Source organism: Nyctibius grandis, chromosome 16, assembly GCF_013368605.1.
Source record: "Nyctibius grandis isolate bNycGra1 chromosome 16, bNycGra1.pri, whole genome shotgun sequence".
In the NCBI taxonomy this organism is placed as follows: Eukaryota; Metazoa; Chordata; class Aves; order Nyctibiiformes; family Nyctibiidae; genus Nyctibius; species Nyctibius grandis.
In genome coordinates, this window is record NC_090673.1 from 5,770,849 (window position 1) to 5,836,451 (window position 65,603).

Consider the following 65,603-nt stretch of genomic DNA (forward strand, 5'->3'; position numbering starts at 1 on the left):
ATCTCTCATCTCAATCTCCCCTCTTTCAGTTTAAAACCATCCCCCCTCGTCCTATCACTCCATGCCCTTGTAAAAAGCTCCTCTCCAGCTTTCCTGTAGCCCTTCAGGTACTGGAAGGTCCTAGAAGGTCTCCCCAGAGCCTTCTCTTCTCCAGGCTGAACAGCCCCAGCTCTCTCAGCCTGTCTCCATAGCAGAGGGGCTCCAGCCCTCGGAGCATCTCCGTGGCCTCCTCTGGACTCGCTCCAACAGCTCCATGTCCTTCTGATGTTGGGGGCCCCAGAGCTGGAGACAGCACTGCAGGGGGGGTCTCACGAGAGCGGAGTCCTTGGTACAGGCTGGGCCCCTCGAGCCCCTCTGCACCCAGATACCACAGCGATGGGCAGGAAGCTCTGCAGAAACCCCAGCGCTGGTGCAATACGCGTTACATGCAGGGCAGCCGTGAGCAGCAGAAAAAGTGGCTTGCTTCAAAAAAAATTCAGAAGTGAGGCAAGCTGTGAGGAGCTGAAGTGTGACCCTCCAGCCTGCAACCCAGCTGGGCTGGAAGCCGCGTCCTCCTTCAGCCTCCTCTCCTTGGAGATATCTCCTTGTTTATTATTTTGTTCACTGTTTCATCCCTCTGTGTAAGCAAGCTCAAAATGTCCTTCTCAGAGCCAGGGGCCCAACCTTCCTTGGCTCCCTGCTCCATGTAGAAACACATTACATTATTCACTTGTGACCGTATTAAAAACAATCTCAATATACATCTGGGCTCCTCAGGGCTGTCACGAAACTCCTTGTAATGATTAAAAGCAGTAGCAGATTCATAGCTGTTAATCATGGTAGGTGAGACACCTTCTCAGAGCTTTTCTGTTGCTCAGGATGTTCTCAGAGCTTCCATCAAACCCATCTCTGGGCTGAGCCCCGGGGCAGGGGCGATGCCTTGGTGAGGGGCAGGATGGGGCTGAGCCCTGGGTCAAGGACAATGCCTGGTGGGGGGAGAAGATGGGACTGATTCCAGGGACAGAGGATATGGCCGGGGAGGAGGGACAGGGTGGGGCTGAGCCCCGAGGAAACGGTGGTGCCCCGGGTGGGGGGGACAGGACAAGGCTGATTCAGGGGCAGGGGCTGATCCTGGGGTGGGGGAGATGGGGCTGATCCCGGGGCAAGGGTGGTGCCCGGGGGACCGGGATGGGGCTGATCCCGGGGCAGGGGCGATGCCCGGGGCGGGGGGGCAGGACGGAGCCGAGCCCGGGGCAGGGGTAGAGGTGGGACCCGCAGCCCGGCGGAGCCCGGTGTCCCGCCCGGGTGGGCCGGGGCGGCGGTGACTCAGCCGGGAGAGGCGGGCGAGGAGGAGGAGGAGGCGGCGGGGGAGGAGGAGCAGCAGGAGCCGCCGCAGCCGCCGCGGAGCCGCTCACCTGCCCCCGCTCCGGCCCCGCCATGGCCCGCCGGGTCGCCGCCGTCCTCCTGCTCCTCGCCCTCGGTTGCCTCCTGGGCATCCTCCTGCTCTGCCTCGGCTCCGGGGACACGCGGGGCCCGCCGGGCTTCAAGGTGAGCGGGGCCGGCACGGAGGGCACCGGGCACGGAGGGGACGGGGACAGCGGGCACCGGGGGGACCTGGGCTACCGGGGGCTGCGGGAGCCTCAGTGGGGACCCCGGTCTGCGGGATCGCCCGGTGCGGGAGAGGCTCCGGCATCCAGGGGATCCCCCGTGTCACGGGGGGCCACCGGGGCTGGGGGGGGTCCCCGAGCTGCGGGGTGGGGGTGGCAGGGAGCAGCCCCCCGGCTGCGGGGACAGCAGCGAGCCCCCCCGGCTGCCCATCCCCGGCGCCTCAAACCTGCGCTTTGACAGAGGAATCTTTTGAACACACTCAAAAATAGCGGTGGCGTGGCTGGATGCGGCCCCCCAGGCCAGAGCAGCCGTGTCAGCATCTGCTCCCGCGGCTCTGGGGATGGGGCACCCCTGCGCACCCCAGCATCGCCCCGCGTCCCTGGGCTCCGGCTGCCGGAGGAGAAATGCCCATCCCGATGAAAACGAGCTGCTTTTTTTCCCTTTTTCATTGTAAGATTAGACGCCGAAAGAAGTTCCCAACCAATTTCTTGTTGGCAAAGTCCCCCAGTTGGCTCTTCTGCAGCTCAAGCCTTTTGTTTTAAAAAAGTCTTATTTTTTTGGTGACAGACCCAGCTATTCTATTAGGAGCAGACTCTTGTCCTGGAAAATGGTTCATCCCAAACCCCCTTTTTCTCATCCCAAGCAATTTGCTTGGAAACTTTCTGAGCCAGCCTGGATACCAGATGTGTTCTTCTCTCCGGGTTTGTCAGATGTAATGAAGAGTAGCTTGAGAAAACGAGCTGGCTTAGCCAAGATGAGACTCGCTGCTGTTAGCATAACTAGCAACAATTAACTCTTTCCCCAGGACACCTTTCTTTGCCACCCATTGCCACATACTGGGGCGTATTGAGCAGTGCCCGTAGCTGGTTTCAAAATGGATTTTTGTCTCTTTGGACATGGGGGAATCAGATGGATCGGTGCTGAGAGCCCTATGTGCAGCACTTGAGTCAGCCTGGGAAGTCTTTTCTCCTCTGGTTCCAAGATGGATCTTTGCTTTTAAGCCAAATGTATACCCAGAAATGTAATTTTTGAGGTTTTTGTGCTTTTTTCTCTCTCTGGGCAGTAGCACCTTCCAGTCTGCAGCCAACGCTGCGATTTGGGGCTGAGCATCCCCAAACACGCACGTGGGTCCTGGCCCTGCTCTGCCCGAGGCTGTGCCGCCCAGCCCGGGGACTTGGGGTCCTGCACTGTTCCTGGATGTGCCAAGCACACGTGAGGTCCAGCACGGTGTGTGCGGTGAGGCGCTGCCCGCCGGAGCTCGGTACCGGTGTCACAGCAGTGCCTGTTCCCGTGGGGCTGGCGCCAGGCAGGCACCGAGGGGTTTGCTTCTGCACAAAGCTCAGGGCTGTTTGGGGGATGCAAAGCTTTGTCTCATGCTAACTCAGCCCGAAATGTGCAGACACGATTTAGAGAAGGTTGGTCCTGCTGTGGGGGACCCCGGGCACGTCCTCTCCACTCGCCTGGGCAAGATGTCATCCTTGCTGGCTCAGCCCACATTAGCAGCAGCTCCTGGGTGATGGCACTGTTCACTGCTGAGCTATGGCTCCATGTCTTCCCTCTCCAGCTCTTTTCCTTGGAATATAGCCCCAAAAATCCCCCAGAGCCGTTATCCTGCTGCCAGAGGGGCTGATCCTGGGAGCGTGGTGTTCCCCTTCCCTCGCGGGTCCGCAGCAGGGCTTACGGCACTGCCGCCTGACGGCGTGGAGCTGTTGCCTTCTTTCGACACCCCTTTTTTCCCTTCTTTTGGCCAATCTCTTCGCTGGCCGTTACAAAGCCTGCCGGGCTCTCCCCCTGCCAGCCATCCCAGGGGAGCTGCGGCTCCTGCGGGAGGAAGGAAACCCCTCACAACCCACCACAGACCTGGGGAGCCCCACGGGTCTCATCACCCTCCAGGGAGGCGGGATGTTGTGGGGCCGGGCTGAGCCCCCACTGCACCGTTGGGCTGCCCAGAGAGCCTGTGGGGTGGGGGGCTGGAGGCACGGCCACGGGGCATGGTGCTGGGCTGCAGCGAGCTGAGCAGTTCTCAGCGTCCGCCTCCTCCCCTGGGGTGTGGGCTGTTTCTGGGCAGAGCCACGCACTCACCAGGAGACCTGAGCCCTACTCGTGTCTTTGTTGCCCCGTGGCCTTTGGGGACATCCCCACCCTCTGCGTCCCCTCTGCAGGGGCTTCAGGACTGAGCAGCCCTGGCTGGGGTGGGACAGAGCCCGCGGGACCATGGGTGAGCCAGGAGGCAGCGGGGCCGAGGGTGGCACGGGGACACTGTCCCGGCGCGGGGCCATGCCGCAGACCCCCGTGTCTCCCAGCCCTGTGGAAACACCAGTGTCTGGTCGGGGGGTCCTCTTAGAAAAATCCATCATCCCTGTGCCACCAGGAGATGCTGGGGCTGGGGCCTGTCCCACGGGCTGGGGCCAGAGCCTTGAACACGTGTGCGAGGCCCCGCCAAGCGCCGGGGTGCTGCCAGCCGAGCGTGCCGGAGCAGATGAGAGGGATGATGAGAGCCAGGCACCGGCATGGGAGCATGTCAGGGCATCCTTGTGTCCCTCCAGCCCTCGCTTCCAGCCCGCTCGTTGGCAGGCGCAGGACACCTCGGTAGGAAGAGCTGAGGGCAGCGCTTACGCTGCAGATCACGAACAAGGTGGGTTTTCATCCAGGTTTCCCATCTGCAGGGCCCCTGCAGACACCCTGCCTGTGCCCCCCGCAGGGCTGTGAGCCCACAGCTCGGCCACGGCTTGAGCCCGCACGACGGCTCGCTCTGCGCCGGGTGACACAGTGGGTCCAATGCCCGGGCACAGGGGCTGGCACAGGGGCTGGGATAGGGACAGGGGCTGGGATAGGGACAGGGACAGGGGCTGGGACAGGGACAGGAGCTGGGACAGGGGCTGGGACAGGAGCTGGGATGGGGCTGGCACCATCGCAGCCTCGCTGTAGGTGACCCCATCCCCAATTCCCACGCGGGTGCTGGAGGTGTGTGTGTACCCCCGGGTCTGGAGGAGGGGACAGGACCTCTCCTTCATCCCTGGGGACCCTCTGGACCGTCCAGGTCTGCCTCGGTCCCTTCACATGTGCACGTGGCTCCCACTCCTGCTCAGTGTCACCAGCGCTGCCGGGGAGGACGGCTCCTCGGTGGGGACAGGCTGGGGTGCCAAACCCTGTGCCCCTCGGGAGTGGGGCAGAGGGGGCTGGTGCGAGGCCGCGGCGGCTCCTCTCGTGCCAGGGCAGCCGGGGAGCGGGCTGTGGCCCCGGCGGCTGGCTGGGTGCCGGGCACTCCCTGCCGCTGGCAGCACCCACCACGCTGCCGGCGTTCGTGTTGCCGCACGTCGTTACCTTGGCCGGGCCCGAGCGCTGCTACCTGCGCTGCTAGGGGGGGTCCCACGGACCGTCCCTCTCCCACGAGTCCTGGGGCTGCTGCCCATGGGCTCTGCCCGCCGGGGCGTGAGAGCAGAGACCGGGATGCGCCCGCGTGGGGCGGCTGGTCCTGCAGCCTGCCCTGGCCGTGTCACTGTCACCCTGCATGTGACACCCCCCCGCAGGGGTTGCTGTGGGTGCGGGGTCGGTGCCAGCTCTCACTGCCAGCAGAGCCGCTTTCCTGGGCCTGAGCAGGCACCACGGCTGCCCCGGGCACACGCACACACCCACACGTGTGCCCACACATGTGTGCGTGCCCACGCACACCCGCACATGTATGCACAGACACACGGGCACCCACATGCACACAAACACATCGGCACACCCATGTGCGTGTACACCCCACCCGTGCACACCCATGTGCGTGCCCCCCCACACGCAGGTACCTCCACACCTAAATTTGCACACACGTATGTCCATGCACCCCCCCCACGTGCACACCAGCAGGCACGTGCACCACACGCACACATACATGCAGGCACATCCACGCATGTGTGCACCTACATGTGTGCACATCCCACACGTGCAAACCCCCTGCCACATATGCAGCCCTTCATGTGCAATGCCACACGTGCGGCTGGCAGGGACAGGGACAGGGATGGGGACAGGTTTAAGCTGTAAGTGGTTTCACCACAGAGATGCTCAGCTGCTTTCCCCCCCACAAGACTCGCAGCATCCCCTCTGGCAGCTAAGCGGCTCTGGTGCGGGCACGGCGGGGGCCAGGGCAGGCAGCCCTGAGCCCGCAGGCAGCTGGGGGGTGAGGCAGAGGGGTCTGACCGGGGGGGCTGAAGGCAGCACAGGGCGGCCCCTCCCCAAGAGCTGGGTAACCTTGTTTGGCAGGAGGGAGCGGGGTTATTTATAGCCGGAGAATGGCCGAGCCATACAAGGGCAGGAGGGACGAGGTGCCTGGCTGCCCTTCTTTGGCGAGCTGCATCCCCAAGGGGCCGCTCCCAGGTGTCCCCCCCACTGCTGGCCCTAGGGACCACGGCTCAGCACAGATGCCCACCGGCCAGGAGCGATGCTGCAGGGAAACGGGAGCAAGTGGGGGCGAGGGGGGGAGAGCATCCCACGCTGGGCTCAAGGAGGCAACGAGGTCCCCATGCCCAACAAGCTGGAGTCCCTGTGCTGTGCCAAGCGGTGTCCTGGGGTGGCTGGTGTCCCCGGCTGGGGCACTGCCAGGGCACTGCCAGGGCAGGACCGGCCAGGCACGGTGGATCGCTGAGCCCCAGTGCCTTCCCTCAGGGTGGCCTGGGGCAGCCGGGGGGTCTCCTGCCTCCAGCCTGACCTGCTGCCTCCCCTCCCCGCAGTATGGCATCGTGCTGGACGCTGGGTCCTCCCACACGGCCATGTTCGTCTACAAGTGGCCTGCGGACAAGGAGAACGACACCGGGGTGGTCGGCGAGCACAGCATGTGCGATGTGGAGGGTAAGGGCTGTCCCAGTCCCCGGGGGCTGGTGGCAGGGACTGGCATGTCCCCTGCAGGCAGGGCACCGTGGCAGTGCAAACACCCCTGCCATGCCCAGCTGCTCCCCGTGCGTTCACCAGCGTGGTGAGGTGTTACAAGGGGTCCAGCTCCATTCCCAAAACCTCCTCCATCTCCCCCCAAGGCTTGCAGCCGTGCTGGCCTGGGGTTTATCTTTTCCTGGCGTATATTGAACCATCAGGGAACAATTCAGCTCCCTGCCTGGCCCAGCGAGGAGCAAGGGACGGTTTTCCACTCTCTGTTTAAGCAACCTTTCCCCGGCTGTCAGCCCGTGGGGGATGTGGCGTGGGCAGGGAGATGTGGCTGGACTCTGGATGGCTCCATGCCCACAGAAACCTGCAGCACCCGCCCTTCGAACGGCCTGGGAGGGGCAAAGCTGCCCACCCAGCATCTTCCTCCTGCCCACCGAGCATCTTCCCACCGAGCATCTTCCCACCGCCCGCACGGAGCAATGCTCTTTCCCCTCCGCAGGTCCCGGCATCTCCAGCTACAGCTCCAACCCTCCAGCCGCCGGGACAAGCTTGGTGCAGTGCCTGAACCAGGCTCTGAGGGACGTGCCCAAGGAGAAGCACGCGGGCACCCCGCTCTACCTGGGTGCCACAGCCGGCATGCGCCTGCTCAAGTGAGTGATTGCTCTGGCTGTGCCGGCTGCCCAGCCTCAAACACTGCCTGGGGGGGGGGTCCTGCTGTGCCACCCTGCCATGCCACCCTGCCGTGTCACCACCCATGGCGAGGTGGAGATGGTGAAGGACAGCCGCGGTGTCTCCCCTTTGCCAGGCGAAGCTCCCGACCCTCCCAGCTGCCCACCTTCACATCCCTTTCGGAGCAGGAGATGCTCTGCAGGGCACAGCACATCCCTGGCTGTGAAAAGGGGCTGGTGTGGGGCTGGCACCGGGATAACCCAGCCAGTTCTTTTTCATTAGCCAGGAGGAAAGTCCCCCTGCACCCACTGCCAGCCTGATGGGACACAGTGAGAATAAATCCCCCCCCCGAAACCACCCAGAGCAGGGAGTTGTGCCTCCCTCACCCAGCCACAGGCTGTGGCTCAGGAGGAGGGAGCACACCTCCGTCCCTGCCGCCTGCCTCCTTCTCCAGCAGGGACAAGGGGAATTAGCTGGGGGTTTTGGGGGGGCATCCCTGCAGGTACCCAGGCGAGGACCCATCCGCCTCCTGCCCCACGTGCCGTGGCGGGGCCGGGCCCCGAGGGCTGTGCGGGCAGCGGGGGCTCCGCTCGCGGCACCCCGGTGCAGCCCTGCCCCTCTGCCCGCAGCATCGCCGACCCGCAGGCTGCCGATGCCGTCCTCAGCGCCGTGGCGGCCACGCTGAAGTCGTACCCCTTCGATTTCCGGGGCGCAAAGATCCTGTCGGGGGAAGATGAAGGGGTTTTTGGCTGGGTCACAGCAAACTACCTCCTGGAGAACTTCATCAAGGTGGGTAGGGGATGGTGGCACCCGCCGGGGACGGCTGTGGTGGCCAGGCTGTCCCACAGCTCATCACATCCTTGTGCCCGCTCTTGTCTTCCTCGCTCAGCGCGGGTGGCTCGGGGAATGGATCCAGCCCCAGAAGAAGACCCTGGGGGCCATGGACTTCGGGGGAGCTTCCACACAGATCACCTTTGAAACCAAGGACACCATCGAAGACCCCAGAAACGAGGTGATGCTGAAGCTGTATGGCCAGGCGTACAAAGTGTACACCCACAGCTTCCTCTGCTACGGACGGGACCAGGTCCTCAAGAGGCTGCTCTCAAAGCTCCTCCAGGTACCAGCATGTGCTCGATGGGGATGCTAGCTGTCACCACCCCTCAGTTACCCTCTCACCCTGGTGTTTATACAGGGGTGTCCCCCAGCCCTGGCTTTAGGATAGCTCCATGGGTCCAGCTGCCCCAGCCAACTCTTGGGTTTTGCCCCTGATGTTCTCTCATGGTCCCAGGGCTTCCTCCCACCCTCTCCATAAGGTGTTGTACCCCTCGGCCAGAGCCAAGATGTCCTGAGTCATTTGCCGTGCAGCACCGGGGGAGCCGGGGCTACAGCACAGCTCACACATCCCATGTGTCGCTTCTCCGTCAGGCTGAGAGCTACCAAGCAACCGTCTCCCATCCCTGCTGGCCCAGGGGCTACCAGAAGAGCCTGTCGCTGAGCAGTGTCTACGACAGCCCCTGCACGGAGAAGGAGAGGCCCAGCCTTGCCCTCAACACCACCATTGCTGTTGTTGGCACCGGGAATGGGAGCCTCTGTGCCCTGCACATCAGCAAGCTCTTCGACTTCACCACCTGCTCCTTCTCCCGCTGCTCCTTCGATGGCATTTTCCAGCCGGAGGTTTCGGGAAACTTCATTGTAAGTCCTGGCATGGAGCAGGGTGGTGGCCTGGCTGCTGGATGGGCAGGTGTCCCTGGCTCCCTGGCATCATGTGGTGGCAAAGCCAGACCCCCAGCTCTGCAAGGGCAGTCACTTGTGCCAACCACGCCGGTCAGAGCGGCTGTTCGTGGTGAGGGTTTGCTCCCAGCCTGTCCCCAGCTGCCTCCTTTCCTCCGTCAGGCCTTCTCTGCTTTCTTCTACACGGTCGACTTCATCCAGACAGTGATGGGGAGACCTGTGCACTTGCCCAGTGACCTGAAGGATGCTGCCAAGACCATCTGTGCCACCAGCTGGAGCGAGGTAGGCTCCTCGGGCATGGTGGAGAAGAGAGGGCTGCTCCATGTGGGGCATCACTCAGGCTCTGAGAGCAGCCCTTGAGGGGGCTGGGTGTCCTGGCACCCAGGGAATAGGGGGAGAGTGGGTGACAGCTCCTACATGGGACCAGGAGAGGCTCAGGTGGGTAGGGTCAGTGCCTTGACTAGCCAGATGCAACCACCCAGAGCTACAGGCCACAGAAACAAAGCCTGGACCCTGTTGGCTTGACCCCTTTCCTCTGTCTCTCCATGCATCCCACCCAGCTGCTCCAGAAAGCCCCTAAGCTGGAGAAGAGACTGGCGGATTACTGTGCTGTCAGCACGTTCGTTTATTTGCTCACCACCAAAGGCTACAACTTCAACAACCATTCCTTCCCCAACATCGCCTTCCAGAAGAAGGTGGGTAACACCAGAGCACATACTCGTGCCATGGTATCTGCTTGGAGTTAGGCCAAAAAGCCCTGCAGGAGCGCTTGGACCTCACATCGCTTGGTCCAAGGGCTGGGTCCTGCAGGCTGGTCGGACCCATGGCCGAGTGAGGGCTCAGGGAGCTGTGGACTCCCCCATGCCCCTCTCCTCCATTGGGCTGACACTGGGGTGGTCCCTGGAAGATCTCTTGAGGCCCGTGGAGCTGGGGTGACTGGGGTGGTGACCATGCCATGGTGTTTCCACAGGCAGGAGAAACCTCCATCGGCTGGGCCCTGGGCTACATGCTGAACCTCACCAACATGATCCCGGCGGAGAAGCCCTCTTCCCACAAAAGCATGCTGTACAACTACTGGGTCATGCTCATCCTGCTCTTCGTGGTCACCACCCTGACGTCTCTGGTGACAGCCGTCTGCCTGCTCCGGCGCAGCAAGTCCAGCTCAATCTAACGGCAGGGACAGGGTGGGCCTTGCCTGTGGGATCCAGCACTGTCCTTCCTGCTGGAGTCTCCGTGGCCTGAACACTTGGGATGCAGCAAGTGCTCGGAGATGTCCTCCTCCAGTACCTGATGCTGCCTGTCCCAGAAGGAAAGCTGTCCCTTTTTGCCCTCCCCTTGCTTTCAAGCTGGAGAAAGGGGGGGACAGAAGAGGACTGCTGGCCCCGCAGGAGAATGGCTTAAGGGTTTCCCACTGCTACTCAGGGACGGACCCCGCAGCAGGCTCGGGATTTAGACATTCAGACCTGGGGCATCTTTCTGCCATCAGACCTGGGCTGGACTGGGCCAGTAAGTCCAGACAACAGCAGGGTTTATTCTCATGTGCATGGGGTGGGTGGGGGATATTACTTACACTAGTCCTTACAGCTGACCTCTCTAGCCTGTCCCTGGGGCATCAGCCCTGCCTCCCGGGCACCACCCAGAGCCCATGCTGTCTTTGTGACTGATGCACAAACCCCACTGACCTTCCTGAGGGCCAGATCTTGGCCTGGACTTCCACCAGCCTCCGCACAGGGGCTTAGCAACAACCAGACGTGGGGAGCAGGCAGATTCCCAGGTCCCGCTTCAGCAACCAGACACGGTGCCTTCCCCACGCCTGTGGTTCCTAAGCCAGACTCGCCTTTGCCACAGCCAGAGCCTCCTCCGTCCCCCCGGCAGCGGCACAAAAAGTCCCCGTGGCTCCTTTGCGCGTGGCCGTGCCAGCGCGGAGGTGAGGGGCTCGCTGCGGGAGTGGGGCTTTGCGCTGCTTTAGGATTTGAGCCCCGCGTCGCCCCATGCCAGGGGGCTGGGAGGATGCACCTTCATTTCCAACCGAGAACAGGGACATGCAAAAGTGCAGAAGATTTGGTTTCGTTTGGTTATTTTTTTTTATAATCAGAAATAAATCTTTGTAACCACTCCTATGGCTCTGTGGCTTTTGATCAGCAACAGGCTGATCCAGCCTGGCTGTCCCGCAGGGGTAGAGCCGCTTACGGGGTCTACTTGGACACAGCTGCAGGTCAGGCTCTGCCTGAAGGTCTCAATCCCTCCCAGTCTGCCCAGTGCTGATACACCATCATGGCTTGGTATGCTCTACCAGCCTGGGGAACCCCTGAAGATGGACCAAGGTGGGCTTGAAACCTCCAGACTCATGCCTGCTTGGAGGTGGAAGAGTTTCAACCAGCCACGGTTGCAAAGTTGAGGTTTCCCCATAACCACATAATCCCTGGAGGTGTTTAAAAGCCGTGTAGATGTGGTGCTGAGGGACATGGGTTAGTGGTGGCCTTGGCAGTGGTGGGTTAGCGGTTGGACTCGATCTTAAAGGTCCTTTCCAACCAAAATGCTTCTGTGATTCCCCGCAGCCACTTCGCTCTTAGCTGCTTTGGTGGCTGCTCCCCACCTCTATGCACAGCCCAAGCGTGACACCAGTTCAAAAGATGTTCTGAGCCCTCAAACCCAGTTTCCTTCCCTGGCCCCTCATCTCCCCAGCATAGCGACTCCCTCCCGTGGCGAGGCTCGGGGACTGTCTCCAGCTCTCACACGGAACGAGGCATTTCTGGTCTCTGAAGCTGGAAGGCTGCTGCTCTGCTCCAAGAAACCAGCTGGCTTCCACAACCCTGGCAAGGCTTCCCCATCTAAGAAATTCAGCTGCAGCTGAATCAGAGCTGGACACCCACCAAGAGCAGCCAGTTTGCCTTAGTCATGACTCGGAGTTTGTTGTTAGGAAAAAATGAAGTAAAAGAGGCTTCTTCATCTTCCCACGGGCCCCTCTGGATGTGTGCGATTCGAGACAGCACCGTTCCCTTGCTGGCTGGTTATGGCAGCTTCGCTCAGACCCGTCCGTGTCTGCAGTCACTTCGCAGCCCTGTGTGGCTGGATTGTGGGTGCCGTGGCCTCAGGGGTACCAGAGCTGTCTGCTCCAATGTCTACCACGGCGGCTGCCTCGGGGTGACATTTACCACCTGCAACCCAGCTCCTCCTGTCCCACCACCATCCACAACACGCACGTCCAGCTCTTGACTTTTATTGTACCCGCCACGTGCGATGTTCAGAGGCCACCCGGGAGGCAGCAATCCCTACGGTGCCTCCACCACGGTCTCACTGTGGAATTGACTCCCGGGCAGTGCCACAGAGCCCACCAGCCTCGCAGGCAGCACAGGCGCCGGCAGCGGTGAAGCAGGACACGGGCACGGCGCGCTGTGCTCCGCTGGCTACTCCACAACGTCCCCGTACTTGTTCCTCCTCACCGGCAGTGCCGTGCTCTCTCTGTCCTCTGGGCTGGGCAGATTTTCTGCAACAGAAAGAACAAGCTCCCTGGACCCCCAACTATCCCCTTTGCCGGGGGCGGGCAGAGAACCACAGAGCCCTGGTGAAGCGTTTAAAGCCTCTTCAGCTACCCCAGCTCTGGGAGCTCAAGGTACCAGTGGGAGAACGCAGCAAGCAGCCGTGGGAACCGCTCAGCAGTGGTAGTCCTAGTGCCCCTCCAGCTCTGCCTCCCACACCATAGAGAGGTGTGGAGGGGTTTACTGCCTCCCTCCATCCCCTACCCTCTTCTTCCTCTTCCAGCAAACACGCCCTTCACGCTGGCTCTCATGAATCCACGAAGCAGGCAGGGCAGCAGGCAGAAGCGAGTGCTCCCACCCCACGCTGCCAGCCCTGCTCAGGTACCTGCAGCGCAGGTGGAGGACCCGGAGCACAGAGGGACGCAGGAGCCGTGAGACCAGGCAGGGAGCTCCGGCCACCCTGGCACTGCTGCCTCCCCAGGTGCCTGCTCCCACCATCCCTCAGCTGCAGGGTGCCAGCACGGGACTTACGTGGGGATTTTAGCAATGACACAAACAGTCACCAGCTTAATTATGAGGCAGGAACAGCAAATTGTTGCAGCAGGAAAGAACCAGAAGCAACAAGCCCAGGGAAAGCAGCAGGGAGAGAGTGAACGTACCTGCGGGCTGAGACACCCTACCAGCCACGGCGAGCTCCTGCGGGGACTTGCCTGTCTCCAGGTAAATCCAGAAGTCAGAGCATTTCTGCGTCTCAGCTCTGGTTACCACGTAGCTGGCGAGGGACCCTACGGCTGAAGAGACAGAGATGCTCCCGACAGCACCAGCAGCAAGGGCGGGGAAAGCACCTGCCAGCCACCCCTGAGCCCCCCAGGGCTGTGGGGAGCAGGGATGTGACAGGAGCCAGGGAGGAAAATCCCCCAGGATCAGGACAAACAGCCCTTCTGCCTGCAGCCTGCCCCGAGCGGGACCCGCAGCCTGGCCCGGGCAGGGCGCTCACCCCCGGCCAGCAGCAGGCTCCACTGCAGGCTGTACGGCACCTTCCTCTGCACCAGCTTCTGCACGGCGAAGGCGGCTCCGCTGCCTGCCCAAACCCGGGGGGGCAAGCGCCGTTACCGGCCACAGCCCCCGCCCCACTGCGGAGCAGCCGCGGGGGAGCCGGGGGACATGGGGGGGGGGCACCAGGGGACACTGGGCCGGGCCGTACCTGCCAGGAAGGTGCCGATGCCCTTCATGAAGGCGTGGGACTGGCAGGCCGCGTACTGCTGCAGCGCCTGCGGAGCCACACTCAGCCCGGGGCACCGGCCGGCCCCCCCGGTGCCCGCACCCCCCTTCCCTCAGCCCTGCCACCCCCGGCCCCCCCAGGGCGCACCGGGTGCTTGGCGGCCACGCTGTCCTCCACCCGCCGCAGCCCCAGGTTAACCATGGCCCGGCTGCCGGCCCCAGTGCCGGGGAGGGCCCGCGGGCTTCGCCCGCCCCTTCCGCCGCTGCCGCTATGGCGGAGCCGGCCGGGCCCTTCCACCTGCTGCGGGCCGGGCCGGGCCGGTACCTCTGCTACTGCCGCCCCGGGCCCGGCCCTGGCGGCACCGTGTAGTGAGTGCGGGGCTGGGGCCGGGCCGGGAGCGGGGCTGGGGCTGGGGCCGGGACCGGGCCGGGGCCGGGCCGGGGCCGGGGCCGGGGCCGGGGCTGGGGCCGGGGCCGAGGGGCCCCGGCACAGCTGAGCCGCTGCCTCCCGCAGTGTGACCGACGCGCTGGAGGTCTGGGCCGGGGAGCTCGGCGCCCGCCCGCCGCTCGGCTGCGTACGTACCGGGGCTGGGGCGGCGGGGAAGGGCCGGGGCCGGGGCTGGGGGCCGGGACAGGCCGTTTCAGGACGTGTCCCCCTCTCCTCCTCAGCGGTGCCAGCCAGAGGAGCACGGCACGAAGCTCAGGTGGGTGCTGCAGCCGCGGGGACCGGGAGCCGGCCCCTCCGCCCAGGGCCCCCCCGACCCCGGCCCCTCCGCCCAGGGCCCCCCCGACCCCGGCCCCTCTGCCCAGGACCCCCCTCAGCCCGGCCTCGCCCGCACAGGGAGGCCTTGGGGCGCGGGGCCGCCTGGCTGAGCCTGGCCGAGGGGAAGGCCAGGCTGGAGCTGCGGGAGGAGGAGACGGCGGCCCGGTGCTCGGCCCTGGATCTCTTCAAGCTGCCCGTGGCCGAGGCGAGGAGCCAGCTGCAGGCGCTGGTGTTCGGCATGGCGGGGTGCATCGAGAGCCTGGAGAGACGCCTGGAAGGTCTGTGGGGGGACTTGGAAGGGGGTAAAGGCAGGAGGAGGGCGGGCAGCTCCCTTGCATCATCCCCCACACCCAAAGGGGCCCCAAGAGACCAGCTCAGGCAGCCGTGGGACAAGGTTGTGCCTCCCTGGCCTTGCCCCAGGTGGGTTCTCCTCACCAGTCCCGGGTGGAGTGGCCAGGAGGGCTGGGCAGCAGAGGTGCTGCCTTTTTCCTCCTTGGGCTGGCCAGTTCCCAAAGCTGGCCAGGGTCTGCACCTGACCGCCTTGGGCAGAAGAGATCCTGCATGAGACCAGGGGGTGCAGTGTTGTGTCTCTGTGCAGAAACACAACCGTGTCCTCATGGCCAGCACCAGCATCCCTGCGTGTGGGAGTCACCTTACAGAGGGCTCTATTTTAGGGGTCTAGGAAGATCTTGGGGCAGCTGGGAGGAGAACATGGCTCAGTTTGGCTGTGGAGGGGAGGGAGCTTGCTGGGGAGGCCTGGGGTGCTGCATGCCATATTGCAGTGTGTTGTCACAAGCTCTGGTTCCCGTCTCAGCAGTGGTGAAGACACAGGCGTCTTCCTGCAGCCCTGAGAAGAACGTTGCCAGGAGCCAGCAGCTCTTCCTGACAGGTAGGCAGTTGCCAGGGGCCACCTTACCCTGCTCCCGCTGCTTGTTTGCCTTCTTGTCCCCAGGAGGCTGCTGGTCCTGTGTCCATGTGCTCTCCAGGACACTCTGAGTCCCCTCGGCTGTGGCTGCTGTCAGCCACCCTGCTGTCCTGGTGCCCTTCCTGGCACAGAAGGGGCCAGGGCTCAGCGTGGCGGCTCTTGGGGTGTCTGGGATGCTCTGTGCTCAGGTCAGAAGCTGGGCATCGCCAGGCAGGTTGCTCACTAGTCTCCAGGAGGGAGGTCAGTCTTCGCTGCTCAGACTGGGGACCATGGCACATCCATGGCTCCCTGCTCCTTTGGGAGAGGAGACCAGGCTTGGCCCTTCCTGACCTACCACGGATACTGGGCCAGCCTGGCTGGGCTGCTGGAGGCTCACCCTGCGCATGAAGGGGCTTGCAGGGCTGACAAAGCAACGAGCTGACCTTTTGCAATCCCTGTCCTGCCTGTCCCCAACCGAGGCAGACCCCAGCCCCAGGAAGAACAGGAGTGCTGGCTTGGTTTTGCCAGCCAGGAGGAAGATCCCGGGAGAGTCTCTCATTAACCCTGGCTTCAAAAGGTAAGTGCTGCTCCCAGCCCAGTGCTGGGGCTGGGCTGTGCGGAGGGCCAGTGGACTCTGCATGGGAGCAGGGTGTGGGGCTTTGGGCTGTGACGCTCCCTCCATCTCCTTCTAGCAAGAAGGTACCGTCTGGAGTGGACTTCGAGGACTCCTGACCCGTGCTGTCCCGTCCCCCGATGACAGCCCTCCTGGAGCCTTGTCAGCTGTGCGTGTGGAGGAGGTTTCGCTGCACCCTGGGCCTGCTGAGCCCCTCGTGCCCAGGGAGGTGGACGGGGCAAGCAGGACCCAGGGGGCTGGAGCCAGCGCCCGGCAGGCCTGAGCAGGCAGCGGATCCTCAGCTGGTGGTGGCAGAGCCTTTGGAGGGGACAGCCGGGGCAGGGGTGACAGAAGTGGTGGCTTTTTTTCCTTGCAGCTCTTCGCTGCTGGCAGGGGCCACCTCTCTACCTCGCTTGCCATGAATTGGTGGGGTTTTTAAAGAACTTTTATATCGCTATGTAACAAAAAGATTGCCTGTGCTTAACTTATTGCCAGTAAAGCTGATTTTAGCCAGCTGGTCTCTGGGGACCGGGACAGTGCGGATTTGTTGGTCCATTCTGCCTTTCCCTTGCTCAGGAGCCCTGTGGCCAGTTTCCACTGAACCTGGAGGGTCAGGGGCTCAAAGGAGTTCACTTTCCTGCTACCTTTGTGCTAGTGGGCTGGTGGGTGAGAGGTTAGAGCCTTCCTGGAGAGCTGGGAGAATGGGCCCAGCCCTTGCTGGGGACTGGGAGGCTGGTACAAATTCCTGTGAGGGAGGAGAGCTTCTGGGGCTGGTCACTCCTGACTCACACTTGTCTCACTTGCGAAGCCTTTATTGGTTTCTGGGAGCTCTGGTACATGGCTTGGACTTGCCCCACTTCACCCCCATCCCTCTCCCAAATCTGCTCCAGAGAGCTTCCTCACGGCAGGTTCTGGGGGGACGGTGCCCTCTGCTCCCCTTGCCCAGGGTGCTGGGGACCGGGCTGTGCCCAGCACCCCTGGCACCCCCCTGGCTCTGTTCCCAGGGCTCTGCAGGGGCTCTGCCGGTTCCCCTCACCGGTGGCAGCTCCTCGGGGGCATCCTGCTGCCCTGGCACAGCCCTGCCTTGGGTCACTCGCGTGGCAGGTGGCCCGGTGGGCCTCTGAGGGACGCTGTGGGGATGCCCGCAGCCCTCTGCTTTGGGCAGCCTTCCCTCCCCAGCTCCTGCCCTTGCCCTCAGCGTTGCCCACCTTCAGTACAGGCAGCGCCCGTGGCTGTGGCCCACTTGCACCCACCCTGGTGCTTGAGGGAGCGCAGGGCAGGTCGAGGGGGTCCTGGCTGGGCAGGGAGGGTGGCACAAGAGGCGAGAATGCGTTTGTGGGCTCCGTGCGGTGCAGATTACTGCCGGCACCGCGGGCAGGGGTGCCAGCTGGGGGAATCGGGGTGCCAGGGGCACAGCTCATTCTCTCTGCCTTCCCGAGCGCGTGCAGGCAGGACTGCGGCGGTCACGGCAGAACCGGGGCAGGTGCTGCCCAACCCTGGCCCTGCGCCCACCTGGGCACGTGCCCGGCTCACTGCGGCAACCGGACCACGGAGCGATAGGCTTGTATGATCTCCTCGCTGTTGGGGCAGGTGTATTTGAACTCCTTGGTTTCGCCGGCGGTGGTGAGGTAACGCCACACGCCCCGCAGGTCCTGGGGGATCCCGAAGCGGCGGTAATGCTGGCACACGACCTGCGGGCAGAAATGGGTGTGACAAGGAGGGCCGGGTGGTGGTATTATGGAATCACAGACCCAGTCCAACCCCTGGCCAAAGCAGGGTCACCCAGAGCATGGTGCACAGGGTCATGTCCAGGCAGGTTTGAATATCTCCAGAGAAGGAGACTCCCCACCCTCCCTGGCCAGCCTGTGCCAGGGCTCTGGCACCCTCACAGGAAAGTTTTTCCTCATTTTCAGATGGAACTTCCCGTGTTTCAGTTTGTGCCCGTTGCCCCTTGTCCTGTCACTGGGCACCACTGAGAAGAGTCTGGCCCCATCCCCTTGACACCCCCCCTAAGGTATCTGTGAGCATTGATAAGATCCCCCCTCAGTCTGCTCTTCTCCAGCTGAACAGCCCCAGCTCCCTCAGCCTCTCCTCACAGCAGAGATGCTCCAGCCCTCTGACCATCTCCATACCCCTCCACTGGACTCTCTCCAGTAGCTCCTTGTCTGTCTTGAACTGGGGGGCCCAGAACTGGGCACAGTTACTCCAGGTGTGGCCTCACCAGGGCAGTGTAGAGGGGGAGGAGAACCTCCCTTGACCTGCTGCCCGCGCTCTTCCTCACGCACCCCAGGACACCATTGGCCTTCCTGGCCCCCCAAGGGCACATCGTTGGCTCATGGGGAACTTGGTGCCGCCCAGAACTCCCAGGTCCTTCTCTGCAGAGCTGCTTTCCAGCTGGTCACCCCCAGCCTGTACTGGTGCATGGGCAGGAGCTGGCCAGGAAGGGTGGCAGGGGCCGGGACGGCTGCGCTCACCTGAACGATGTTGAGCTTGGGCAGGAGGTTGCAGTCGGCTAAGGTGAGCTGGTCCCCGTCGAGGAAGCGGCGGCGGGAGGCCCGGAGGTGGGGGTCATGGGCCAGCTCGTATTCCAGGGGGGCACTCAGGTACTCGTCCAGCTTCAGCAGGGCCCGCAGCAGGCTCCGCTGCAGCGCTGCGGGGAGGGCGGCCACGCCACCGGGTCAGGGCATGGGGCCCCGCGGCTCTGCCGTGGCCTCCTGCCAGCCCAGCCCTGCGCCCAGGCAGCGCCTGCCCATGCCCTGCCCTCCTTGCCCAGGCTGGCACGGGAGGGCTGGGAAGGCCCAGGGGAACCTGACTGGGCTTCAAGGTGGTGGCATCTGAGAGGTTACATGGGGTGTGTCCCCCCAACCCAGCTCCTCACCCTCGTCCTGGGCAGGCACCGGGTTCTTGATGAAGGTGGAGAACTTGTGGAAGACGTCGTTCCCGGCCAGGCTCGACTCCCGGTACTGGGGGACCAGGCTGGGGAACCTGCAGGGACGGGGTGCAGCTGGGGCAGGAGACAGGGGCTGGCAGCCGCGTGTGCTGCCTGCCCACCCTCAGCCTGTCTTGGCCCCTCTCGGGGCAGCGCTGGCCACTGACGTGGGGGGGCCCAGCTGGTCCTCCAGGAAGTCCTCGATGGTGACGGTGTCAGTCTTGGGCTCACCGTTGTAGAGCAGAACGGGCAGCTGGGCGCCCGGCGCGAAGTCCTTCAGCACGTCCAGCGCCCTGCGGGAGAGGAGGGGGACGGGCGCTGGTGCTCGGCAGTGCCTGGGGCTCTGCTGGGCACCACACACGTGTGATGTGTATGTATTTGTATGCACATGTGTGTCCTGGGCAAAGGGACGGGGTGATGCCCCCAGGCTGCTCCTGCGTCAGCGTGTGCCATGGAAGATGCCCTCCACCCTCCCTCAGGCAGTGGTGGGTAGCTGTGGGGGGTTACAGCAGGCTCCGTGTGTCCCACCCTTCATGCCCCTTCCCAAGGTGTTGGGGACCCACTGTCCCCTCCCCCCCCCAGCAGTGTGCCAGGGCAAGGCTGGTCCAGCCTGCCCGTGGCCCTGGCAGCCCCTCGGGACGGGGTGGGCACCACTCACCTCTTCATGTCCACGGTGGTGAGGGTGAAGGGCACCCCTTTGAGCAGCAGCACCATGAAGAGCCGCTGGCAGAAGGGGCAGTGGCCCACGCTCTCCCCGTCCTCGCTTGCCTGCGGGCACAGAGGGAGAGCTCGGCTGCCCCTTCGCCCTGGCATGGCCGCAGCGGGGGCAGCGCTGGCCAGGCAGCCCCGGTGGGTGCAGGGGGAGGGTGGCAGGGCACATGCCACCCCCTCCCCGGGCTGGCTGCAGGCTGGCGAGCAGCGCTGGCAGCCCGTGGCACCTGCGACACCGGGCAGGGTGCCAGCCCCCGGCCCCTGCCTGCTCCTGGCTGGGGCCTTCATGCCCCACCCCGGAGCAGCCCGCGTGGCACAGTGGGTGCTGGCCCTGGCACCCCTGGGGGACCAGGGGACCCCGGGCTGCCCCAGTGCTGCGGTGCCGAGGGGGCTGGGGCTTGGGGGCAGTGATGGCAGTGGCACCAGGGGCAGCTATGGCAGGGGACAGCCCAGCATGTCAGGGACTGTGCCAGAGGAAGGCGATGCCCGTGCTGGTGGCCCCGTCACCCCCAGGTGTGACCCCAGGTGGGCCATGTCGTGCAGGACCAGCTGGGCGGTAGCTGGGAAGGGCCCGGGAGGTGCCAGCTGGCAGATGCTGCGGTGGCCGGGTGCTGGGCAGGGGTCCTGGTTTGGGGGGGCACCCCAGCCCGACACACCATCCGGAGCACCCGCAGCCCCCCGTGCCTGTGGGGCAGCAGCAGCCTTGGAGAAGAGCCCCGAGGTGCCCGCTACCCGCCTGGGCCCCGCGGCTGGGTGCTGCGGTGGGCAGGGGTGGCCGTGCCGCCACAGCCCAGGCAGTGCCAGGGGTGGCTGCCAGAGGCGGCCACCAGCCTGGGGCACCCCAGGTCCCCGTGTCCCCTCTCACCTTGACAAAGAGCTGGATTTGGGGTTTCTCGGCCATGCTGGGTGCTGGCTGCTGGCTGAGCGGTGGCTGCGGTGCGAGTGCCCGTGGTGCTGGAGCCACGGCCCCTCCCAGCACACATTCCTCCCCGGGGTGCACCCGCTCCCACCCACGCCTGGCCCCGCGGCGCAGCCGGGGACACCCAGCCGTGGGGCCCCGGTCACCCTGCCGTGGGGCCCTGCTGCCAGCCCGGGTGTGGCAAGAGCGGCTCACGCCATCGCCCGCTGCGGTGGCTCCTGCCTGTGCCCAGCGGAGCTCCGTGCCCCCGGCCAGCCCCACCACCCACCCTGGAAGATGCCAAGCGCTGGGTACAGCCCCGTGTTGTGCCCATCGCAGGCTCCTGCATCCCACCCCGGGGCACGTGAACCCCCTCCTCAGCCCTCGCCCAGCCCGGTCCCTCCCCGTCACCCAGCCCTGGCACTCCTGCCCACCAGCACCTACAGCCTCGCTGGCTCCAGTTATTATTTTTTATTTAAAACAATCATTATTTTCACATTTCATCTTTTTTTGTTGTTGGTGGTGGTGTTTCTTTTGCTTGCAATGTACAGGCTCCTCCAAGGCGTCCCCCCCACCCTCGGGGTGCCCCGTGCCCGGGGCCGTGCGTGGCACCGGTGCTGTGCCCGCGGCTGGTGGCCAAGGACGTGCAGAGGGAGGTGAGGTGGGAAGCGGGGGCCAAACTCAACGAAGCAAATAGCGTTAAGGCAGCGGCCACCCCTGCCCTGGCGCCATGTCCCCCCACCCCGCTGCCACCCTCGGGGTGCCCTCAGCGGGGTTTGTGCCTGGGCAGCCCCGAGCCCAGGGCAGGGTGGCCACTGTGGCCACGCAGGCTGTGGGGGGGGGGCATAAAAGCATCTCCCGTTGACCATCAGAAGCCACGGGGACAATGGCACAGCAGCGGGTGGGGACAGCTCGGGGTGGGGGACTCTGTGCCCGGGGTGCCGGTGCCCTCCCAGAGCCCTGAGCAGGGCAGTGGGGCAAGGACAAATCCCTGGTCGGAGCCCAGTGCAGGACACCATGCCCACCCTGGGAGGGTGCCACCACGGAGGTGACAGCTGGGGACCCACAGGTGACACCATCCCCTCTCCGTGGTGGCAAAGGGCTAACCCCGAGCTGGCTCGTCCCCCAGTGCCCACCCGGGAAGGCAGCGTGTGCCCAGTAAGGGAGCTGAGGGCACCCCAGGTGGGGGCTGCCCGCCTGTGCCATCCACCCCCCCAGGACCAGCCAGTTCCCAGTATGCCATTAAAAAAAATATGGTCTGAAAAATCTGAAAATAGAGCTTCTCCCTCCCGCAACATTTCCCCTATTGAAAATACTGTATTTTGTATCACAATCTATAGCACATGGCACACAGGGCTGGCGAGACCGGGGGCACGGGGACAGCAGCGGGTCATCTCCCACCTGGGTCTGCCCCTGCTCCTGGGCCGGTCCCAACCTGTGTCCCCACATGGTCTCCTGCCCCACGGCAGCGAGCTGGGGTGCCCGGGGCTGCCCACTTGCCAGTGGGCAGGCACCAGCCCAGGGCTTCCAGCCGAGCCCGTGCCAGGGTGGCAGCGGGGCACACACAGGCAGCTTGGCCCTGGGTGCTCCCTGGGAAGGTGGGTACATGGGCACCCCGGGGTGCTGCAAAAGCCTGGGGCACCCACGGGTGGGTGGCTGGGGTCAGTGTCACGGGCCCTGACATCGCCCCGTCTCTGGGCACAGCTACAGGGCACTGGAGAGCTGTGGGCTGGGGGGTGCTGCGGGTGCCAGGCATGGTCCCCATGGGTGACAAGGCAGCAGGACCCTCCGCAGAAAGGAGGGGCACTGCTGGCCGAGGGGGTGCCCATTGCCAGCCCCAGTAACACCACCAGTCCCACCACCACGGTCCATCCTTCCCTCCCCACCACCCCGGGGACCACTGCCAGGCTGCACCCCCACCCAACTGGGCTGTCTTGTCCTCGTACCTCAAGGCCACTCCACTGCCAGCTTCAAAATCCATCCTGGGGTGCAGCAACCCCCATATCCCAGTACCACCAGTGACCCAACAATAAGAAACCAGTGCAGGTGGCTCCTGTACAGGGCTGGACACTGAGCAATGGGTGCCAGGGCAAGGGGGAAAATGAGGGGGACACAGGGGACAGGTGGCATGGCTGCAGGGATGCCCTGGGTGGGGGGGAAGCAGGCGGGAGGCAGGGTGAGGAGCTTGAGGAGGAGAGACGTGGCTGGGGGCAGAGGGGAGAAACAGCTGGTGCCAGCGTGTAAAATACCCTGTGAAATACCCCTCTGCCCCCCGCGTGCCCCTCAGCAGGGGCACCACTGCCTGGCCCCGGGGATGGTGCCAAGGGCCCAGCGCATGGCCGGGGCGGGCGGACCCCGCGGCTGGCAGCAGCGTGGGCAGCAGGACACACAGGCCACCTCGGGCAGGCTGGAGGGCACCGGTGACATCCCGTCCGTGACATCCCGTCCGTGACATCCCGTCAGTGACATCCCAAGATCAACCGTAGGTGAAGCACCAGAGCTGCCGTCCCTGCGGCGCCGGCCCCTGAGCCCCCACAGTGCCAAGGGCAAGCGCCAAGCCAGGGGGGATGGAAACAGGGTGGAAGCAGCCGTCCTTCCTCCGGCCCTGCCAGGGCCAGGCCTGGCGTGGTGCCGGTGCCAGGGGGGCGTCCCCGCGGCCGGGGGTCCGCAGGGTGGGTGTCCAACCAAAGGCACCGCTCACAGGCCTCGTCCCCGCCGCAAAGGGCGCAGGGCTGGCAGCGCTGGCACCAAGCCGCGTCCTTCTCTTCGCAGTCCCTGTCCGTTGGCACGCGCTGGCTGGGCGAGCTGGCCCAGGACGGTGGCCCCCGGCACCACACAGTGACGCTGCCCTGGATCCGAAGGGGACAAAGGCCATCGGGCGGGTGGTGGCTCGCAGGGTCCGTCCAGGCTGGTGCCGTGTGTCCTCCCTGGCCGCGGCATCGACGGGGCGAAGGGAGAGGAGAGGCCAAAAGGGTTCGGTGGCTTCACAGCCGGGGGACGTGGCCGCCCCCGGGGCCTCAGCACAGCGTGTCCGTGTTGAAGGAGAGCTGAGCCTGCGGGCACAGGGTGGGCAGGGCTCAGGGGCTGGGCAGGGGGTGCCCACTCTGCCCAGCACCCCCAGTGCCACTGGGGCCAGGAGCCGGCCGCCCCTCCCAGAGACCCCTCCCAGGTCCCACTGGGTCCCCTTCCCTGGACAAGACCTGGTGCCATGGCACCCTACACCCCATGGCAGGGACACAGATGGGACCAGGGCCACCTGGATCTGGGGACAACGTCTCACCCTCTCCTCCTCGAAGCTGATGAGACCTTCGTCGTCGGTCTCCAGGTCCTCCTGCTCCTCCACCACGAGGGCCCGCAGCTCCGTGGGGGCGGCCCGGGGGCGCAGCAGGCTCAGCACCCGCTCCAGGGGCGACTGCAGGGCGCAGCTGGGGCTCGTCTCCTGCTGCTCCAGGTTGTCGCTTTGCTTCTTGGCAAAATTCACAAACACCTGGGGGGGGCAAAGAGGCAGGAGGCTGTGAGGGACCCCCACAAGCACCTCTACAGCATGGCCACCCCTCCCCTGCCATCCATGCTGCTGGTGACAGGCCCCAGCGCATCCCACTGGGCTGTGGCCACCACCATGCCCCCCACCCAGCTCCACCGCCCACCCCAAAGGTGGTTTCTACCAGGCACTTTGGCACGGCCACCCTCCCTGGGGACAAGCACCCAGCGGCCCGTGACATCCCCGGTCTCACATTGTCCAGCGTGGTCTGGCTGACGGAGTAGTCTTCGATGCCCAGCACATCCACCACCTGCTCCATCTTGCTGAAGACCTGCGCCAGCGAGATCTGGTCCGACTTCAGCTGGTACTGGGCCTTGGTGTGGTGCCGCTCCTGTGGGGACATGGAGGTGACACCCATGCCCTCCCTCCCAGACCCCCTCCTGTCACCCCACAGGGGTCCCACAGAGCTTGTCCCTTGGGGGATGAAGGCTGCTTGTGCCCCGAGGCAGGGGCTGGCTGGGGAGGGCACTGCCACCGCAGGGAGCTCACCTTGAGGACGGCCTCGGGGAAGTTGCGGTTGAAGAACCTCACCACCTCCTTGACGTTGAGGCTGGACTTGGTGCGCACCGTGATCATGTAGCCATCTCCGAAACTGCGCGGGGACAAGGGACCCTGTGAGGACCTGCCCCCCCGCTCCACGTGGAAGGACAGACCCCATGGACGGGGACGATGCTTCCTGGCAGCCGCTGCACCCACCCGAGCGAGCCCGTCCCCTGCTCACCCTCCAAAGCAGCACCCACACAAAGGGCTGACACCTCTCCGCGGGTGCCACGCCGTCACCCTGCCGTGGGGGCCTGTCCCCCTCCCGCCCCGCAGCACGCACAGGGTGCTGGACCCCCATGGGGCTCTTACCGGTTCTTCAGGTGCTGGATGCTGCCGAGACACTTGAGCCGCCCGTTCACCATGATGGCCAGGCGGGTGCAGAGCGCCTCGCACTCCTCCATGCTGGGGAGACAGGGCGGGCGTCACTGGTGTGGCATGGGAGGACAGTGCCAGGGGCTGTGGCTGGGGGCTGAGCTCCCCAGGCCATCACCCAGGTGCCGTGGCCACACACCACCAGGGATGGGAGAAGGCAACAGACGGTGTCCCAGGTTCCCTCTGCTCCCCATGCGCCTGCCAAATGCCATCCCCCAGGGACCAAAGAGCCCCCTCCCACCCACGCAGCACCCCGGGTGCCCGGAGGCGTTGTGGGCACAGCCAGAAGCCAACCCCTGGAGACCTGTGGGACGTGAGCACCACGGAGCGGCCCGTTTTGATGACATCCAGGATGAGGTTCCAGAGGAAGCGCCGTGCCTTGGGGTCCATCCCCGTGGTGGGCTCATCCTGCATGACGACAGCACCCTTAGACACACCAACCCCTGAGGGGACCCTGCCACCCCCTTCCTGTCCTGAGCCCAGCTCAGGACCCCATCCCACACCCCAGGACTCTCGTGGCAGAGCTGGGGGAAGGCAGCTCCCACCCAGGGTCATTTCTCCACCCTAACCCGGTGCCAGCCCGGAGGACCCCGCAGGCAGGGTGCCGGGGCCCGGGACGCACCAGGAAGATGAAGGCCGGGTATCCGATCAGCGCGATGGCTGTGGACAGCTTCCTCTTGTTGCCTCCGCTGTAGGTGCTGGCGGGCTTGTCGGCGTACTTGGTCAGCTCCAGCTTCTTCAGGGCCCACTTGACCACCTGCAAGGCGTGGGAGGGGCTGCCGTCACCCTGCCAAGGGTCTGCCAAGGCCACGGGGCTGGCAGAGCTGGCAGTGGTTGGGCTCCATGCCATGGGTCAGCTGCCAAAGGGACCACAAGCGATGTGCCAGTCAGGGGAGCCCCACAGCAGCTCCTGGCATGGCCCCGAGCATCGGTGGGGGCCTGTGAGCACATGTGCCCAGTCCTGGCACCCCACATGGGCACACCACTGAGGCGGCACCGGCTCAGTCCCCGCTGGTGCCCAGTGATGCTGCTCCCAAGGCACAGCGCCAGCCCCTGAGCACTGGCGATCGCCCGCCCAGAGCCCTACCCGCTCCTCGTCCTTCCAGGGGATGCCACGCAGGCGGGTGTAGAGCTCCAGGTGCTCCTGGGCCGTCAGCTCATCGAAGAGCGCGTCGAACTGGGGACAGTAGCCCAAGCTCTGCTGGACTTGCAGGAGCTCCTTCAGGATGCTGCGGGAGAGGATGGAGGGGCCGTCGGGAGAAGGAATCGCTTCTCGGGATCGCCCTGTTGCTCACCCCCCCTGTCACACGCCTCTACATTGGAGCATCCTCTACCTGGTACCCCACACCAGGCAGCCTTGGCCGAGAGCCGGTGCCACTTGCCACCCCCCAGATGATGGTGAACCCAGGACATGGGGCTGCAGAGTCCCACGGAGCCACATGGGTGGACTCACGCTGCTTCATCCTGGGAGACGCCCCCCAAGCAGACCCGGTCCCATCCCCAGGACGGCGGGCAGTCCCCACCTCCCGCCCAGCCCGTGCCCCCTCACCTGTGCCCGTTAACGAAGGCCTCTCCGCCCGTGGTGCTCTCGTCCCCCGTCAGCATCTTGAAGGTGGTCGTCTTGCCCGCGCCGTTGACGCCCAGCAGCCCAAAGCACTCGCCGGGCCGCACGCCCACACACAGCCGGTCCACGGCCAGGATGCGCCCGATCTTGCGGGACTTGTACACCTGGTGGGGCAGGGGGTGGGGGGCTCAGCCCACCGGGAGGCACCTGGACCCCCAGCCCCAACCCACACCCTTCGGATGGGATGGCTCCGAGGTGTCTCCTCGCAGCCCCGGAGCATCCCCACACCCCACCCTCACCTTGGTGAGGTTCTCGATCTTCAGCATGTCGTTGTCGGCGTCACCGCGCAGGACACGGTGCCGCTCGTTGGCCACGTCGATGTCGTCCTCGATGGGTTTGGTGGAGACGGGCAGTCGCCTGCGGGAGGGCGCAGGGGGCAGGGGTGGGGACGCAGGCACGGGAGCCGCCTGAGCTACGGGGTCCTGACGGCAAAGCTTTTCCCCACGGCCAGCCCCCCCCCAGCTCCCCGGCCGCACTCACTGGGGCTTGCGGAAGAAGTTGTACTGGCACATGATGGTGATGAAGAAGCCGACGAAGCCTTCGATGGTCATGGCAACGAGCCCCCGCGTCACAATGTCCCATTCGAAGGGCGATTTCATTTTATCGAACTGCCCTGAGCGGGAGGAAGAGGAGAGAGAGGCTGGGGACACCTTCCCGTGAGGACAACCCGGTTGTACATCCTGAGCTGGCCTGTGACAATGACACTGTCCTGCTCCCCTGTCCCCTCTCCTGCGTAGCTGCCTGGGCTGCTCGGTGCTGCTGGCACCAGGGCTGCTCACACCAAGGCTTTCCTCTTCAACCTCCGTAGGGTGAATCAACCCAACCAAGAGTGGGTATTGGATGGATTTGTCCCATCCTGCCCCAAAATTGCCCCTCGTGATGCCAGCAGCACCTGGGTTATGTATGGAAGCTGCCTGAGAAGCAGAGAGCAGCTGTTTGAGGCCAAGCTGAAGCTGCAAGTAGCAAAAGGCTCATTTTGGCTGGGCCGTGCAGCCCCATGAACAAGAGACCACATCTGGATGGAAGGGCCCTTGCACTCCTCATCCCTCTTATCACAGCACAGCCCCACCATGGCCCCACCATGGCCTCACCACAGCCCCACCATGGCCCACCACAGCCCCACCATGGCCCCACCACAGCCCCACCACAGACAGTGTGCAACAGCAGCCGAAACACGCAACTCTGCCAGGGCTCACAACCTCCTCTCCCCATGAGGTTGCTATTCGGGATGGCCCAGGAAACCATTTTCAGCATCACTGGCACCACGCCACAGTTGACCCTCAACCATGTCTCGTCCTGTGTCCCAGTCTAGTTCACATCCCCTGGTTTTTTGCTCCAGGTTGCTCCAGCCCTCAGGAAGCCCCACAGGGTGAGCGGAGATGTGCCAGCACCATGGTCCCCCCTAGCCCCACATGCCCTGGAGCAAGGGACGGAGGGAACGAGAGGCCATACCGATCTTGGCATAGTATTCATTGATGTACTCGTTGTAGGCCATCTCCATCAAGCCGTGGCCCAGGTTGTAGTTAGGGAATACAAGGAAGCAGCTCTTCAGGTAGCTGTTCACCACCTTCAGATCCTGTGGGGATGGGCAGAGAGAACACAACCATAAGAAACGCCCCTGAGGATCGTGAGGGCATGGTATGATCAGGATCCCCACCAAGATCCAGCCCCGTCAGGTCTCATAGCTGACCCTGCTGGGAGCAGGAGTCCGGAGCAGAGACCTCCTGAGGTCCCTCCTACCCTGAGCTGTCCCACAACCCAGAAGCTGCTTCTCCCTTCCTGGTGGCCCGAGGTACAGCTGTGAATCCCATACCTTGTCATGCTCAAAGAGCTGCAGCAGGAACGTGGCGACGGTGGCCGTGATGCCGATGAAGAGGTTGATGACGATGAGGAAGACGTAGGCGGAGCTGGGCACCTCGAACCAGAAGGAGGCAGGGTACATGATGGGGGTGATGGACCAGCTGGGAAGGCGAGCGGCAGGAGCGCACGTCAGCGTGGCAGGCAAGGGACCAGGCAGCGCCAACTATGGAGCCTTGGGATCACCCTTCTCCCAGCCCCGTCCCCCCCGGGCGCTCCCACCCCAGCCCTCACCATCCACCAGCCACAGGAGCGGCAGAACATCAGCTGGGTGTGCAGGCCCAGGGCCAGATCCTGCCCGCGTAGCCACAGTGTACATGGGGCTTTGGAGGGACCCACCAGCGCACCCTGACCACCCTTCTGAGCAACGTACCCGTAGAGCAGGAAGAGGGAGAGGACAGCGGGGAAGTTGGTGGGAGAGGTGTACGCCGGGAGGTCAAACACGAACAGGATGATGATGCAGCACGTGGCTGGCACCAGGTAGTTCAGCTGGAGAAGACAGAAACTTCTGTGACTGCCCACCCACCCGCCTGGCGCGGGGGGCTCGGCTGGTGGGGCCATGCGCCCTGCTCACCATGTCCCACACGTAGTTGGCCAACCAGTAGATGACGGGGTCGCAGCCGCTCACGAACTGCAGGTGTTTGGCCTTGGTGGCCTTTTCGGCCACCAGGAACACCACAAAGCTGGCTGGCACGAAGGACATGGCCACAATGATGAAGATGGCAATCACCACGTCCGTGCCTTGCAGGCTGCAGGGGGAGCAAGGAGGAGAGCAGGGACCCTGTCACCCTCAGCTGCCTGGGGAAGGGCCACCCATCCTGGCATGGGACAGCCACTGTGCACGGGGCAGGGCATGGCACAGGGACCGCCACGTCACAGCCACCCAGTCCCCGCTGCAAACCACGGTGAGGAGCTCCCTCCCTTCCACAGGACAGCCACCCTCCCTCACACCCACCCCCTGGACCTACAGGTAATCCAGGGACAGGCTGGCGCTCGTCTTGTTCATGGGGTGGTTGGTGACCGTGATGCCTGCAGGAAGGCCCAAGAAAACACAGGAGCGTGAAAGCTGGCTCAGGACAGAAAACCTCGCCCCCAGCCTGCGTGGTCCTGGCTCTGAGCAGGAGGATGGGTTTCCTCCCTGAAGCTCGGCAGGAGCTGAGCTGTGTGAAGCAACTGAGTGCCTCAAGGCCAAGCCCTCCCTCACCGGCTGGCAGAGAGCATCCTTGGACACGTTGGAAGTCCAGGAGCCAGCAGGCAACACCTCGGGAGGTTCTGCCCCAGCCCAGATTTCACAGCCAAGGTGTGTGACCCCCCCTGCCTCAACTAGGCACTAGCCTGCTTGGTCCAAGGCGGACTATTGCACTTTAGAGCCTGGTTGGCCCATGCCCTAAAGCTGTTCCTGACGTGCTTCTGCCCTTCAACACCTCCAGGTCCTCACCGTAGGCAGCGGGGTTGCCTTTGCTCTTGGGCAAATTGGCTCTCAGGATGGCGTTGTTGAGAGCGTTGAGGTAGGTGGGCATGCTGTGGTAGCCCTTGTTGTTGTAGAAGACCTGGAGGAGAAGAGAAGAGTGGTGGGAGGTGGCAGGAGAGCTGGGCCTGTGACAGATGTACTGGAAGGGAGGGATGGGATGGGATGGGATGGGATGGGATGGGATGAGACAGGGTGGGACTGAGTGGGACGGGGTGGGACGGGGTGGGACAGCCACAGGGCAGGTCTCCTGTGCTCATGGTTGTGGGGAGAACAGGCCACCACTGACCACACTGGGCCAGACCTGCTAGGGTGGGAGCTGCTAAGCACCCTACGGGGTGAGAACCCCACCGGATTCCTCGGAGGAGAGGACTGCCGCAGAGCTGTGGGTGCAGGGGCCCTGCCGCGCGGGCAGCGCTGGGTGCCCCCTTCTCCTCCCCGCCCGTGCTGCGGGTGCTGCTGCCCACCCGTGCCCCAGCTGCCGCGGGCGCAGCGCGGTCCCACCTGGGCCGTCCTCCGGACAGCGATCTTGCGCACCGTGGCGGGGGCCCTGGCCCCGAAGGAAGCCGGGATGGATTTCTGGACGTTGCCGAAGGTGAGTGCCCCGTACCTGTGGGACGAGGCATCGCTGAGAAGCTGTGACCGCTGTCCCCTGCCTCCGGGAGCGGGGCCACGCTGGAGCATGCTCCTGGCTCCCATCAGCACCCAGGGCAGGTGTCCCCAAGTCCCCGGTCCCCCACCTCCGTTCCGCGGCGCAGGGCAGACCCCCCCAGCCTCCCCTCTTGCCTGTGCAGCCGGAAGCGGTCCGAGGTGTAGAGCAGATACTCGGAGACGTTGCGCCCCGTGATGTCTGCCAGGATGTCCCCTGTCACCACCTTCATCTGCGGGGGGTGGCCCCCCACGCCACTGGGGCAGGAGAAGCCGGTCCCCTGCATCGAGCAAGTGCACCTGACGGGCTCATGGACGATGCGGGGCAGGGCGGGGGCCGAAGTCACAGTCTCTGAGGAGTGGAGAGGACAGCTCAGAGCCAGGCTCCTGCCTGTCCCAGCTGCTTGGGACAACGTGGGGGCAGCGGGGGGCTCAGCCGAGGGGTCCCAGCTGAGCAGAGAGGGAGAACTCTGCCCCACTGGTGTCAGCTCCTGCTGGGCCAGCGCCTGGCCTGTGAGACGGCTTGTGCGTCCTGGGGACAGCGAGGGACCGAGAGGCGGACGTGGGGAAAGACTTCGGGGGACAGAAACAGTTCAGAGACAGGGCATGAAGTGTGGCTGGAGAAGGCAATGGCTGGGGACCGTGGTGCAGTGAGGGTGACGTAAGGCTGGCCACAGGACTCTCCATGGTGTCACCATCCCAGGGAGCTCCACCAGCACTGCTGGAGCTGAATGGGGAGCAGCACTCCAAGGCCACCAATGGCCCTGAGACCGTTGAGCCCAGCAATGCAATGCTCTGCCGTGGCCAGGCCAAACTGACCGGCACTTCCAGGGGTCCCTGGAGCTGCTTCTGTGGAGCAGGTACATCATCTCCCTGCTGGAGATGAACCCCAGGCCCGGACAGACTCAGGCACCAAGTGAAGGTGATACCTTTGACGGTGGAGGAGAAAGTCGTGGAGTTCCAGGCATGGAGCAGGTCCTCATCCACCGAGATGGGGTAGTCGGAGGGGGCCGGGGACGGAGGCGGTGGCACGAAGTTGGAGAGCGGCAGGCCCTGGGTGAAGGAGTCGATGCACATGGCGTCGAAGTACTTGGCCGCCAGCATCTTGGACTCGTTGCTGTTGAGGTTCTGCATGGGCTGGTCCAGGGTGTTGTTGAAGGGTGTCTTGAGCACGCAGGTGGCCCCCACGCCGGAGGGCAGGTGGAAGGTGTTCACCAGCTGCTGGGGGCTGGCGTCGGGAGACAGCCTGATGCTGCGGGGAGAGGAGGGGGTGAGGAGAAGCAAGGAGCAGGAGACCTGGGTCTCACCACCTTGGCCATCTTCTGCTGGGACCTCCCCAAGGCCTTGGCATGTATCATGGCACACACAGCCCACGCCTGGCATGAGCCGAGCTGCTGATTGCAGCCAGCGTCAGGGTTGGCACCTCTCCCAGAGACACCCTGGGGAGGATGGAGGCTGCTTTCTGCGATGGGACGTGGCACCAGCCAGGCTCTGCTCCAAGCCTGAGCCAGCGCCGGTGCCAGCCCCGCTGCAGGCTGCGCTCCCAGCTGTCCCCCATCGCAGTCCCAGGGATGGACACGGGGATGGGGCCTAGGCACGTGATGCTGGTCACCAGCACGCGGCGGCTCTCACCGGTACTCACGCCGCTCCTCGTTGGCGTAAGGAATGAAGTTGCCCTTGGGCTGGGTGTAGTTGTGGTACTGCGACGGCGAGAGGATGAGGGGCGGGAGGTCACCTGCAGGCACAAGGACAGGAACCCGCTCACACCCGCAGCACTGCTGTGTGCAGGCAGACTGGCCTCCCCCTAGCCAGTGTCGCCACCAGGCAGAAGGGGCCACCAGCAGCCCCCAGCGTGCGGGTGGGTGGGTGGCTCGCACGCACCTATTTCGGGCACGGAGAGCGCCACGGTCATGGCCACGCAGACGAAGAAGGCGGGCAGGAGGATCTGCGAGAAGAGGGCCTTGGTGTTGCGCTTGGCGCAGTGGAAGCGTTTGACGATGAGCCCGTGGAACTGGCGCAGCTTCAGCCACGAGCCCTCCAGCTTGAAGCTCCCCTGCCCAGCCAGGTCGCCGTCCTCCGCCTCTTGCTCTGGGAGGGAAGAAGGATGTCACCCCCCAGCACGGCCGCTCCCGCACCTGCCTTGGCCCCCAGGGAGCAGAGCCAGGCACTGAGCTGGGCGCAGCCACCCCAAGGGACAGGGTGGCACCCAATGCTGACGGCCACCGAGCCATGGCAGCACCACGGTGGGAAGCAAGGCAGCTGGCTGGCAGGTTCCTCTTGGCCCCAAATGGGAAATTTAGACAATAGTTTTAAAAAAACCACCTAAATTGGTGCTTTTTGGCAGAACCCTCCCATTTTCCCATCAGCTCTCCCAGCTGGTGAGGGGTCAGTGCAGTCAGGAAGAGGGGATGGGACATGGGTGGGGGGACCCAGCGAGGCAGCAGGCGTGGGGCTGGGGCTGAGCGAGCTCTGCCTCCCACAACCCAAACCACAACGCTCAGAGCAGCCCGGCCGGGAGGGCAGGGTGGCACGTCCCCAAAGGAATCATGACAAGAGCTCCTGGGCTAACCCAGAAAAGGATTTATGAATCAAACAGGGTGCCCGTCTGCACCCTCCATCCTCCAGCAATCCCCACGTCTGGGCAGGGAGAGCCCAGAGCCCTGGGCCAGCGTACGGAGGGCAAAGCCACCAGCTGGAAGATGACTCCATGCCCAACGGCCAAGAGGAGACAACCCGACCAGGCGCCAGCGTGAGGAGGAAGCGTGTTAGTGGGGTGAGTCTGCAGGGTGGCACCCGCGGGAGGCAAAGGGCAGAGCTAACGCCGGCTGCGCCCGCTGGCTCCGTGTCTCAGCACGGGACTCCCCCATGCACCCTTTGGGGGTGCAAACTGGTGGGAGCCCCCATTCCCAGCCCTCCCACCAGCGGTTCTCTGGGCACAGCATCAGTGGCTCCATCATCAGACCCTCCCCGTGGGGTCTTGCCCCAGCAGGCACAGCCCCCCCATCCCCAGCACATCCACCTGCCCTGCCCGGGTGCAGGGACGGGCACTGCCGCTGCCCCGGCCACCCTCCGCGTCCTGGCTGAGCACCTCCCCTGGCCCCTGCCGCTGGCCGGGCACCGGCGGCACGAACCTTGCAGGCTGATGTTATCGGGGTCCTGCTGGTTATCGAACAGGGGCGCGTAATCCCCAAAGAATTCGGAATAGGCCCCACCTTCGTCGCCCCGCACGGAGCCCACCGAGGAGGCCGAGCGCAGGGACGCTTGCGACTGCGCCAGCTTCGAGCAGGTCACCAGGTTGCTGAGCTCCACCTCGGGCTTCTCCGGCACGGCCGCTTCAGCCAGGGGCTCCCCGTTGGCCTCGGGCTTCGGGCCCATCTCGGGGGCGGGTGGCTGCAGGGCGTCCTTCTTGGACTCCTTCATGTCTGGGAGGAGAAGAGGGGTTACCACCGGCCATGCCTTGGGACAGGGGACTCCTGCAGCCACGCACAAGGGGAGAGGAGCCACCAAGCCCACGCAAAGGCACGCAGCCCCTCGCCAGTCCCAGCAGCACTGTGTGTCCCCGCACCGCCCGTACCCACGTCGCTGTTCTCCAGAGACTGGTCCTCCTCAGACACCTTCAGGAAGACCTCCTCCAGCGTGGTGTCCATCAGCCCAAAACTGGTGAGGTCCAGCTCCTCCAGGCTCTGCTCCAAGTGCTGTGGAGGCAAAGCGTTGCATGAGGAGGGCAGGAGGTGCCCGCAGCACCGCAGCCGCCCACGGTCACCTGCCTGCCCACCCCACCAGCCCCCACGGGTACCTGGAACAGTCTCTCGAAGCAGCCCTTCTTGACGGCCTCGCTGGGTAGGATGTAGGAGAGCTCAGTGTTGGTGTCCGAGATGAGGAGGCAGGAGGCCACGTATTTCTTGATGAACTGGGAGACACGGGGCTCAGAGCAGGGGCTGACGGAGGAGTGGGCTGGGGGGCTGTGCGGCTGGCCCGGCTCTGTGGCAGAGGGGCAGCACCGGTCAGTCACTTCGCATGTGGCCTCCCACCAGGACCCACCAGAACTACAGCCCAGCACTGTGAGGGCTCCTCCAGCCTTCATCACGGGGTGCTGGAAGCTTCCTGGCCACCCTGCCGGGACTGGGGATGGTGCTCTGCACTGCAGCCCACGCTGGGCATCTCGGTGGGCAGCCCATGGGCTGGACAGGACCAGTGCCTGGAGGCAAATGCCACCACACAGGGTCTAACCTGGGACCCAGACAGGAAAATCAGGGTTGAACGATGCCATGTCCTACACCCCTGCCCCGTCCCCTTCCGCCCTCCACGCGGCCTAAGGAGACTTGGGGTGGGAGCACTTGGGTGTTGACGTCTTATTCCATTCCCAGGCTGAAGAAGGGCTTGTCCCATCTACTCCTCTAAACACAGGGCCCCGCTGCCCCCCAGACCTGTGCCGTTCCTGGTGTCCGACTGCTTCTTCACCACTGTCAGCTTGTAGCCGTCACCGTAGGTGCTCTTGAGGAAGAGCGGGGAGCCGCAGCACTTGAGCTTGCCGTGGGAGATGATGGCGATGCGGTCACCCAGTAGGTCAGCCTCGTCCATGTGGTGCGTGGAGAGCAGGATGGTCCTCCCTGATGGTGGCACAGCACCTCAAGGGAGGGGTCAGGGCCACTGCAGCCCAAGGAGCAATGCTGGGCTCTGCCCACCTCCGCTCACCTGGCTTGTACTTGAGGATGAGGTCCCAGATGGCCCTGCGTGCGTACGGGTCCACGCCAGCTGTAGGCTCGTCCAAGATCACGGCTCGCGACCCACCCACGAAGGCGATGGCCACTGACAGCTTCCTCTTCATGCCCCCTGAGAGGGTCTGCACCAGGGAGTGGCGTTTGTTGGAGAGCTCCAGGTCCTCAATCATCCTGGGGACACAGGAGAAGCACCAGGGATGCTGGGGGGCCGCACTGGTCCCCAGTACCTGCAGGGAGCACGTGATGCCTCTTCCCCATGTGGTACCTATGGCCCTCGGCCCCTGGGACAGCCCAGTTGCAGCCAGGCTACGGAAGCATCTTCTGCTGGCTTCCACAGCCTGATATCCCAAGTTTTGGACAACACTTGGTGGAGCTGCTCCAGGGGACATCTCTGCTACCACATCACCCACCGCAGCTCAGCCAGCAGGAAGGGGACCCACTCATGCAAAAGGCACAGATGGAGCAAAATTTGCTGGGGGGGTGCCTACTTGTCCATCTCCTTGCGGATCTCCTCCTCCGCCATGCTCTTGAGCTGTGAGTAGAACCAGAGGTGCTCCTCCACCGTCAGCCTGTCGAAGAGCACGTTGTGCTGGGGACACATGCCCAGGTTCTTCCGGATCTCATCCATCTCCGTCCGGATATCGTGGCCGTAGATGGTAGCGGAGCCCGAGGTGGGAGGGAACAAGCCAGTGAGGATGGACCTGGATGGATGGAGAAAGGCAACAAGGTGAGGGACCTTGTATGCCTCCGTCTGGTCCCAGTTCCAACCACCACCTCCAGGAGCACCTGGTGGGCCCTGGGCAGAGCAATGTCAGTGGAAGGCCATGCACCCACTGCCCATACCCCTTTTGTGCCACCCCCACATCCACACTGCTGCCCTCTGGGCACGGCACCAGCTGCCACAGGGCCCTGCAAGGACATCATGCAGCACCTTCCCCACCCACTGCAGCTGCCCAGAAGGACACGGCTCACATCCACCCTGATGGGCACTCACATGGTGGTGGTTTTGCCCGCGCCGTTGTGCCCAAGGAAGGACACCACCTGGTTCTCATAGAGGTTGAGGCTCAGCTTGTTCAGCGCCAGCTTCTTGTCTGTCTTGTAGACCTTGGTGAGCTTGTCAATGCAGACGACCAAGGGGAGGTGGGTTGGCTCCTCCTCAATGCCCCGTGTCTCCTCTGCTGCAAGAGTGGGATAGTGAGGAGCCAGGGGGTGGTGGGGAGGCCGGGCTTGGAGCGGGGCCCCCCGAGGGATGAACCTCCCCACCTCCATCCCATAGTGGCTGTGCTGGCTCATGGCCCCTTTCCCTCTGTTTCTCACCAGCTTCCCCCCTCCCACCCCACGGGCAGCGGCTCCCACACAGGCAGCAGTGCCTGGCCCAGGATCCTGCCCCAACAAGGGCACACAGGACACACGGGGGTCCATGCAGGACCCTGCAGCAGAGCCAGGGCCATCCCCAGGCCACCTCCCAGCACCCCTGTCTGCCCTTACCCAGCCTCCGGCTCTCCATGGCACAGGCCTGATCCTCCTCCATGATGCTGAGGCGGGTGGTGCGGGACCAGGGCCAGGTCCACTCCCAGGTCTCCACTCGCCCGTTGCCAAGCCAGTAGGACTTCTGGAAGGGGAAGTACCACGGCCGCGGCAAGCCGAACATGCCTGCAAGCACAACCTCTACAGAGTCAGGGCCAACCCTACACCCATGGCCGCGCAGAAGGCGGACGAGGGTCGGGGCAGAGCTCAACACAGGTACGGGCACGGACATGGGCTTGGAGGTTTCCCCAGCTCAGGGACATCACTGCGGGGTGGGGGCTGCAAGCGCCTCGGCCAGCTGGGCTCAGGGCAACGCTGCTGGGCTGAGCAAGGAAGCAAAGTTCTTTGGGCTTTGGGTTGGGCCTGGCTCATGCTTCGGCTTTACTAGGAAAGCAAAGGAAGCAGGTGAGACCCCTCATGGCAGTGCTCCAGCCATGGACACCTTGCTTTGCTACAGCTGGCCACTGAACTGAGACACGCGACTCAAGATCTCCAAGGAACCTGTTAGTGTCACCAGTGGGTCAGGGCGTGTGGGCAGGTGTCCCCAACAGGACACATCCAAGGGACCCTGAAGGCATGTTGTGCCAAAGCCCACCATGTCAGGACTGAGCTCTGCCAGGAACCAGCAGGTCCCCAGCGAGGAGGCTCCCAGAAGATCAGAGGTGCCCTAATGCCCCACTGCCCACACGTACCCGGGTGCACGGCCTCAATGTACCACGTGAGCACCCCGTACACCACGGCATCCACGATCAGCATCATCATGGACAGCAGGAGGTTGAAGTCATCTCCTTCCACGGGCGACTGGCTGAAGGTGTGCCACTGGATGCCCACGCCGGCCACTTCGTACAGCGCAAAGTACTTGGAGCCCAGCCCGAAGGCTGTGGTGGACATGAGGGACTGCGGAGAGGTGGAAGGAAGGGAAGGGAAAGGAAGGGAAGGGGATGTCAGCAGGAACCACAGGCTAGCTCCGGAGGAACAGGTTGGGGCAAATTCCTACCCAGTGCTGTCCCACCCAGCCCTGTGGAGATGCTCCCTGCCCTGGGAGCCACCAAACCTTCTGGAGATGCCTCCAAAGCCCCATGGGGAGTTGGTTCATACAGGCAGAGGTTTGCCCAGAGCTTGGTGACAGCTTGGTGGCCTGTGTACTGGACATGGGGTGCCCGGGGCAAACCTGGGGCCAAGAACCTCCCCAGCAACTGCAGCCAACTCACCGCGATGCATTTCTCAAAGGCCGTGATCTTGTCGTGTGCCACCTCCTCCCGGATGGCCACGTACATGTAGGGCACGTAACTGAGGAAATAGATGATGCCACCACAGGCAGAGGCCAGCTTGGCCTTGGAGTAAAGCACCGACACCAGGAAGCTGCAGAGAGGACAGCATCACCTCGGATCCTACCCCACCAGGGCTTTCCCCACACCGTCTACTTTTGGTGGTGTTGAGGTGATAAATTGGCCCCTCAAATCAGCTGGCTGGGGGGACTTGTGCCCCTCCACAGGCCTTGTCCACACAGCTCCCAGCACCCTCACCCCGTGGCACAAGGACCTCAGTGCTGCCCGTGCCCCCTCACCCCATGGGGTGGACCAGGGAGCTCACCAGAACATGATGGTGGCCACTGCGTAGATGGCAAGGAAGAGCCAGATGATGAGGACGTCGCTGTGCATCAGGACCTTGCCGTACTTCAGGATGGCGGTGAGTGCCGTGACCGAGATGGAGAGCTGGACGAAGCCGGTGATGAACCAAGCCACCCAATGCACCGCGTTGTTCAAGCCCATCATCTTCATCACCTGCAAGGCCAACGCTGCTCAGCGGGGCTGTCCCCTACCCTGTCCGTCCCTGCTGCCTCACTCGCACAGGCTGGGAGAGCAATGGGCAGCACCGAGGGGTCCCGAGGGTCCTGGGAGCGGGCAGGACACAGCACCCTGTGCCAGCTCAGCTCCCTCTGGTGCTGGGCAGGGCTCGTGCCAGGGACACTTGGAAGGACCAGCTCAGCCCAGGGATGTGGCATCTGCGCCCACCCCACCTCACGCGCCCTGGAGACATGGGGAAGGTGCCCAGGGACACAGCACAGAACTTAGAGCTCAGGGATGCCAGATGCTCCTCAGGGATCTCTCCCACCATCCCCACCTCTTTCAGGCGATGCTCCTTCTCAGTCACAATGTGCTGGATCATCATGGCCACCGAGTAGACCCAGGAGATCACCATGCACAGGGGCATCATGTGCTCAATGACGAAGAGGAAGCTGGTGAGGTAGAGGAAGAGAGGGGAGAGCTGGATGGTGGCACCACTGCAGAGACCCAAGGAGACCCTGGTGCACAGGGCAGCGAAGGGCTCTCCCACTGCCCAGGGACAACCAGCCCTCCGGTCCAGCAGCTCCTTAGTGCCCTGAAAGAGCTTCTCCAATGAGCCCACAGGGCAATCTAGTGTCCTGGCTGTCAGGTCCCGGCAGGCAGGAGGGCAGCAGCCGCAGGTTCAGCCCAGTGTCCTGCCTACCCTGGTGTGGACGGGGCCCTATCCATGCTCCTGCCCTGGAGGGCTGGTGGCTCTGGGACTCCTCCAAGTGCTTCCTCCAGACCACTGTGTTCAATAACCGCTGACAGACAAATGTGCCATCCATTTACCACGCTCCTCTTGTTCTCCCCAAGTCTTTCAACCTCCAAGACACCCCGCAGCCACAAGTTCCTCACTTCAGCTGTGAATTGGCCACAAAACCCTTCCCCTGCTTGCCTAGCCTGGTGACCCACGGAACAGGGCTTAACTGGGTGCTCATCACTCCCAATGTCACCAACCTCTCCCAGGCCCCCAGACTTGTCCCCTTTTTCCAGCTGAAGCGTCGTGGCCTGCACAGGGGAAGAAGGAAGGTCCTGCCCCTGCCCACGCAGGTGTTACTCACTCGTCCCGGGTATAACACGGGTACGGGAACATCTGCACATAGTTGCCGGGCTCCACCACGTCGTGGCCAACAAACGTGTTGATGAGGGCGCGCTCCATCATGTCTGGGGAGGAGGAGGAGAAGCCAAGATGAGCAGGCAGTGCGGGCAGGGGCTGGGGTCGTGGGCAGCTGTGGCAGGGAGCTGGTACTCACCCTGGATCCAGACGAAGCCGTAGAGGAAGTAGAAGCGGCCACCGGTGTTGGGGCCGGGCCGCCAGTACGCCCGCCGGATCTCGTTGGTCTTCTCCGTGAAGCTGGAGTTCTGCCGGATCTTGTACATGACGTGGGGGGGCAGCGAGCCGTCCCTGTTGGTCTGGAAGATGACACCTGCGGGCAGGGAGAGGCAGGGAGCCTGCTGGCATCATGGGAGACGGCCACACTGGCCAGCCCGCAGCGACAGGCAAGGACGTGGAGGGGTTCAGCGTGTCCCAGCCAAGGGTACCACAAGGGTTGCCATGGCTGGGGAGGGTGGGCATGGCATGCAAGGGCACGTGGACAGCAGGCAGTGGCTGTGGGAGAGCCAGGAGAGCAGCAGGGAGGTGTGCCCAGCAGGGCTTGGCCAGGGACAGAGGATGGACACCCCGAGATGCTCAGTCTGCTCATCCACCCAACGCATGCACCAAGGGAGCCACGTCCCAAAGCCAGTGACCCCAGCCTGGGGCACAGCTGGAGAAGGACATGGCTTCAGGGACCCCTGCAAAGGGGCTGGTTCCCAGCGACATACTGGCAAAGACCGTAACGTTGTCCTGGTAGGCCTGGTTCAGCGTGTAGTTGACGATGCTCTCCTCATCCGGGAAGCCTTTGAAGATGTCCACGCTGACCTGGTGGGAGGGGAAGGCTGGTGAGACCCCACTGCCCTCAATGGGTCTAGCACGTGGACCCTGCACATGATGCAGCATGTGCCACCCACAGCCACCCCACAAGCCCCCAGACCCAACAGTGGATGGGCACCTCCACAGTTGACATCCACCCCAGAGCTCCTGACACTGCAGAAGCCACTGTCTCCTCCAGGGCTCCCATCCCATGGCCTTAAGGAGGTCTGAGCTGACCTGACCCCTCTTTAGCCCCACAGAGCCCAGCTACGGGCAGAACCTCACCTTGGCCATGAAGTGGACCCAGCCGCAGGCAGCATTGTCAATGGTGTCCAGCTGCTGGAGCAGGACGCTGGCATTGGGCAGGGAGAAGTTGCCGTTGAGGAAGTTGTGGAGAACATCACTGTCGGAGATGTTCAGGATCTCTGGGTGCTTGTGGAGGTCAGTGGTGAACTGAGATGGGGGGGAGACACGGGAGGGAGAAGCTGGGGTACCCTCTGCCTCTCGGCCCCCTGTCCTCCCCAGGGACACAGACAGGACCCAACGCTCCTCCTGGGGACAGGGGGACAGCAACCTCCCTGCACAGGGAACCAGCCTGGTCCTCGCAAGAGCAGGGTGGGCACCCAGGAGCACTTGAGAGCTCCACATGAAGAAGCCTCGAGGTGCCTGGGGGCAGGACACCCCCTTCCCACACCTGGGGCAGTAAAGCCCAGGTGGGCTCAGTCCCCACCGCACTGTCCTACCTGCTGGAGCCAGCGGATGCGCCTCTGCAGCCTGCCCTCCTCCAGGTAGGCACGGATCTCAGGGGAGATGTTCAGCCATGCCTTGGCGTAGTGGGTGACATTACCCACGAAGGCGAAGGTCTCATTGGCCTGAGGGGGAAGAAGACAGAATCATTGAACCGTTTTGGTTGGAAAGGACCTTTAAGATCGAGTCCAACCGTTAACCCAGCACTGCCAAGCCCACCACTAACCCATGTCCCTCAGCACCACATCTACACGGCTTTTAAATCCCTCCAGGGATGGGGACTCCACCACTGCCCTGGGCAGCCTGTTCCAGTGCTTGACAACCCTTTTGGGGAAGAATTTGTCCCTGATCTCCAACCTAAACCTCCCCTGGCACAACTTGAGGCCGTTTCCTCTCGTCCTATCACTTGTTACCTGGGAGAAGAGACCGACCCCCACCTCGCTACCCCCTCCTTTCAGGCAGTTGTAGAGAGCGAGAAGGTCTCCTCTCAGCCTCCTTTTCTCCAGACTAAACACCCCCAGGTCCCTCGGCTGCTCCTTGTCACACTTGTGCTCCAGACCCTTCACCGGCTTCACCCAGCAGGAAGAGGCAGGGCCCCCCCGCTCTCCGGGATGGTGAGCAGCCATGGAGGGACCTGCCCACGTCCCCGCACGCATCACAACCCCACCAAGGGCCAGGGCAGCTGCCTGCTTCTGGCTACTGACCCCTTCCTCCCTGCTCAGCCCTGGCCCCTCTGAGCCCAACTGGGCAAGGAGGCCCTGTGGAGTGGGGAGGTGGGAGAGAAAGGATGGGGGTCCCAACCTCCGCACCCTCACCTTCAAGATGACCTTGTCCACTTCGGTGCCCACAGGCGCATACAGGATTTTGGGGTTGCTGGTCATCAGGTGCACGAGGAGGCCCAGGTTCCGCTGCTCCTTGCTGGTGAAGCCCAGCGAGCTCATGTTGCCCTGCTTCAGCGCCTCGGGCTCGATCGTCCTGCAAAGGGGGCTTGGGCTGCCCACTGCGCTCCAGCCCCAGCGCCCCTCGCCCCCACCCCTGCCCGGGAGGGGATTTCACACTGACCCCCCCAGCACGGGGAGCTTCCCCTGGCTGTGGCACAAGGCTGCGGTGCAGCACCCATCTCCCGTGCGCTCGTCAAGCGATGAGCGGGGCCCTTGACTGCTGGCAGAGGCCCCAACCAGAGAGCACCTGGATCTGGCCCCCTCCAGTCCCCCGGGGCTCCTACCGGTTGTTGCCGCAGAGGATGGGCTGCAGCCCTGCCCAGAGCTGCACGAACGCCGAGAACTGCCCCTGGGGGTTGTCACTGCCGGCCGGGCCCCCCCCCAGCACCCTCCTCCTCTTCCACCGTGGCGTTGCCAGCCGTGGCGTTGGCGCCGGCCCAGCCGGTGCTGTTGGCAGTGGGCGGCGGGGCTTTGCTGGCGCAGGCTCCCCGGGGCAGCAGCTTGGCCAGTGCCGAGAGGATGTCCACATCGCGGAGAACCTTCTCCATCTCCACCAGGTCCTCCAGGAGGGCATGGAGGCGGTGCTGGGTGGCCGTGCTGTTCATCTCGTCCAGCTTCAGCTGCAAGGACGAGTGGGAAAGGGGTTACTCATAGCTGGGGCGACAGGGCCCTGCTCGCCAGCGGTGGGGGGCCAAGGGGAACCCCAAGCAGTGGCATGTCCGCTTTTTTGGTTAGAAGGTTGGAGCGGTGCCCAGCTGGGGCCCTGGACTCGTTGCCGTGCATCTGTGGCTGTCAGGCAGCGGGAGTGCAGGCAAATGCTGGCAGGGTCTTGCTGGGGGACACGAGATGTCCCTCAAGCAGGAAGGGTGGTCCTCTGTGACCGCAAGGGACATTCTAGACTTGGGTGGGACGTGGAGGGGGACCTCAGAGCCAGCCTTGAGGAGCTGTGCCACCAGGGACATTGCCAGTCCCGGAGAGGGGAGCCTGTGGGGACATGCTTGGAGGATACTGGGAACACCCAGCCCCATCCCATGGGCAGTGTCCAAGCGGGTGCCAGGAGGGGGAATCATCTGGGGTCCTGCTGTGGGGCTGGGCAGGGGGTGCCCATGTGGGGTAACGGGGTGATCAGGAGGGGCCAGGCCATGTAACAGAGCCCCTCGTTCCCACACGTGTCACCATGAGTGGGGAAACCCTGCCCAGGCCTCGTCCCTGTCCCGCAGCCAGAGGGAGGCACATCCCGCAGCCCCGCTCTCACCCTGCTGATGATCTTGGGGGTGTCCAGCTGGTCCCGCAGCTCGGTGGCCAGCTGGGCGAAGCGCTCCCGGCGGGCGGCCCGGCTGCCGTTGCAGGCCAGTGCCCGGTACGCCTGCAGCAGCGGCTGCTGCCCGGGGGCCACGTGCAGGAGGCGGCGCAGCCCCCCCGGGCCCTGCTCGCACGTCAGCTGCTCCAGCACCGGCCCGGTGAAGAGGACACCCTACAGAGCAAGGAGCCACGGGGGCACTGCGACGGTGCCCACCCTGGCACAGCAGCTGCCCCGGTTCGCCCCGCGAGCTGCTCACCTCCATCTCGGTGACGAAGGCCTGGGGGCTGTCGGAGGCGGAGGGTGCCGGGATGGCGCTGGCCAGGCCCAGGGCCTGGGAGAGCAGGCGGAGCAGCGCCGGGCGGCGCGGGGCTGCCGCGGGGTCCCGCAGCGCCCTGTGCACCAGCCCTTCCCGCAGGCTCCTCCAGCTGCTGGGGAAGCTCCTCTGCAAACGGACCAACGGGGGGTCATGGTGCGGGGGGTCCCCGGGGTCCCCCTCGGTGTGTCCCCCCAAGCACGTGAACAGCCCCACAGCACCCATGTCTCCGTAGGGAGGGGAAGAAAAGGGGACGTGCAGATGGGGGGAGCATGGCTCCCCTGCACCCCGGGCACAGGAGGGGACAATCTCCCCTGCTCCCTCCACAGCCACCGTCCAGGCGGTGCCACCACCCGTTGCAACGGGTAACTGAGGCACGGGCATTGGTGTGCCTCAGAGCACTGGGGCAACCGGCGGCAGCACCAGGACAAGACCCAGCCATCCCTGCTGCTGCTCTGGCCACCCGACAGCGTCCCGTCACATCCCCTCTGCCCAGACGGACACCCCCGCATCGCCCCGTGGTGGGACATGGAGGGGACACGGAGGACGAGCTCTGCCCCACCATGTCCCCTGCACGCGGCACCACTCCTCACCTCCAGCTGCGTCACCTTCTCACCGGGGCTGAACCCATCCCACAGGTCTCGCTCACGGGTCTCATCGGGTACCAAAGGAAAGGAACCGAAAAACAGGCGATACACCTGCACCGGGGACGGGAGCGGGGCTGCCGAGCGCGCCAGGAGCGGAGGCACCTATTTGCCCAGCAATGGTCACCCATCTCCTGAGGGTCACCCATCTCCTGAGGGTCACCACCCACCTCCCGCAGGCCATCACCCATCTCCTGAGGGTCACCAACCACCTCCCACAGGTCACCACCCACCTCCCGCAGGTCAACGCTGGAGCCCAGGAGCAGCTCGGCTGTGCTGTTGGGGAGGGACAGGTTCTGCGTCAGGAAGCGGTGCAGCTCGCCCCGGTCCTTGGCCGCCCACGCCAGCGTGAAGCCAGATCCTGGCAAGGAGCAAGGCAGGGGGATCGGAGCAGCGCATCAGCACTGGGGACACGGCACAGCCCCACGTGGGGACATCTCACAGCTGCCCCTGCCCAGCATGCAGTGATGTGGGACGGTGGCAGGGCACTGCCACACGCCATCACGTCACTGGGTGGGCATCTCCACCCCTGCCTGCGCAAGCAGCGGGGTCAGGCAGGACACAGCCTACCTGCTCGGCTGCTGAAGTGGGTCTCCATGGAGCTGGGCTCGCTGGTGCTGAGTGCCCCCAGGCGCCGGCGCAGCGACTCCAGCTCCTCCTCCAGCCCTGGGTGCTCCGGGTCGAAGAGGCTGCTCTGCTCCACCGCTTCACTGAGGTGCTCCAGGAGCTGCGTCACCCTGCGAGAGCCCAGCACCGCCGTGGCGTCAGGGATGGGGACAGAGGGATGGGGACACCTTCCACAGAGCTCTGGGTGGGGGGACCAACCCCTCGGGGGCTCAGGGCAGCCACCAGACACCGCTGCCCCAGGAGCTGCCCTCGCCTGCACACCGAATCCACCGTGCCAGGGCACAGAGGAGACCCCCAGAGCCTCGAGGTGTCCCTGGGGGCCACCTCCATCCTCCCCCCAGCACCCAGGAGCCCACAGGGGAACAAGCTGAGATGTCCCCTGCACCCCGGGGACACGGCGCTCCGCACCCAAGCGCTTTGGGGGACGCAGGCCCTGGCGGGGTGGTGGCAGCGCGGGAAGGGGCGAGGGCACGGACTCACGTGGAGTTGGAGTACTGCAGGAAGCCGAACTCATCGCGCTGGCCGTCGGGGCACAGGGACTGCATGACGGGCAGGATCCCGGCCGAGGTGAGCGGGGCCGCCGTGTAGAAAGCTGGAGCCGGCGAGAGAGTGCCGAGGAGGCCGGGGAAGGTGCGGGCAGGGAGGGAGGGGAGGCAGGGGGGAGGCAGGGGGCCACCGGAGAGACAGACACTCAGTTCAGAGAAGCCCGCGCTGGGCCCTGCGAGCCCCACGGGAGGTTGGTGGCCGAGGTCAGAAGTCTGCAGCTTTCCCACTGAGGCTGTCCCCGGCTGGTGGCTCCTTGGGGCAGCTCCTGCCACCCTGGCTCCTGCCTCCTGCCCCTGGGTGACGGGTCCCTCCCGCCCCAGGACGATGCTGACTTCTGCCACTTGCCCCCAGGACGGCCACCAACCTCCCCCAGCCTCTCGGCCCCCCTTGTTAGTAACCTCAGAGGCACCGCCGGATCTCCAGAGGAAGAGGAGGAGGAGGAGGAAGAATACGACAGGGAAAATAAGAGTTGTCACCCGCAGCTGCCTGAGCCCCCCGGCCTCCCCGCTGCCCCGACGTGCGGCTGCTGGCGGTGGGTGGCAATGGAGACACGGTGGGGGGAGATGGAAGAAACGAGGAGCAGCGAGGGGACGGCAAACCTTCCCCCCCTCCGCCGGCGCTGAGCCATCGTCCCTAACGGGGTCTTTCCATGTCCTTCCCCAGGGCAGGGCAAGGTCAGAAGGGTCCTGCCCAAAGGGGACAGGAGGTTGTCACTGGGCGGTGCCAGGCAGGGACCCTGCTCTCGCCACCCCGGCTGGTGGTCCCGTGGTTAGAGGTGGGTCAGTGCTGTTAGCATGGCCACGACGGGCAGGGGCTGGTGAAGATGGGCTTCTGGCAGCGGCAAGGGACAGCCCAGGGCAGGCAGGGACAGGTGTAGCATGGGACAGGCCAGCAGCTTACGGGACAGACAGTGGTGGCCATGCCACGCGTTGGTGACAAAGCCAGCGCATGGGTGGCACTTTGCAGGCCTCCAGGCTCCTAGGAGTGCCATGTCCCAGCTCATCCCAGCTGCAAAGGGCCAGGACAGGGACCCGGTGGTGGTGCAGGGGTGGGAGCCATCTCCAACCCCTTGGGGACCAGCCGAGGTGGGGGCACAGGCAAGCCTGGCTGACCACAGGCCACCACATGGGTGCCAGCACCCAGCAGGGTCTGTCCAAGGAGGGAGGCGAGAAGAAGGGACAGGACAAGCTCCCACTCGGCCTGGAGAGTCCTCTGCAGCCCAGGGGGGCTGGGGATGTGATGGCCAGCAGCCCCAGCACCTGGGGAACCCAGCACCAACCCAGAGGGGACACCACCATGGTGGGGACACCACCACGGACCCGTCCTGGCTGCGCTGCCCAAGCTCATCTTCACCAGCCACGGAGGAAGGCAGCAGGGTTACAGAGGTGTGGATTAGGCCAGAGTGAGTTGATCCAAACGGGGCTTTTTCTCCTCAAAATACATAGCCGGCAGAGTCAGGGGAAGGGGGGGAGGCGCCCACCCACCCCACCAACTTACAGACTGGCGCATGCAGTAGAGGCATGGAGGGCAGGCGGGCAGGGGAGATGGTGGGAAAGAAAAAGAAAACGTGAGCAAAAAAAATAAAAAAAAAGAAGAAAGAAAAACCAAACCAAACAAAAAACAACCACAGGACACAGAGGGCACGTCAGCGCCGGGGCAGGAACCAGGGCAGCGCCCTGCAGCTGGGCTCTCCCTCGCCGACACGCGCTGAAACACAGGCTCGGACCAGCGTTACCAGCATCTCCCCCCGGCCCAACCCGAGCGAGGGCACCCAGCAGGGTGGACACCCCACGGGGTGTCTGGGTGCCCCGCGGAGCCCTGGCGAGCCGGCAGCTCCGCTCTGCCACGGCACCAAAACCCACAGCCCCGGCCACAGCTCTGGATGTGCATGTCCAGGGGCTCCCAGCTCTGGTCCCATCGATTTGTCACCTTGTCAGGGCCCCAGAGCCCCGCCACAGCCAGGCACAGGGCTCCACGCGGTGCATTTTCCACCCCAGAACCGCAAGGAGCTGGGGAACCTCCCCTGGCACTGCCCCAGCTGCTCCCCGAGGACTCGGGGGGACCGTGGCTGTCCCAGCACCATCCAGCTCCATCTCCCTTTTTTCCCCCCAAAAAGCATCCCTGCGATGGCAGCCACAGGCTGGCTGGCACTGCCACCCCCAGGGGAGCCCCCTCAGCTGGGACTGACTCCGACCCCTCTGCGTCTGCCCCACCAGCCCTCAGCTGCAGCCCCTGCCCAGTGCTATATCCCCCAAAAGGCCCCTCTGGGTCCCCATCAGCTGTCACAGCCCCCCCACCTCATCCCCAGGCTGTCCCCAGGGGGCTGGAGCAGCTCCCCAGAACCTTGGAGTCACCCCAAGTGTGGGTGTCCCCAAATGCGGGTGCCCCGGACACCACCCCACTGGCACTCACCTTCCTTCACGGGGATGGTTGGCTTCTTCTGCCGCAGCCCCAGGAGGATGAAGAAGAGCACCAGGGGGATGAAGATCTCAAAGGCCAGCACCCACTGGGGACGACACAAAGCAGAGGGATCATGACACTTGGGGACAGGACCCAGCTACCAAGGAGGAGCGTGGGCAGGACTGGGGTCCCCGGGGCGTCTGTGCAGTGTGGCACGGTGCAGGTGGCTGGTGGCACCGTCACAGCTCAGCCAGAGGCAAACGGGTCTCTGGGCACCCGGGGATCTCCTGCCTGCACCCGGGGGCACCTCGGGACAGGACAGGGCACCACAGAGGGGATGGAACCCTACTCCAGCAACACAAACACGGTGCCAGGGCTCGCGCCCAGCCCTGACGGGCCACCGCAGCTGGGGCTGCCCAGGGGAGGTGACCCCAAGCCCTTACAGCTGGCAAAGAGCCGCAGCCCCCACCCTGGCAGTGCCCTCACAGCTGGTAGCTGCCTGGCATGACATCCCCCTGCCGCCCGTGCCACCGCTGGGTCCCGCCCACAGGGCTACGGAGGGGACAGACCCTGACACTGTCGGGGCGAGGTTTGGTTTGGCCAGGCCCTGGCACAGGCTCCAGGTGCAACTGGGGGGCAGTTTGGGGGGGTCCTGGCACCCCCTCTGTGCCCTCCCAGAAGTCAACGGCCCTGCAGGATTTCCACGGGTGGCATATGGTAAATCACAGCAAATCCCCAGGAATCCCTGACCCCAATCGCGCAGGCGGCCCAGGCTGGGCTCCGTGCCCAGACGCCCTGGGGATGGGCATCAGTGCCTTCAGCCGCCGGCAGGAGCAGGCACCCAGCACCGCTGCCAGGCGTGCCCAGGCCACGTCACAGCCCCATAGCCCTCGCTGCCAAGCGGAACTACTGTATGTGGGGAAACTGAGGCACGGGGTGAGGTGAGCCAATCTCGGGTCTCTTCAGGGCCAGATCGGACCCCAGGACCTGCTGCCACCACGGACAGGGCGAGCCCCAGCGCCGCTGCCGGGAAGGTGCCCGCTGTGACACCGGCAGCTCCCACCGGGCTCCCGCACCAGCCCAGTCACCCACGGTGCCCAGGCGCCGGCGGGGTGGGAGGAGAGGGCTTTAACACACAGGGGCTGCCTGGAAGGACTCAGCTGGCAGCAGGGGACAGGGTCAGGCCCCCCAGCGCTGCCCTCCCCACCCCCAGAGCTGCTGATTTTGGGGGACGCACAGACCAGAGGAAAAAGGGCTGGAGGGGACGGGGACAGCAGACACCCCAGGAGCCATGCCAGGGGATCCCCATCTGTCTGCCACCACAGCTCCCAGGCACGGTCCCTGGTGTCACTGTCCCTGCATCGGTGGGGTGGCAAGGGACACCCCATCCCACCCTGCCCGCCCCGCGGCTCCTGCCCTGCCCCTCGCTGCCTGCCCCCGCCCCCCGGCCTGTTTACTGGGCACACAATTGGGCCTCTGTGCCCAGGCGCCCGGGGGACCGTCCCCCCACGCCCACGCCAGCCGTACCAGGCTCCCTTGGGGACTGTTGGGTCCTTGGTGGCAACACGAGGGACCTGCTTGTTGTTAGTTATTTTTTTGAAGTGGGTCATTGACCTTTAGCTCGTCCCCTGTCCCCAGAGACATCCCCTGCCCCCGACCCCTCCTGCACCACCCCAGTGCCAGGGCCAGCTGTCCCCCAGCACCAGCACCCAGGGTGATACGGTGATGGGCAGACGTGGTGGCAGAGCAGGGCTCACCAGCCTGTGCCTCCGGGACTGATCCTGCCCCTTCGGTCCCCAGGGCTGCCCCTGCGGGGGACTCCCAGGGGTGGGGGGGCAAGGGCTGCCCCACAGCCATAGTGGGGCAGAGGCAGTGGCATGCAGGGGGGGCAGGGATGCTGTCCCAAGGGAACCTCATCACCCCCAGGGTGGCACCCAGCACTGGCACAGCCTGGGGACAGCGGGGTCCCTGCCTGGGGGTGCAGGGGGGGACGTTTCGGGATTGTGTGAGGAAGCAAGGGTGGGAACATCTTTGTCGGTGACATGGACAGTGGGACTGAGCGCACCCTCAGCAAGTTTGCCTACGACACCAAGCTGTGTGGTGCAGTGACACGCTGGAGGGAAGGGATGCCATCCAGAGGGACCTTGACACGCTGGAGAGCTGGGCCTGTGCAAATCGCATGAAGTTCAACAAGGCCAAGTGCAAGGTCCTGCACGTAGGTCGGGGACAATCCCAAGCACAAATCCAGGCTGGGCGGAGAACGGATGGAGAGCAGCCCTGAGGAGAAGGACTTGGGGGTGATGGGTGACGAGAAGCTCACCATGAGCTGGCAACATGCGCTTGCAGCCCAGAAAGCCAACCATGTCCTGGGCTGCATCCCCAGCAGCGTGGGCAGCAGGGCAAGGGAGGGGATTCTGCCCCTCTGCTCTGCTCTCCTGAGACCCCCCTGCAGTGCTGCGTCCAGCTCTGGGGCCCCCAACATCAGAAGGACATGGAGCTGTTGGAGCGAGTCCAGAGGAGGCCACAAAGGTGCTCAGAGGGCTGGAGCCCCTCTGCTCTGGAGACAGGCTGAGAGAGCTGGGGCTGTTCAGCCTGGAGAAGAGAAGGCTCCGGGGAGACCTTCTAGCACCTTCCAGCATCTGAAGGGGCTACAGGAAAGCTGGAGAGGGACTTTTTACAAGGGCATGGAGTGATGGGACGAGGGGGAATGGTTTTAAACTGAAAGAGAATGGATTTGGATTGGACATAAAGAAGAAATTTTTTATTATGAGGGTGGTGAGACCCTGGCCCAGGCTGCCCAGAGAAGCTGTGGCTGCCCCCTCCCTGGCAGTGTTCAAGGCCAGGTTGGATGGGGCTTGGAGCAACCTGGTCTGGTGGAAGGTGTCCCTGCCCATGGCAGGGGGGTTGGAACTGGATGGTCTTTAAGGTCCCTTCCAACCCAAACCAGTCTGTGATTGTATGATAAATAACCACTTGCCCACAGGTGAAGCCGCGGTCGCTGGGAACACAAGCGCCGGAGCCGGCAGACAAGCGAGGCCCCACGGCTGCACAGACACACGAGGCCAAGCCGCCGCCACCCTGCCAAGCCTGCGCGTCCCCCCCCGCCTTCCCTGCGCCAGCTGCACCCAGCGAGGGGGCAAAGAGCACCCTGAGCCGGGCAACGCCGGCCCATCGACAAAACCCAGCAGCACGCTGCCATCACCGGCACTTCGGAGCCGGGAGCTCCAGCCGCTGTCGCCTCCCTGTCCCAAACGCGTGGGCACAGAGAGCCGCGGGGAAGGCGGCCGAACACCCTGAGTGTGCCTGCGGTAACTTCTGAGAGATCACCTGGTAATTTTACATCCAATGTAGGTTTGAACCACTTACCAAAGGTCATCGGGGAGCCCATCCCCTAAGATATACACAGCTGAGCTCACCCCGCCATCCCAGCAGCACCAGGGTGACACAGACGATGGCACAGTGCACCACCCAGGGCTGCCACTGGCACCGCAGGGGACTGCCCGTCCTCGGGCACCCACAGCCCTGGCTTCCCTCCACCAAGAGCCGCTGATGCTGTTCTGCTCAGACACCCAGCACTCCAGGGCTCCTGCCTGAATTTCTGCCCTGGGAAGAATAAAATCGCAGCCAAAGCGCAGAGCAGCCCCCGGAACAGCTCAGTGACGCCGGGCAAAGTCCGATGCTCCCGTGGGCTGGGCACGAGGCCTTACAGAAGCATCACGGGACAGCGCCCAGCCATAACCCTTGGCAGGCTGCAGGTGAGCTCGTCTGGTGACAAAGAGGGTTACGAGGCAGGTGACATGCAGCACTGTGGGTCAGGAGCACATCTCTCTCAAAGGTCACCTGGTCACACAGCCTCCCTGTACCCACCACCGCTGCATCCTCAAGAGGACCAGCCAAGCCCTCACCAAGCGCCTGCGGACAAAGTCCATCCCAAAACCACTGCAGTGCTGCTCCCTGAACAGCCCCTGGTGCCAGGGACATTGGGGACTCCCCCAGGGCCACCAGCATTCAGGGGCAGCGCAGGGGACGGGCCCCAGCTCTCGAGTCCCAGCCCAGCACCCTCAGCCAAACACGAGGTGTCTGCTCCCCATCCCCTCCCGCAGCGCTGGGGCCGCTGCTCAGCACGGTGCCAGGAGGAAAGTGCACCATGGCGAGGCACTGACCCCAGGGCAGCACCCACGGCATGGGGCTGTGCCAACGGGCAGCTGCTGGCAGGGCACGGGCAGGGCACGCACCGCACTCCCTCTGCGAGGCTGGGGGAAGCCCAGCAACCCCCGACTCTGACCACCCCAGGGTGAACCCCCAGCAGGGGAGGGGTCTCATGCTTACTTCCCTCCCTGCTTCAATCCCTCCAGCCTCTGCCTGCCGCAGCAGGATCAGCCCAGCGGGACACGGGGCTGGTTTCACTCGGTGAAACATCCAGCTCTGGATGGGGCCAGGGCAGACCGGCGCTGGGGGACCCACCCACGGAGAGCAAGGCACAGGCTGGCAGGGCTGGGCTCTGGCATGGGGCCTGGCTCTGCCCGGGCTGCTGGGAGAGGGCAGGATGGTGTCCCCTGCACAGACATTGGACTTGCATTTAACAGGAGCACGAGGAAGCAGGTGACACACACAGGGCACGCATGTCCTCAAGGCACGACTGCTCCAGGGGCTGCACCAAACCCACCCCTGAGCACCCACGGCACCGGGGGCAGCTCCTGCCCTTACACACGGCTGGTCCTCCGCACGCCCCATCCACACGAGGCATCGCCGGGTGGGCGAGGAGGTGCCGGTCCTTCCCCTGCCACCCTGCCTGCAGCAAGCAGGGCACTCCGGTGACAGTCCCCGCACTCTGGGGTGACTGGGCCTGCGCTCCTTGTACTCCTCCTACAGCTGCAGCTTCCTGTGCTGCCCACGGGGCTGGGGAGGGTCGGGGGAAACAGGTCCCCAGAAGATGTGCACACCCCATGCTGTAACCCCACCAGCTACAGCGCCCAGACCCGGGGCAGCTGCCAAGGGCCGGTGGATGCCGGGGCGTAGCCGTGCCAGCCAGCTCGGCATTGCGGGTAGGGGTCCACGGCACACCAGCGCTGGGCAGCCCCTCGCCGTGGCCACACGAGGGTAAGGAGCAGGGATGACTCAGCCGCAGAGCATCATCCCCCTGGCCCGCCTTGGGGGCACCGGGGCTGCCCATGCAGCAGGCACCTGCCTGCGACGCGGGTCTCAGCCCAGCCCAGCCCTGGGACAGAGCAGGGCCCAGTGCCCCGTGCTGCTGGCGAAGGCAAGCAGGCAGGATGAGGCCTGCAGGATATTTGGGAGAGGGAAGAGGCGAGAGCATTGCCAGCTCGGGAGAAGCAGCTCGCCACCCTCCCCCATCCTCTAAAAATAACCGGCTCCCTGGGCACCCAGTGCACCCATCCCCTGCCCGCTCCGCGGCCGGGGTCCCTCCCCGGGGTGGGGGGGTCCCTCCTGCCCGGCCGGTAGGATTTGGCAGGGAAGCCCTGGGCAGGGGAGGCCGGGGCAGGGTTACACCGGCCTCACCACCCCAGCACGGAAGGTGCCACCCTGCCTCCTCTGCCACCCGGGAGGGGACCAGCCCCCCGGGACCCCCACGCTCCTCACGCCCAGCAAGCCGGAGCGGCTCCTCTCCAGCCCACGGAGGAGACGCAGCTCTGACCCACATAGGATTTCGAAGCCTATTTATAGCCTGCGGATACCGAGGGCTCAGGGAGAGCTCTCCAACCCCGGAGGGGCGACCCGGGGACCAAGGACGGGGCTGGCCAGTGCCCATCTGGGACACGAGAGCGGGGAGGGAGATGCTGCACAGGGTTGGGTGGGAGATGGCACCCAGCCCACGGCCCCGGGCTCCTCCTGCGGCCACCGGGCCCGGGCGGCTCCCACGGACACGGGGTGGGAGCGGGGCAGGAGAGACCCAACTGTTGCTGCCCCACGCCGGGAGCCGCCGGCTGGGCCCACGCGGGGGCAAGGGGCCGGGGGGCTCCTGGGCCGCTCCGTGGGGTCCCGCACAGCCGGCACCGCCGCTCCCCGCAGCCGGGCAGGCACCGCCAGGCCCGCACCCACCGCCCCCCGCACCTCCCGGCCCCGAGGAGGGGACCCCGGGGACACCCCGACCCCGGGGTGGGGGGCCGGCTCCGCCGCCCCGCGGGCTCCCCCCGGCCCACGCAGCCGCCCCCGCCCGGGGCCTCGCCTCGCCCCTCGCGGCGGCTGCAGGTGCCCGGGCTGCAGGGGAGCTCCAGCCCCCCGGTTCCCCCGCCGCCCCCGCGCTCACCGGGCTGCGCCGCTTCAGCGTCACGTTCTTCCAGAGCAGGAGATGGAGCTGGTGCAGGAACCCCATGGCCGGGCCGGGCCCAGCCCCGCCGCAGGGGCTGCCCCCCCCCGCTCGCCTCCGCGGATCACCCGCCGCCCACCGCCATGCCCCACCGGGCCGCCGCCGCCGCCTTTGTCCGCACCGGACTAGGGGGAGCGGAACGCAGCGGCCTCCGGCTCCAGCCCCGGTCCGGCCCGGCCTTGCGCAGCACCGCCCCCGGCCCGGGGCCGCCCGCCCGCCGCCGCCCCTTAAAGGCACCGCTGGGCCGCGGCCGCACCGCCCGGCCCAGCCCGGCAGAGCTCAGCTCAGCTCAGCTTGGCCCAGCCCAGCCCAGCCCAGCCCAGCCCAGCCCAGCCCGTCCCGTCCAGTCCCGCGGCCCGGCCCCGGGGAGGCTTGGCCGGGCCCAGAGGGCACCATGGTCCCGGCAGGGCCGCCGGGGAATCGCCGCTGGGCAGGCGGTTGCCGGTGGATCCTGCTGCTCCTGGGGAAACTGAGGCACGGACCCCCCAGGGCACAGCGCGGGGGCGGCCGCTGCGGCACCCACGTCCCCCCGGGTACGGGCTGTCTGGGAGCGGGGCTGTGCCCCAGGGAGGTGCCACGTCGGGGAAACCCTCTGTCCCCAGGAGCTGCCCCTGCTCCTCCCCAAGCTAGTGACAAGGAGAGGTCACCCCCCGCTCAGCCTTTCCTCCACCCCTGCCCTTCCAGGACAGACTCCACGTTGCCGGCTCATGGTGAGCTTCTCATCAACCACCACCCCCAAGTCCTTCTCCTCAGGGCTGCTCTCCGTCCATTCTCTACCCAGCCTGGATTTGTGCTTGGGATTGCCCCGACCCGTGTGCATCCATCCACCCTCTCTCCCTTCCTCCTTCTTCCCATTTGCAGCTGGGAGCCATGAATAACAGCTCCTCTGGCTGCCCCAGCCCCGAGTGGGGTTGCTAAGGGTGACTGCGTTTCGGGCAGGCTCCGCGACAGCTGCCCGGGCACTGACAAAAGCTCTCCTTGTCCTGCCACAAAATGCCATTATTCAAAAAACTTCTGGACCAAATGTTGTGCCGAGGTGAGTGAGGACAAGGGACACCCAGGAGGGACAGGGCGGTGGGGTGGCACCGTGTTGCCCCAGCTCCATGCCCCAGGGAGGGCGGCTGTTCTGGAAGGGCTGCAGGGCGTGCGGGCAGGCGTCGAGAGGAGCTGGGCAGGGGTGGCCAGGGCTGGCTCAGCGCCTTTCCCCCTGCGCCCCGCCGGCACGAGTCACCCGGGGGCAGCTGCGCTGGGATGACCCTGAGGTTTGCTGGCATTTCTCCCGCTTTGAAATACCAGAGAGATCTGGTGTCAAGGTGTCTCCACCAAGCACCCAGGGCTAAGCAATAACCAGTTGTTCTATCACCCAAGGCCCCTCCCCAGCTGAGAAAGGGAATTGGGAAAAGGAGAGAGACTTGTGGGTTGGAGTTTAAACAGATTTAATAAAATAAGAAAATCAATATTGACACTAACACAAAAGGGACAAAATTATACTTAGTTCATAGAGAGAAGGAGAAGGAGAAGGAGAAGGAGAAGGAGAAGGAGAAGGAGAAGGAGAAGGAGAAGGAGAAGGAGAAGGAGAAGGAGAAGGAGAAGGAGAAGGAGAAGGAGAAGGAGAAGGAGAAGGAGAAGAGCCCCCACATCCCCATCCAGCTTTCCCATTTGTAGTGAAACTGACATTAATGTTACAGCACACACCTGTGGGCAGCCTGGGGCAGCTGCCCTGGATTTAACTGCTCGTGGCCTTGATCACCATCCCACAGCTGGCCACAAACTGAAGCAAAATGCAACAGAAAAGTGATTCTATGAATGTTATCCCCACCAAACCAGGACACAAGGTCAGCTGGTCCGTGGGGGTTCAGTCAATGGGCTGTCCAGACCCAGATCTTCCTCCAGTGGTGGCTTTTAGTTGATCCCTGGGGAAGGAGGAATGCCTGCACCCTTGGTTCCTCCCAAGGGAATGCACGTGGATTGTCCCCAACCCACACTAGAAACACCTCACAAACCCTGCCCTGCAGCAAAGTGGGTCCCAGCTCAGAGGGATGCAGTGGAGAGGATCATGGGCAAGGCCATGGGTGACATGGGCTCAAAGGTCTTGGTGAGCTTCACGGCTCTTCTTCTGCTTGGCATGACCATGAAACCCCATGAGGGGCCAGCAAGAGACAGACCCAGCAGCGTGCCATGGGGCAGCACAGCCCCGGGCACCTGGTGGCCCATCTCCTCTGTGGACCTGTGGCCCTGAGCACCTCTCAGGGGACTTCCTCACCGGGTGGCCAAGCTCTTCCATCTGTGTGGGGTCATCTGCAGAGGGCAGCACCCACCCACACAAAGCTCCTGCCCTGTGCTGGTGCCTCTGGAGTTACCTGATTGTCCCATGGCTTGGCCCCAGGCGCTGACGGCTCCTGCCCAGGGCTGGACCCGGCTCCCAGCCTGGCTTTGAGCCTTTGGCACCGTGCTACCATGTCCATGGTCCATGAGGGTCAGGGTGCTGGGACCCACCAGCTGCAAGTACCTACCGGGGCATTGTCCCTGCTGCCCTGGGGCAGCGCCCGGGGGTGACAGCTACAAGGGTGGGGGAAAAGCTCCCTCCTGCTCCACCATCCATCCTGCATCTCCTGGGAAAACCTTGTGGCCGATGCTGTCCCCAGTGTTGTCCTCCACGGAGGGGAACGGTCCTGTCCCATGTGGCCCTGGTCCCCAGGGCTGTGCAGGGTGGGGACAGGGACAGCAGCATGGTTGGTGCTGGCAGCTCTGGCTGAGCAGGGGTTGGGGCAGGCCAGGCTGGGAACCGTGCCCCGTGGGCTGTGTGGCACCTGGCACCGGGGCTTGCCATCACCCAGGAGAAGAAATGCAGAATGAGGGTGAGAAAAGCTGACAGGAAACAGGGGACATGGCTGGGCAGGAAAAAACACCCAGCCCCAGCGCTGCAGTTGGCTTCCCAGGGTGGCACCGAAACCGCAGAGCCCTGCTACACCCCCGTGCGCTGGCATGGTGCTGTGCCCAGCCGCTGCCCGGCCCCTCGCCTCGCCACCGGTGCTGCGGCCAGCCCTGCTGCAGGGTCCAGGCAACCGGCGCGAGCACGGGCACGGTGGGGGGGTGCAGACCCCAGGGAGGCCTGAGCAGCCCCAGGACCCCCAGGGAGTGATTTGGGGCCCCGCTCCCAGCTCTGTGAGTGCCCCTGCCAGCCCCAGGCACAGCGCTGCACGCCTCGGGGCTCCCCTCCCCGCCTCTGCCTCAGTTTCCCCATCTCTTTTCCCCTACCAGGGCTTTCAGGGAGACTTGGTGCCCAGGCAGCGATGCCAGCAAAGAAAACAACGGGGCGCGTGGCCAGAGCGGTCCAGGGGCAGGTCCAGAGCCTGGGCACAGGAGGCAGCTCCCCGTGCGGGCGCAGCCGAGGCACACACGTGCCCGCTTCCCCTTTTGACAGCAAACGCCCCGGCCAGGGCAGGTGCCCGCGGCTTGGCAGCACCACGGAGCTGCTGGTGCCACTTCAGCTGATGGTTTCAAGATGAGTCAGTGGGAACCCAAGGCGGGCTGGCATCCTGTTTTCAACCAGGCAGATGGGAGGCACCTTGGCGAGGCTGCAGGCACAGCCCTGCCTGCACCCACCCCAGTGAAAGCTCAAGGGGATGGGGCAGGATGGGCACAGAGCTGTGAGCAGTGCCTGCACTGGGAGCCTTTCTCGGGGGTGCCAAGGTACTGCCGTGGGGCATGCGCTGGGCAACAGCGTCCCACCCTGGCATGGGGCATGCACCCAGCTGTGTGCAGTACCCAGCCGTGGGGCAGTCACAGGGCACGCACCAGCCACGGGCACCTACCCAGCCATGAGGCACCCACACATCTATGGGGCACACTCAGCCATGCAGCACCCACTCAGCCACGGGACACTCACACAGCCATGGGGCACCCGCTCAGCCACAGGGCACCCACCTTGCTATGGGACATGCACCCGGCCATGGGGCACCCTCTCAGATATGGGACATGCACAAGCCACGAGGCACACACCCGGCTGTAGGGCACCCACCCAGCTTTGGGGCACCCACCCAGCTGTGGGGCACCCACCCTGCCATGGGCACCCACCCAGCCATGGGGCACCCACCCAGCCATGGGCATGCACCCGCCCCCGGGGCACGCACCGAGCCGTGGGTCCCACCGCTGCCCACGCAGCGCAGGGGAAGTGCCAGGAGCGAGCTGTGCCAGCTGCCGCGCAGGAAGGACCCGCTGTGGGGCCGGGACGAGGCAAAACCGCAGAAAAGAGGAAGCCCTCGAGTGCCCTGGCCCAGCGCCGGCAGCTGCCGGGGCAGACGCAAGCCGGCCCCTCGCACGCCACCACGCCGGCCCGTCCCCGGTAAGTCTGAGCTCAGCACGGCCGCGGGGAGAGGGGCTGAGAAACGGGTGGGCTCCTGGCACTGCCGAAGCGGGGTGCCCCCTCCCAGAGCATCCCCAAAGCGGGGGCACCATCCCCGCTGCCGGGGATCTGAAGCACCGGTGCCGCCGCGTGCGGGGCAGGGAGCCAGCACGGCTCTCCCAGCCCTCCCCGCTTCGGACACAGGGTGTTTCTGGAGCCTAAACTTATCCCTTGGTGGCTGGGGAGAGCACCCTGAGACCAGGGAGAGCACCCTGAGCCTGGGGACAGCCCTGCCATCGCCGCAGGAGGGTGCTGGGGTGAGGGGGCACTTCTCGGGCAGGACACTCCGATCTGGCCCTAAGCAGGGTTTCAGACTTCCCAGTCATTCCCGGCGACACCCCAGTTTGCAGCCGGGGCCTCGCCGTGGGGGTGTTCAGGCAGGACCTGGGGTGTTGCCCCTCACCCTTTGGTGCGTGGCCCCATGCTGCAGACCCCCAGGCACCTTTCTTCAGAGCCGGGCCGTGGCAAGGCTGGCTGCATCTCAGCTTCACCTGCCCTGGGCAAAGCCAGAAGGGTGGAGTGGGACCGTGGCTGTTTGTCAGGTGGGGAAACTGAGGCACAGAGCAAGTACCAAGGACCGCGTCCCTCGTGCATGTAATGGGGAGCGGTTGGGGTGGGGGGGACAGGTGGGTGCTGCCCATCAGCTCTGTGCCCCCCCTCAGCAGCACCCCTCCTCACCCCGGAGATGGGGACACTGGGGATGGTGGGAGGGTGACATAAAAGTCACCATGGGGTGACACCAGGTGTACGGGGGACCCTGGAGGGGGCTGGGAGCCAGCGGAGAGGCCAGGGGTGACTCTGGGGCCCAGGTTTCATGGAGAAGCCCTTTCTCCATCCCCTCCAGCCCCAGCACCTCCCCACGCCCCTCACGCCCCGCAAGCTGAGCTGACAGCCCTTGGTGGCCTCTCCTCCCTCCCAGGTGTCAGCTTTGTCACCCAAGAAGGTGACAGCCAGCCCGGCAGCATGCTCTGGGTATCGCCGCTGCCACGGCCACCATGGGGTCGGCCCAGCATGAAGGCCGTGGTCACTGCTGGGGTGTTTGTAACCACCCTCTGGAACCTGAGGTGCTTCTTCAACCCCGCCGAGGTCTCCAGAGAAGCCCCCAAGAACACTGAGCCACTGGTGGTCCTGGTGTGGGAATGGCCCGCAAAGCAGGTCCCCAACATCAGTGGGGACGTTTGCCATGAGCTGTATGGCATCACGGGCTGCTGGCTCACCACGGAGCGGCGGCTCCTGGGCCAGGCGGACGTGGTGGTGTTCCCCCACACCAGGCTCCAGCCCGGCAGGGACAGGCTGCCCAAGGAGAGGCCGCCAGGGCAGAACTGGGTATGGGTCTCCCTGGAATCGCCCTCCAACACTAAAGCTCTAGCAGGATGGAACCAGACCTTCAACTGGGTGATGACCTACAGACGGGACTCGGACATCTTCATCCCCTACGGCAAGCTTGTGCCCAACCGGTCGGCCACCATGAACATCCCCGTGAAGACCAACTTGGTGTCCTGGGTTATCAGCAACTACCACAGGACTCAGAAAAGAGCTGAAGTCTACAAAAACCTCTCCAGGTACCTCCACGTGAACATATACGGGAAAGCAAACAAAAAGCCACTTTGCAAGGACTGCCTCTTGCCAACAACGTCCAAGTCCAAGTTCTACCTGGCCTTCGAGAACTCCATCCACCAGGACTACATCACCGAGAAGCTCTGGAGGAACTCGCTGATGGCCGGCACCGTGCCCGTGGTGCTGGGGCCTCCCAGGGCCAACTACGAGCAGTTTGTTCCTGCAGACTCCTTCATTCACGTCGATGACTTTGGGTCCCTGGCAGAGCTGGCCACCTTCCTGAAGACCATGAACTCCAGCCGCTACCGGCAGTTCTTCGCCTGGCAGAAGAGGTACAGCGTGAAGCTCTACGCCGACTGGAGGGAGCGGCTCTGCACCATCTGCACTGCCTACCCCAGCCTGCCCCGCGGCCGCGTCTATCCTGACCTGGAGAGCTGGTTCAACACCTAGCACGGGGCTGGCGTACGCTGGGACCCTCTGGGCAGAGGATACCGGGGTGGAGGGAGTGTGGGGCACCCTCCTCCAGACCAGGACGTGGGGCAGGGAGGGATGTGGGAGCCCCGACCTCTCCTCCCAGCCAGGCTGTTGCCACACTGGGACCTTGAGCAACTCCATGTGACTTCATTTCTTGCAAAACAGGACTAACCCCCTCCCCAGACCCGACACTGACCCACCTCGCCAGGGCGCTGGCAGGACCAGAGGGTGCTTTGGGAATAAATGACACAGTACTGCAGAGGCTCTGCCTGTGGCGCAGGGGCTGGCGGGGGGCTCAGGGCTCCCCAGCCTTCCCCTGTGATCGCCCCGTGTCCCCTCCAGCACCTTCTGCTGAGTGGCCAAGCCCCGGTGGCAGAGGCCCCACGGTGACATTAGTGGCTGGGGTGGAGGAGCGGAGGTCAGGGCAGCCCGGGGGGGCCCAGCACCCTGCACAGGGCTGGAGAGCGCGGCCTCTGCTCCGCCACTTCCCGGCAGCACCCATTTCCCCCACGCACCCACCCACCCCCACTCTCGAGCCGTGGGTGTCACCGGCAGGACAGCGGATGCTCTCGACAGCAATCTCAGCCCGCTCAGTGCCCGGCCCCGGCACAGAGGGATGCTGCGGTTTCTCGCTCCCTCGCCGGCACGCCTGCCCTGCCGCGGCAGGAAGGCACCGAGGTGCTGGCGTCCGGAGCATCGCGGTGAGCAAAGTGGGTCCCGTGGGCACCCTGCGGCGCCAGCAGCTTGATCCGTGTGCCCCGGGCACTGCCAAGCCCCTGCGCGCCCTGCACCGCGCACCCACCCCGGGCACCCGCGCTGCCAGCACCCTGCAGTGCTGGAACCTGCGCCATGCACACCCTGGACCGTGGGCACCCTACAGACACCCTGCACCGTGGGCACCCTGTACTGCACTCACCCTGCACCACGGGCATCCTACAGACACCCTCACCCTGCACCACGGGCACCATGCACCCTGCACACACCCTGCACCGTGGGCACCCTGGTCCCTGCATGCACCCCGTGGTGTGGGCACCCTGCATGGAGAGCACCCTGCACCGTGGGCACCCTGTACCACACTCACCCTGCACTGTGTGCACCCTGCTCCATGGGCACCGTGCAGCGCACACCCCCTGCACCCTGGGCATGGGCAATGCCCAGACACCCCGAGGGGAAGCACCCATCAGGGATCAGTGCCAGATATCGGGGTTGGGTGACCAGGGGGTGGGACACGACTGCTCCCTCCGTGCCCCTCACCGTGTGCCCCTCACCTTGGTGCCATCAACCTGTGATATAAACAACTCATTTTGTCACAGGTTTCCCCCAGTTTCCCTCACTGCAGCCCCAAAGTCGCCCAACCCCACCCTTGCCACCCCACGAGCTGCCGGGTGTCCTCTGGGATCTGCTTCCCATGCCTGGGGTGCAGTGGGGCTCAGGGGTGCGGTGACACCCCCTCAGCAGAGGGGACATTCCTGCCCCGGGCTGGTGCTTCGCTGTGGCCCCAGCAGCCCCTCACCCAGCCCTCGGCCGGGTGCAGTTTGACACAATCTTCTGATTTCTGTGGCTTCCGATTTCCGTCTCGTTTTGTCTTCTGGGTCAACCGAAAACGGAGCAGGAGGGGCCAAGTGCCCACGGGGAGGGTGCTGGGGTGGTGAATTTGGGGTCCCACGGAGGGGCTGGGGCTCCTGCCTCGCTGGCCTTTTGCTGGAGCGGAAAATCACAGTGGGAACGTGGAGAAAAACAAACCTCAGGGAGGTGACATCCTGCCCCAGCTTTCTGCCACCGACCCTGCTGATCACCAGCCTCCGGCACCAGGCAGCACTGGCGGGGGGGCAGTTTCCAGTGGGTGCCGTGCCCCCATGCTGTGGGCATGCAGGGACGTGACTCTGGGCATCCTGGCACTGGGGACCCAGCCCGCTGTGCACCCCAGCCCTTTGTGGGGTCCCGAGGTGCCCGCGAGCTGCTCCCTGCAGTGCCCCCGCTCCGGGAGCACGGCTACAGCCAGCCCCAGAGAGAACCCATCAGTTATGGGCAGCCAAGCTGAAAAATGGGGCTTTTTCCGAAGTTTCCCCACAGGTTTGGTCATTTCATCGCTTCTCATCCCCCACATCGTGCTCCTGGCAGGGCTGGCACCATCCTCACCAGCTCGGCCCTGGTGCTGACCTGGGCTGGCACCACCCGGCACGGCCACTGCTGGGCTGCCCCAGCTGGACCACGCACACGGGAGCATCCCTTGCCCACCGGTGCCATGTTGGCAGCCCCGCGGCAAGGACAGCCCCGGCTTCCCATCCCTCTCCCCTGCCCACCCCGGCGCTGGGAGCTTGGCAGCTCCTGCTACATCCCCGCCTGGTCCTTCCCTGTCTGCGGTGTCTGCTGGAGCAACCAGTGAGATCCCGCTGGGCTCCCACCCTTCCCAGAAGCAGCTCCAACAGGGTGGAAGGTGACCCCCCCCCACTCCTGAGCACCTCTGCTTTGGCGGGGGGGCACAGCCCTGACAAGCTGGTGTCCCTCCGGGGCCAAGCTGCCACCACTCCTGGTGGTGGGCTGGGCTGCAGGTAGCCAAGAGCCCGGTGTTGGTGGCACGATGGGGACAGGTCAGATGTATTTGGGCGCACCAATCCAGCCCCACTGTGCCCCCCACACAGCCCAGTCTCCACTGCTGGGCTGGCCGGCACTGTGCAGGAGGATGCAAGGAGGCAAGGAAAGGGTTAACTCGCTCATGCCCCAAAGAACTGAGATTTATTTCGTTGCCAGAGGGAATGTGATTAAGGAAAAGAAGTATAAAAATCATAATCAACTACAGCAGGCTCAAAGGCACGGGGGTGCTGGCAGGACCCTCCGGGGAAAGATGGTCGCTGGGCTGGGGCAGAGGGACAACGGCTGGAGAGTGGAGAGGGCACGGGGGGCCGGGGTGACACTGGGCGTAAGGGCTGGGGAGGACCCCCCAAAACAAGCCCACGGACAGGCGAAGGTCTCCTGCGCCGTGGGGCGAGGGCTCAACCTCCAGCCCCACGCTCCAGCCCGGGAGGGGGGTCAGAGCTGTCGGGGACCCCAGCCCTGGGCCCAGCACCCCAGCCCCGCTCTAGGTGACAGGGAAGAGGCACCTGGGTAACTAGGAATCACTACAAAGATTTTTGCTTTTTCAAAACTACAACCAAAAACCATTAAAAAAAAATTAATAAAACCACCCCCCTCCCTCCCACCCACTCCCTAGAAAAAAAAACAAACCTAAAAAATACTTTTTTTCTGGATCTTGCAGGAGAGCGGCTGGGCTGGGCCGGGCGCAGGTCGGGTGCAGTGGGGCAGGAGCAGTCACCCCCCCAGGAGAGGTCGGAGGGAGGCCAATGCTGCTGGGACCAGTAAACTCAGATAACTGGGGAGGGCTGGGAGCATCTGCAGAGAGCGGGCACCATCCCTGTGCCAGGCTCCCAGCCCTGCCCCTGGTGCCCCTAAAGCCCTAAGGACCGTGCCTGTGCCCTTCTCGGGGCGAAGCTGGGGGGAAGTTGCCCCCAGAGAGCCCAGCCCAGCCGCAGTGTCGGGGTGGCACCGCCGCCAGCCCCCCCGCAGCCCCCCCGGTTCAGTGGCTGCTGTTGCTCATGGAGAGCCCAGGCTGCAGCGCTTGAGGGAACATCTCGGCTTTGTGGAAGGGCGGCATGTAAACGGGAGGGGATGGCGCCAGGCTGTAGCCCTGGGACGTCACGGGGATGGGCAGGCCGGGGGGGGGCACCAGGGCCTGGTTCACATCGTACATCACCCCCTCCGCCTCGTTGCCGAAGGGCAGCAGCAGCCGTTTGCCTTTCTGACGCCGGTTGCAGAACCAGACCCGGACCACCTGCGAGGGAGGGGAGATGGGGAAGGGTGAGGGGGGCGAGCCCCGGCGCTGTGCGGGTGACAAGAAGACCCTTCTGCTGGTGGCATCTCCACAGCACTTCGACCCACCCTCCCTGCCACAGTTCCTCCTGCGGCTGGGCTCGGACAGGCTGATGGTGGCTACCAGCCCTGACCACCGTCCCACAGCTCCCAGTATCAAACTGGCCTGCTGTGGGTGCTCGGGGACCCACCCTGCGAACCCTCCCAACCTACGTCTTTGTCCAGGTTGAGGTCCTCGGCGATCTGGGAGATCTCCTGGGGACTAGGCTTCACACACTTGCGGAAGAAGCTCTCCAGCGTCCCCTTCACGTTGGTCTCGATGCTGGTCCTGCGTTTTCTCTTCCGGGCTTGGGCCAACACTTGCTCAGCATTGCACATCTGGAAACGAGAGAGAGAGGCCACACGCTTGGTCACAGGGCTAGCAATGTCCCCACCGGGCTCTGGACACACATGCAGCCGGCTGCAGAGGTCTGGGAGGGATGGGGACAGGCTTTGACCTCGTGACTTTCCATTGAGCATCACCCCACTGTGACGGGCCATTCCCAGTGTCCCAGCACTGCCTGTAGCTGGTGCAGGGGGGGGACAAACACGTCTGCCAGCATCCCCCGAGGGAGTAGCAAGCTGCATCTCCAGCTTATCTGAGATCCCAGCAGGATCTGGCTGCTCCGAGACAGGAGCTGCCACAGTTGCCACAAGGTGTCTGCGGGGGGATTCGGGCTCCCCCGAGCATGGCAGAAGGCGATACCCAGTGCTTCCCCCCAAAACCAGACCAAAGCCATGGCAGCGAGATGACGCTGTGGCACCAGACGCCTGCTGCTCCCCTCCCTTCTCCCAAAACGCCTGTGTAAAAGGGATGAGAAGCTGCAGCTTGATGGCTTGTCGGCGTGCGGTATTCCCAAATCCCGGCCCTCCCCACCCCGTACCTCCTGCATGTTGTCCGTGTTCTCCGCCTCGTTGAGCCAACGCTGCAGCAGCGGCTTCAGCTTGCACATGTTCTTGAAGCTGAGCTGGAGCGCTTCGAAGCGGCAGATGGTTGTCTGGCTG

The 65,603-nt window shown here is 64.7% G+C and overlaps 7 protein-coding genes across 8 annotated transcripts in view; 3 read left to right on the forward strand and 4 right to left on the reverse strand.

Moving 5' to 3' along the window:
- The first annotated feature begins 1,358 nt into the window (after positions 1-1,358).
- On the forward strand, positions 1,359-10,915 carry ENTPD2 (ectonucleoside triphosphate diphosphohydrolase 2). The gene is made up of 9 exons (XM_068413706.1): positions 1,359-1,527; positions 6,300-6,417; positions 6,947-7,097; positions 7,746-7,905; positions 8,006-8,233; positions 8,542-8,808; positions 9,010-9,129; positions 9,408-9,542; positions 9,818-10,915. Exons 1-9 carry the CDS (start codon positions 1,417-1,419, stop codon positions 10,016-10,018), a joined length of 1,491 nt encoding a protein of 496 aa, XP_068269807.1. The 5' UTR covers positions 1,359-1,416; the 3' UTR covers positions 10,019-10,915.
- A 1,136-nt stretch (positions 10,916-12,051) lies between these two features.
- TMEM141 (transmembrane protein 141) lies at positions 12,052-13,878 on the reverse strand. Its single transcript, XM_068413906.1, has 5 exons — positions 13,696-13,878; positions 13,531-13,597; positions 13,324-13,407; positions 12,986-13,117; positions 12,052-12,334 (listed from the first exon to the last, which is right to left on the reverse strand). The coding sequence occupies exons 1-5, from the start codon at positions 13,747-13,749 to the stop codon at positions 12,255-12,257; spliced, it is 417 nt and encodes a 138-aa protein (XP_068270007.1). The 5' UTR covers positions 13,750-13,878; the 3' UTR covers positions 12,052-12,254.
- On the forward strand, positions 13,805-16,370 carry PAXX (PAXX non-homologous end joining factor). Of its 2 annotated transcripts, none has more exons than XM_068413904.1 (7): positions 13,805-13,916; positions 14,062-14,122; positions 14,217-14,251; positions 14,389-14,588; positions 15,125-15,199; positions 15,698-15,791; positions 15,907-16,370. In XM_068413904.1, exons 1-7 carry the CDS (start codon positions 13,819-13,821, stop codon positions 15,944-15,946), a joined length of 603 nt encoding a protein of 200 aa, XP_068270005.1. In that variant the 5' UTR covers positions 13,805-13,818; the 3' UTR covers positions 15,947-16,370. The 2 variants fall into 2 exon arrangements, with proteins under 2 accessions (XP_068270005.1, XP_068270006.1); XM_068413905.1 differs by having other exon boundaries at positions 15,128-15,199.
- A 986-nt stretch (positions 16,371-17,356) lies between these two features.
- CLIC3 (chloride intracellular channel 3) lies at positions 17,357-20,450 on the reverse strand. Its single transcript, XM_068414151.1, has 6 exons — positions 20,333-20,450; positions 19,415-19,524; positions 18,924-19,049; positions 18,706-18,812; positions 18,302-18,477; positions 17,357-17,518 (listed from the first exon to the last, which is right to left on the reverse strand). Exons 1-6 carry the CDS (start codon positions 20,366-20,368, stop codon positions 17,357-17,359), a joined length of 717 nt encoding a protein of 238 aa, XP_068270252.1. The 5' UTR covers positions 20,369-20,450.
- A 371-nt stretch (positions 20,451-20,821) lies between these two features.
- On the reverse strand, positions 20,822-54,393 carry ABCA2 (ATP binding cassette subfamily A member 2). The gene is given in 50 exon segments (XM_068414150.1): positions 20,822-23,418; positions 23,646-23,852; positions 24,100-24,237; positions 24,396-24,498; positions 24,759-24,851; positions 25,126-25,229; positions 25,444-25,578; positions 25,909-26,050; positions 26,371-26,549; positions 26,685-26,802; positions 26,926-27,058; positions 27,898-28,021; positions 28,259-28,406; positions 28,676-28,791; positions 28,877-29,051; positions 29,271-29,331; positions 29,741-29,852; positions 30,275-30,380; positions 30,557-30,770; positions 31,348-31,670; positions 32,051-32,153; positions 32,300-32,506; positions 33,550-33,840; positions 33,993-34,113; positions 34,215-34,399; positions 34,846-35,028; positions 35,114-35,310; positions 35,628-35,840; positions 36,134-36,314; positions 36,628-36,792; positions 37,359-37,563; positions 37,878-38,028; positions 38,260-38,450; positions 38,791-38,905; positions 39,557-39,659; positions 39,749-39,922; positions 40,320-40,416; positions 40,693-40,860; positions 41,151-41,279; positions 41,970-42,129; positions 42,380-42,474; positions 42,476-42,715; positions 43,351-43,569; positions 43,655-43,840; positions 44,305-44,460; positions 44,589-44,716; positions 44,926-45,092; positions 45,463-45,574; positions 47,941-48,034; positions 54,197-54,393. Coding segments are annotated over 50 exon segments (7,569 nt in total). The 5' UTR covers positions 54,263-54,393; the 3' UTR covers positions 20,822-23,382.
- Positions 54,394-59,624: 5,231 nt separating this feature from the next.
- On the forward strand, positions 59,625-60,668 carry FUT7 (fucosyltransferase 7). The gene has a single exon (XM_068414219.1). It carries the CDS (start codon positions 59,625-59,627, stop codon positions 60,666-60,668), a length of 1,044 nt encoding a protein of 347 aa, XP_068270320.1.
- A 3,598-nt stretch (positions 60,669-64,266) lies between these two features.
- The window catches only part of LOC137670922 (POU domain, class 5, transcription factor 3), a 4,341-nt gene continuing 3,004 nt past the window's right edge, over positions 64,267-65,603 (reverse strand). Inside the window, exons 3-5 of the mRNA XM_068414093.1 lie at positions 65,483-65,603; positions 64,773-64,937; positions 64,267-64,521 (exon numbers count right to left, since the gene is read on the reverse strand). The exon at positions 65,483-65,603 is cut by the window's right edge and continues 10 nt beyond it. Of these exons, the coding sequence (XP_068270194.1) occupies positions 64,267-64,521; positions 64,773-64,937; positions 65,483-65,603 (541 nt within the window). The remainder of the gene's footprint in view (positions 64,522-64,772; positions 64,938-65,482) is intronic.

Coding starts and splice junctions, on each gene's coding strand:
- ENTPD2 (XM_068413706.1), top strand. CDS start 1,417: ATGGCCCGCCGGGTCGCCGCCGTCCTCCTGCTCCTCGCCCTCGGTTGC. Junction 1,528..6,299: donor GGGGCCCGCCGGGCTTCAAG/GTGAGCGGGGCC, acceptor CCCTCCCCGCAG/TATGGCATCGTGCTGGACGC. Junction 7,906..8,005: donor TCCTGGAGAACTTCATCAAG/GTGGGTAGGGGA, acceptor TTCCTCGCTCAG/CGCGGGTGGCTCGGGGAATG.
- TMEM141 (XM_068413906.1), bottom strand. CDS start 13,749: ATGGTTAACCTGGGGCTGCGGCGGGTGGAGGACAGCGTGGCCGCCAAG. Junction 13,598..13,695: donor GCGTGGCCGCCAAGCACCCG/GTGCGCCCTGGG, acceptor GTGGCTCCGCAG/GCGCTGCAGCAGTACGCGGC. Junction 13,118..13,323: donor GAGCCTGCTGCTGGCCGGGG/GTGAGCGCCCTG, acceptor CTGTCTCTTCAG/CCGTAGGGTCCCTCGCCAGC.
- PAXX (XM_068413904.1), top strand. CDS start 13,819: ATGGCGGAGCCGGCCGGGCCCTTCCACCTGCTGCGGGCCGGGCCGGGC. Junction 14,123..14,216: donor CCCGCCCGCCGCTCGGCTGC/GTACGTACCGGG, acceptor TCTCCTCCTCAG/CGGTGCCAGCCAGAGGAGCA. Junction 14,589..15,124: donor CCTGGAGAGACGCCTGGAAG/GTCTGTGGGGGG, acceptor TTCCCGTCTCAG/CAGTGGTGAAGACACAGGCG.
- CLIC3 (XM_068414151.1), bottom strand. CDS start 20,368: ATGGCCGAGAAACCCCAAATCCAGCTCTTTGTCAAG. Junction 19,525..20,332: donor AAATCCAGCTCTTTGTCAAG/GTGAGAGGGGAC, acceptor CTGTGCCCGCAG/GCAAGCGAGGACGGGGAGAG. Junction 19,050..19,414: donor ACCACCGTGGACATGAAGAG/GTGAGTGGTGCC, acceptor CCTCTCCCGCAG/GGCGCTGGACGTGCTGAAGG.
- FUT7 (XM_068414219.1), top strand. CDS start 59,625: ATGCTCTGGGTATCGCCGCTGCCACGGCCACCATGGGGTCGGCCCAGC.